Raw genomic sequence first — 72,089 nt, forward strand, 5'->3', positions numbered from 1 at the left:
CACACACTAGAATTCATCGGAATGATAGAAAGTTCAAGAAATAGAAAAAGAAACTGCTGCAGATCCATGGAGAATATAAAGAATTGGCTAAGAGGGTGGGAAAGTGTTGCAGGACACAATCTTTATATTTTCCATAGATCTTTAACAGTCTATTTTTCTACTTCTTGAGTATTCTATTATTCAAGGATGGATCACAAAGTGTGATTGAAACATTGATACAAATTGTTTTTACACACAATCAAAAGCAGAAATAATATCAAGAACAAAATTTTAGTTGTTCAATTGAAAACTGAGTCAGCTCAGATATGTGTCAGACTGATGGACAGCCTTCAAGAAAGACTGCAAAGAAACATTGATACAATTTTTTTTTATTTACACAATCAAAACTAGAAAAAATATCCAAAAAAATTAATTGTTCAATTGAAAACTCTCTCACATCAGCTTAAATATATAGCAGACAGATGAAGAATCTTCAAAAAAGAATGCAAAGAAAGAACTTGCATAAAACAAACAAGTGATTGAAACTAAATTACACTTAAACAACCCTCAAAAAACTGAGGCCAAACAAATGCCCTATCCCAAAACACACAAACACAACCCACACCCACACTTTCTTTACAGTCCACCCATTCTCCTACACTACCATTATTCATATACAACGCAACAGCTCATTTTTCATTAAGATTGTGTAGCATATAAAGATATTCGTATTCAATTTTAAAACATTAGATAATTTCACAAAATCATAATTTTTTTAATCAACATGCCCAATAAAAGAACCAACATTCAAAAAAACTGCAAAGTAAGATTAACGTTAGATCTCTGGATCCTGTAAACTGCTTAAAAATATTATTAAGACACATTCATTCGACCAATCAGGAAACCTACCGCGAGTGCGAATACAACAAAACCCAGCAGGATCGAGCGGCAATCCATCTCCTCAATAATGAATCTGCCAATAAAAGACCTGGTTAGACGAAACCTTTTTAATGGCTACAAAATAACCGATACTGGAAAGAATCAGTCCGTTACACCGCCCACTAAAACTGTAAAAGCAGCCGCCGACATTTCCAAAAACAGCGAAGCTATAATTACCAAAGCTTCTCGAAGGAAATTAAGTAACAGACAATTACCAAGAATGCAAGGAAATTAAAGAGAAGAAACGGACATGCAAGATGGAAACAGAAAAAAAAAAGAGAACAGAAACTGACCTCAAATAAATTTCGATCCGTGCTTTTCGATTGCACCGTATTTATGACTGCGCAGCAGGATAGTCATGTACTACCTACATCCATCTTACAAGTTACAAGCTTTGGCTAGAGCTCTTTCTATATATCAAGAAGAGTTTTTGTTATCCTCCTATTCCTTGGCCCATCGGTTCCGAATGGGCTCCTGTGGGCTCCATTCCTCAGAAACAGACTGTCAAGCAGCCTGCTCTTTGTACAAACACTAAGATACACAGAGACCCTAAATTAGCGCTGATCACTCTTTTTAGGGATGGTGTAGATTCATTCCAAACTGTTTGGAGTAAACTTCATACTCTCGTACAGGAAGGATTGTAGCTATTCTGTCACTGGCACACCATGTAACTCTACTTACTGTGTTTGATTCCTACAAGTCCATTTTTTCTGGCTTAACTTCGCGTGCACGCTGTCTGCATTCACAAAATGATAAGTCCCTGTGTTCTGATCGACATCAGGGTGGTCTCATGAACAGGACAATGGGCTCATCATTGCTCATTTCTCACACGGCTTTTAATCACAGTTTGGCATGCAAGGAAATGATTTATTTACATCTATAGGGCCAAACAGTTCACATAGTTGATGATACTTAGCAGATTTGTCTTATAGGGGAAGGGTAACATTAATTATTATAGCTAGTTTTCATCTTAAGATCTTAAAAGTACATTCGGCGATATTTTATTTTGTTGTTCGTGTTTTTGGATTTGATTGTGCATAGATTTTTTATCATTAATGTTTCACATCACATAACATGATCCATCATGAGATAAGAGAACTCAATAGCTAGTTTCATGCATCTTAAGATCTTAAAAATACATTTGATGATATTTTTTTTGTTGTTCATGTTTCTGAATTTGATTGTGTATAGATTTTTTATCATCAATATTTCACATCACACAACATGATCCATCATGAGATGAGAGAATTAAAGGACGAGTAAGAAATTTTTTAATTATTTTATATGCAACTTAAAATGCTTATAGCTATTATTTTGGCTCTTAGGTAGTTACAACAAATGTGTGGTGGGATTCATTATACATGCAAAGGTCAAAAAGTTGACTTCTCATACATACCCTTTGTTGTCTAGTTAATTATTTGCTTTGACCACCACAAAATTGGCACAACTCATCCAATACTTATGCACAAATGTCCAAAGTCTTGCGCTATTGGTACCAAAAAAGTTGCACAATTGATCCAATTCCTAACTTTCTTCTAACTATTGAATATGCCAATGGGTGACTATTAACTGACTAAATGATTTTTTAGTGGGTGCCTTTCCTTAGAATTTTTTTTTAAAGATTGTATTTATTTCGTGAATTTGAATTAGTTTCAATTTTTATAAATAATTTTATTATGCACTTGAATGTAATTGTAACTAAACTTTAAAAAATAGAGTACAATCATTCCACCTATGAGATAAAAACTCTCTTCCTACTCTTCCTAAATGTCATTCACATGTAATTCACATCTAAACTTATAAAAGCTAACCTTTGATTTAACAATAAAAATCTATTTCTTATAATTAATTTTAGTCATAAATTATTTTTAATAAGTTGAATTGAAGTCTTATTATTATTTCTTATTTATTTGTTTTGCCCTGCATCAATATTCTAAGCTTCTTTTTCACTTAACTTTGTACATATATATTTTTTAAGATTTAAGCATTCATTTAGGCAAAATGATTTCTTGTCCACAAACTAGTGACATAAATTGGTGTGCCTTGTTTTTATGGGATAAAGATTATTGTCTAGTTTATAGGGGACACAAATCTTTATTCACAGGAAACTTACAATATAATGAAAACATATTTTATATAAATTTTATTATATATACTACGTAAAAACAAAATTAATGTCAATGGGCCCTTGGTCTACTGGTGAAGTTGAAAGGATCTAAATGAGCCCACCAGGGATCAAGTCTTGCTGAGTGCAAGGCTTCGACATCATAAGGGACGAGGTTGGGATCATGCCTCGGGCAAATTTGGCAGAATGGATACCCCTCAGTCCTTTTCTCTTAGCCGAAGAGGTTCACCCTACTAGCTCGAGCCCCCGTATCGGGTGGCAAAAACTACTTCGTGCAGGCCCTCGCTGGGTTGCCAGCTCGCGGGCTTCATGCCCTTGCTAGGCTGGCAGCTTGCAGGTCTAGACCTCCATCAAAAAAACAAAATTAATTTATTCAATGCTGAATCTTAATCAAAATGCATGGCTAAAAGTCAATCAAATGTGTATTAATCCCGAGTCCAAACAAAATGAATGAAGTTAAAATATTGAAAGCACAAATAATATTTTTCTAGCAACTTGTTCGTTAGAACACATCATTTGTACCTTCTAAGGGAGGTTTAGTATGCCTTTCTAATTGTTAAATTTGACGATTTTTACATTTTTAATCTTTTTTTATTGTAACATTAATATTTTTTTATTTTTCTCACTTAGATTTGTGTTTGTCATAATGTGAGTGTTTTTATTAGATTAGATTTTTTAATTTATAAGATTAGTATTTTATGTCTTTAGATTATTTTTGAACGATGGAGATTGATTTAAGTTAAATTTGAGGAGTCTAGAAACAATCTTTGAATCTAAATACAATGCAAGATCTAAACTCACAATCTACACAAACGTGAAATATAATTTAAGATCTATGTATAAAATTAAATGATAAACAATAATAGCAATACAAACACCTTAGAAGACTCTATCTAAGACCTACTTGAAAGCTTAGATATATATTTTCTCTTAGATTTTGTAACATAAATTTAATATCAACATAATAATATGAAGGCTTGATGCTTGATAATAAATGTTGGCCTTTGATAGTGATAATAGATGTTTGATAATTTGGCAATGGTGTAGGTACTTGTGTGAAGTAAATCGTGCTCAAATATAAATGATTGAAAGATAACACGAAAAAATCTAAGCAACACAATTAACCCCAAACACCTCAAGATTGAGATGTTTAAAAAGAAGGAAATGAGATAAAGAAGCAATAATGAAGTAAATGCAAACCTCATACTCCAAATTTTATTTGATTTTCCCATGTTCGGATTTGCACTCAAGACATAGTTAGTGCTCGATTGTTCTCCATGATGTTGATATGTTGATTGGATTCGAGATGCAAAGATGGGATGATTGGATATGAAGGTGGATTTTGGAATTATGATAGTATGGATGTGCTATAATGGATGAAATATTGCATAATAGCAATGCATTGCCAAAAAGGTGGAGTATTTGATAGAAAAAGAGGAGGGATTAAATAGGATTGTAAGGGACTGGAAAATGCAACACTTGTCCTCAAGGAGGACAAGTGGCAATCCTAGAAATGACGAATGGAACAACATTCCACACTTGTGGCTCAAAAGGGAAAGACAAGTGTCCTTAAGAAAGACACATGTCAAACTGTCCTCAAGGACACATGTCTCTTTTGGGAGGAAGCCACCCAAAAAAAGAATCAAATTTCATAATATTAAGGAAATTAGGGGAATATGTGTGCACACACATGTGAGGGGAGGTTAGGATAAGGTTAGTTTGGGGGTATAGAGTTGTTTAGAACCCATGGGTTAGATTGGAGGTTAGGTTAGAAGAGGGTTAGTTAGGTGGTTAGGAGTTAGGAGCCATGTGCTCTAAAGGGAACATTTGAATTTAAATAATTCAAATAAAAGGAAGAAAATGAGGAATTAATTAATCGGTTTAATTAATTCATGGATTTGGAAAAGAGGGGAATTAATTAATTGGATTAATTAATTCAAGGGATTGGAAGGGGAGAGTTAATTAATTAGATTAATTAATTCAAGGGATGGGCTTAATTAATTAAGATATTTAATTAACTAAATGGCTAAAGGGAATAAATTTGCTAAATTAATTAGCCAAAATTAAGTGTCCACAATACTCAAAAGTGTTGTGAGGAAAATGAGTGAACAAAGATCTTATTTATATGTCTAACATCACATTTGATCAACAGTGGGGATTAAATTGCAAGATCAATGGTTGAGAAAAATAAAGAGTGAGGCCTATAATGCACATGGAATGATGAGGTGGAGGGATAAGGTGAAGTGTAAATGCATAGAGGAAATAAATAAAATATTAATTTTATTTATTTAAGGTGGAAAAATTAAATAAATATTTAAATTTATTTAATTTGTGATGGAAGTGTTAGCTAATTAAATAATGAGTGAGAAATTAATTAAACAATTAATATTGGGATAAAATGTTAAAATTAATTAAATAAAATATTTAATTAATTATGGATATAATTAATTATGGATAGAAAAGGCTAAAGAAATATTTAAATAATTAGAAAAAGTTAAATTTTTTAGAGGAAATGTTAATTAAATAATTATTTAATCAATATGGACAAGTGAGGGTAATGACATGACAATATGAAAATGCATAACCATTTTTAGACATCTACATTTTGCCCCTCTTTGAGACAATGCTTTCTAAAATAATGTTTGGAATAAAATGATACTAATGATTATGGCTTTAATCATTTGAACAATTAATTGACATCTTGCAGTTTGATTTAAGTTTTCAAAATAGTTTTGCCATATTCTTTTAACCATTCTCCTACAAGTTCGTTCATTCATTTTATCGGGCATTGGCTTCAATATATTCTCATCAATGTCAATTAGGTACTTTGGTTTCCTATGAATGATTCTAGGAGATGTTGAGGCCTTCAATGACCTGAAAAACTTCTTTTGAGGTCGTTGAGGCTCTTGGGCAAATAAAACTGTGTCTAAGTACCACGTACGCGCTATATTAATAACTGTGTGCGTGTTGTTAGTCAATAAAATGTTGGCAAGCCCAACGACATTCTTTTTCCATTCTATACTAATAAGTAGCACGTACGCGATCCTAAGCCTTAAAAATGTTATGGCAGGGCAACAAACTAATAGGCTCAGTACCCCGTATGCGCTCCTACGCCTTAAAAATGTTATGGCAGGGTTGTGAACTAATAGGTTCAGTACCTCGTACATGCTATTTGCAGTTGAAAAAATGTGAAGGGAGAGAGAGAGAGAGAGAGAGAGAGAGAGAGAGAGGGCAGAAGGGAGGGAGGGAGAGAGAGAGAGAGAGGTATGAGGAAGAGCGAAGGGGAGAGAATCAAGTCTCTATTCCTCTCTCCCTCTCTCCCCCTGTCCCTCTCTCCCTCTCTCTCTCTCCATCTCTCTTTCTCTCATTTATCTCGTGTCTCTCCCTCTCAATCTCTATCTATCTATATATCTCAGTCTCCTCCTCTCTTAGGTATATCTCTCTCCCATTCCATCCCTCTCCTCCCCTCTCTCTCTCTCTCTCTAGGGTCATATGGTATTCTTAGGGGTCATATGGTATCCTAGGGATCCATGCATGTGTCCTAAGGGGTCATAGGACACCATATGACCCTTTAGCACACCATACGACTCATAATGATACCAAATGATGTCCTAAGGGGTCATAGAACACTATATGACCTTTTAGGACACCATACAACCCATAACGATACGATATGGAGTCCTAAGGAGTCAAATGGTGTCCTAAGGGGTGGTTGGAGACCATATGACCCCTTGGGATACCATATGGTGTCATTAGGGGTCATAAGGTATCCTAGGGGTCAGTGGACACCATAACGACACCATATAGTGTCATAAGGGGTCATAGGACACCATATGACCCTTTAGAACACCATATGGTGTTCTTATGGGTCATATGGTGTCCTGAGGGGTCATATGACATCCTATGACCCCTTAGGAAACCATATGGTGTTGTTTGTTGGGAAAAATGGTGTCTCAACCTTGCATTTATGCGAGGTTACTATTTATAGTAAGTTTTCATTTGAGCACGAAATGGTGCGAAACTCTCCCTGAAGCTTCTGGTTGGCTAGATAAGCATTCCGGTAAAGTTGCGTCGCAAGGTCACAGCTAGTTTTGAAGATATTAAAGGTTTCGTCTTGGAGGGGTGCGATAAAATGTTTAAACTTAATTTTGGGGGCTTTAGAGGCTCCGAAACGCCCTGAAAAGTGGCCATAATCGGTGCAGCGGGTCACGAGGTGATAGAGCACTTCGCGAGCTTTTCGATGCTTCAAACGGTTCGTCAATCGGACACCCGGTTCTCAAGTTATGGCCTCCGGAAGTTTGTACTCCTGAAATAGGAAAAATAATTTGTATCGGATACATAAATGAGTTGTAAAAGGGAGCGACATGTGTTGATGTGTGCTTTAACATGTCATAGGGAATCTAGAAGGGAGATAAGGTCGGCTACACCTTATTGGGTGGTTTTAGCCCATGGTTTTGTAATACCGTTTGACGGTTTCTTGTATTGTATCTCCTATTTATGAGGTGTGTGAGATAGAGGTTGGGTGTAAGAGAGTCTTATGGCTATTGAGTTGCCTCTGAATCTCTGATTAGTGGTACTCCTATGAAGAGCTTGCTTTGCAAGTATGTTGTAATCTATTTTTGATTGCTGAATAAAATATTGAGCTGCTTTTGGAGTGTGGGGTTTTTTTCCTGAAAGGGTTTTCCCCACGTAAATCACTGTGTTGTGGTATGAATGCTATTATATCTATTTCTATTTTTCTGTAACTATTGTAACGATCTGAAAAAGTTTTGCATTACCCTCCTCTCAAGGTTAGTGTAGGAAGTTGTTTCCGCTACTTAACTTCCTTACATTGTTATGGGTTGTATGGTGTCTTAAGGGGTTATATGGTGTCCTAAGGGGTCATAGGATACCATATGACCTCTTAGGAAAGAATATGTCCTCTAATGACACCTAAGGGGTCATATGGTGGGCTAATAAAATGATATATTATTTAAAGTTATGAATAGAACATCATACAATCGAACACCAATAGTTTAGTTTTGATATAGCTAAGTTAGACCATTATCAGCATAAGAGAGACTCCAAGTGAATAAAAAATGAGGCTTTGCTAAAAAGCAAGTGTAAGAGCTTGACCTAACCCTAAGAATACTGCCTTTCTAAAACATATGATGGGTATGTGCAAGATCATGGTGTGCCAAAACAAGCCCTTAAGTGGCAATGAAATTTCAAAAAAATCAGAGTTATGCAACTTCACATGAAAATTTGAATAAGTTGTGAACATTATTTTTAAAATATGTAAGAAGAGAATATATAGAAAATTGAATGTAGTTTCTAAGCTACTAGTTTTTTTTTGGAAAAAAAAAAATCCTATTTGATGAAAATTTCAAATTTCAATGCAGTGGTACTAAAATTTCTGGAAAAAAATAAGAAGTAGACGTATGTCTGACCACCCTAATCACAACCAAATCTTAATATTTTTTTATAATATTTATAATAGAAGTATAAGACTCATGTCCGGATGTGACACATATTTTTTTAAAATTTTTTTATGAATTAAATAATTATTTATGATTTTTTTACTACAGCTTTTCATAAATTCAGAAACTCCTAGGTCTGACCACCTTAACTTGGTCAAAACCTTATGAAATTTAATTTTTTTAAATTTTTCCCTATAGTAGACGAAGCATAGGATGTGAGGCATGTTTCGGTTTCAAAAAATGTTATACCATTTGAAAGTTATGAGTGTTTTTCAATCAGTATATCAATTAGGACTATTGTCATAATTCAATTAGAAAATAAATAATAATTATTTACTAAAGTTGAAATAAGACAAGCCTTATATTGTTGGAAAGTTGGGAACATCCTTAAAAAACCCTTTTCATTTTATCAATTTTGGCTACAGAAAAAGCTGTCAGCCACTAGTGTAAAGTCTGGAAAATCAAGGAATACTGAAAAACACGTTTTTTCAGTTGACTTTCCAGGCTTGTCACTTCCAAGCCTAATAACAAAGCATTCCCAAGCCGCAATTTGAAATTTGAAAATTTGATTACAAAAATTTGCGGTCCCCAAAGAATTTCCCTTTGCCGCCATTTATGAAGTAAACTGCCACATGGCAAAAATTCGATATCCGATTAAATTGGATATTAGATTTTATTGGTCATATTTTAGAGAGAGAGGGAGAAAGAGAGAGAGAGAGAGAGAGAGAGAGAGAGAGAGAGAGAGAGAGAGAGAGAGAGAGAGAGGAGAGGGAGAGAGGGAGAAAGAGAGAGAGAGAGAGAGAGAGAGAGAGAGAGAGAGAGAGAGAGAGAGAGAGAGAGAGAGAGAGAGAGAGGGGGAGAGGGGGAGAGTGAGAGAGAGAGAGAGAGAGAGGAGGAGGAGGAGGAAAGGGAGGGAGAGAGAGAGGGAGAGAGAGAGAGAGAGAGAGAGAGAGAGAGAGAGGAGAGGGAGAGGGAGAGAGAGAGAGAGAGGGAGAAAGAGAGAGGGAGAGAGAGAGAGAGAGAGGTAGAGGGAGGAGAGAGAGAGAGAGAGAGAGACCATATGACCCCTAATGACACAATTTGGTATCTTAAGGGGTCCTATGGTGTCGTTAGGGGTCATATGGTGTCTTGGGACACCATAGGACCCCTTAAGACACCAAATCATGTCGTTAGGGGTCATATTGTGTCTTACAACCCATAACTATGACCCCTAATGATAGTTATGTGATATGGTATCCCATGAACCCTTATGACCTCTCAGGACACCATATGACCCCTAATGACACCATATTGCATTGCTTTGGGTCATATTGTGTCCTAAGGGGTCATATTGTGGTCTATGACCCCTTAGGACACCATATGACCCCTAACAACATGATTTGGTGTCTTAAGGGGTCCTATGGTGTCGTTAGGGGTCATATGGTGTCCATAGGGGTCATATGGTGTCCATAGGGGTCATATGGTGTCTTGGGACACCATAGGACCCCTTAGGACACAATATGACCCCTTAGGACACAATACGACCCAAAGCAATCGAATATGGTGCCATTAGGGGTCATATGGTGTCCTAAGAGGTCATAAGGGTTCATGGGACACCATATGACCCCTAACGACACCATCGAACCCCTTAAGACACAAAATCATGTCGTTAGGGGTCATATTGTGTCCTACGATCCCTTAAGACACAATATGACCCCTAATATTATGATTTGGTGTCTTAAGGGGTCGATTGGTGTCGTTAGGGGTCATATGGTGCCTTGTGACACCATAAGACCCCTTAAGACACCAAATTGTGTCATTAGGGGTCATATTGTGTCCTACGACCCCGTAAGACACAATATGACCCCTAACGACATGATTTGGTGTCTTAAGGGGTCCTATGGTGTCATATGGTGTCCCATAAACCCTTATGACCTCTTAAGACACCATATGACCCCTAGTGACACCATATTGGGTCGCTTTGGGTCATATTGTGTCCTAAGGGGTCATATTGTGTCTTAAGGGGTCCTATGGTGTCCCAAGACACATATGACCCCTATGGACACCATATGACCCCTAATGACACCAAATCAAGTCGTTAGGGGTCATATTGTGTCCTACGACCCCATAAGACACAATATGACCCCTAATGCATGATTTGGTGTCTTAAGGGGTCTTATGGTGTCGTTAGGGGTCATATGGTGTCTTGTGACACCATAGGACCCCTTAAGACACCAAATCATGTCGGTAGGGGTCATATTTACACCATAGAACCCCTTAAGACATAATATGACCCCTTAGGACACAACAATATGGTGTCATTAGGGGTCATATGGTGTCCTAAGAGATCATAAGGGTTCATGGGACACCATATGACCCCTATGGACACCATATGACCCCTAACGACACCATAGGACCCCTTAAGACACCAAATCATGTTGTTAGGGGTCATATTGTGTCCTACAACCCCATAAGACACAATACGACCCCTAATGACATGATTTGGTGTCTTAAGGGGTCCTATGGTATTGTTAGGGGTTATATGGTGTCTTGTGACACCATAGGACCCCTTAAGACACCAAATCATGTCGTTAAGGGTTATATTTACACCATAGGACCCCTTAAGACACAATATGACCCCTTAGGACACAACAATATGGTGTCATTAGGGGTCATATGGTGTCCTAAGAGGTCATAAGGGTTCATGGGACACCATATGACCCCTATGGACACCATATGACCCCTAACGACACCATAGGACCCCTTAAGACACCAAATCATGTCGTTAGGGGTCATATTGTGTCCTACGACCTCGTAAGACACAATATGACCCCTAATGTTATGATTTGGTGTCTTAAGGGGTCCTATGGTGTCGTTAGGGGTCATATGGTGTCCATAGGGGTCATATGGTGTCTTGGGACACCATAGGACCCCTTAAGACACAATATGACCCCTTAGGACACAATATGACCCAAAGTGACCCAATATGGTGTCATCAAGGGTCATATGGTGTCGTAAGAGGTCATAAGGGTTCATGGAACACCATATGACCCCTATGGACACCATATGACCCCTCACAACACCATCGGACCCCTTAAGACACCAAATCATGTCGTTAGGGCTCATATTATGTCTTACAGGGTTGTAGGACACAATATGACCCCTAACGACATGATTTGGTGTCTTAAGGGGTCATATGGTGTCATTAGGGTTCATATGGTGTCCATAGGGGTCACATGGTGTCCCATGAACCCTTATGACCTCTTAGGACACCGTATGACCCCTAATGACACCATATTGAGTCGCTTTGGGTCATATTGTGTCCTAAGGCGTCATATTGTGTCTTAAGGGGTCCTATGGTGTAAATATGACCCCTAACGACATGATTTGGAGTCTTAAGGGGTCCTATGGTGTCGTTGTGACACCATAGGACCCCTTAAGACACCAAATCATGTCGTTAGGGGTCATATTTACACCATAGGACCCCTTAAGACACAATATGACCCCTTAGGACACAACAATATGGTGTCATTAGGGGTCATATGGTGTCCTAAGAGGTCATAAGGGTTCATGGGACACCATACGACCCCTATGGACACCATATGACCCCTAACGACACCATAGGACCCCTTAAGACACCAAATCATGTCGTTAGGGGTCATATTTACACCATAGGACCCCTTAAGACACAATATGACCCCTTAGGACACAACAATATGGTGTCATTAGGGGTCGTATGGTGTCCTAAGAGGTCATAAGGGTTCATGGGACACCATATGACCCCTATGGACACCATATGACCCCTGACGACACCATAGGACCCCTTAAGACACCAAATCATGTCGTTAGGGGTCATATTGTGTCCTACGACCCCGTAAGACACAATATGACCCCTAATGTTATGATTTGGTGTCTTAAGGGGTCCTATGGTGTCGTTAGGGGTCATATGGTGTCCATAGGGGTCATATGGTGTCTTGGGACACCATAGGACCCCTTAAGACACAATATGAACCCCTATGACCTCTTAGGACACCATATGACCCCTAATGACACCATATTGGGTCGCTTTGGTTCATATTGTGTCTTAAGGGGTCCTATGGTGTCCCAAGACACCATATGACCCCTAACGACACCATCAGACCCCTTAAGACACAAAATCATGTCGTTAGGGGTCATATTGTGTCCTACGGGACACAATATGACCCCTAACAACATGATTTGGTGTCTTAAGGGGTCCGATGGTCTCACAAGATATCATATGACCCCTAACGACACCATAGGACCCCTTAAGACACCAAATCATAACATTAGGGGTCATATTGTGTGTGTGTGTGTGTGTCTCTCTCTCTCTCTCTCTCTCTCTCTCTCTCTCTCTCTCTCTCTCGCTTGCTCTCTCTCTCTCTCTCTCTCTCTCTCTTTCCTTCTATCCCTCTCTCTCTCTCTCTCTAAAATATGACCAATAAAATCTGATATCCGATTTAATCTGATATCGGATTTCTGCCATGTGGCAGTTTAGTTCATAAATGGTGGCAACGAGAATTTTTTTGGGGGACCACATATTTTTGTACAAAAATCGGATATCGGATAAAATTTGATATCTGATTTTATCCGAGATACGATTTTAGTACTAAAAACCAAGAAAGAAAGGGTTTGTGGGTCATTCTATAGATTCCAACGGCCAACAGTCTGGGTCCTATTTTTTTTGTCGAGGATCACGGGGTTTCAGATAGCTAGAGACAAATTTGTTCTTTTGGGAGATTCTTAAAGTGAAAAATTACATTGTCAATCACGAAGGAGCATATGTGTGGAGGGAAATGGGGAGTAGTAGTCGTCGGAAGTCTAAACGCAAAAGAAAACTTTCAAATGACCAAGTTGAAGAGTATAGAGAAAGAGATAGAGAATGTCATAGGAGGAGAAGACAAGGTATGTTAAATATTGCTAATGTTACTTCAACTGAAGAGGAAATTGAAATTGAAAATGTGCCACAAGTTATTGAAAATGAAAATGTAAATTTTGAAAGTGAAAATATTGAAAATTTTGAAAATGTTGAAAGTGATAATGAAAATGCTCAACATGTGAAATTTTTTGACATAGGAGGTGAAAATGTGGAAAACTTTAACATTGAAGGTGGAATTGCCTCACCAAGTGAACCATATGTAACACCTAATTACTTTAGAAATGAAGACCCTCTCATGGATGAAAGACAGATTCCAAATCCAAGACCTTCAAGAACCCCAAAATGGTTATTTGAAATCGATGAGAACATTATTGCAAATCTTGAAGGTAAGAGGTCAACAAGAACCGTTCGGTTGTGGGCTGCAGAACTTTTCAACCAAAATTTTAGCAATAAGACATTGACCGAGAAATGCCAACTCTTTGTTCAATTGCTAAAGATGAGACCATTGCTAAACAAATTGAAGATTCGTATGAACAAGAAGACGGAGAGAAATTCTATTATTGCAAAAAATCTATTTGATGCTCTCAATTCTATTGGAAAGAATATCAAAGAAAGAGATAAGAGAGTCGCTCGAAGAGTGATTACAACCTCCTTAGTAATCCATCAATTGAGGAAGGCTCGTCAAATAAGACAAACTTGTGTTGATTTTAACATAAACCGTAAAACTTTGGATAGAGCACTTGCACGAAGACAAAGACTTGACGATCCACTTCAACAAGATACATGGGCATTTGGTGGGAGGCTTCCACATGTTGATAGAAAGTTTACTGACAATGTGAAGGAAGAGATTCAACAATTTTGGCACTCTAATTCTAGAGTGTCACCCAATTTAAAGGACGTTTTGAAATTAAGAATTGGCAACCAAGACCACACACCGCATCCCAAACATTTCTTGGAATCAAGCCAAACAATGTTGTACAATTTTTTTTGTGAATTACATCCAAATTTGCAAATATCACAAAGGGCCTTTGAATCTTTGAAACCATTTTATTGTGTTCCTCTTAAGATTCACAATACCTGTTGTTGCAAGTACCATGTGGAGTTTTCAATGTACCTTGAACTTTTATGTCATATTCGTTCTACGATGCATACTAATGAGATGTTGTAGGAGTGTGGTGCAATGCTATTTCCGAGATCATCAAGAGACTTGCAAGATCTATTTTTATGCCCTAGAGATGATGGCTGCTATTTCTATAGAAATGATTGTTTAAATGAGAAGTGCTCAGAATGCGGTGGGTTGTCAAAGTTTGTTTCATGTTTTCATGAGGGCAGCGAACACGAGTTTGGAAATAATTATGTTGAGAAAAAAAGATACGAGACAGTGAAATATAATTTGAAGAGCGGAGGTGAAGGTTCTAGATGCGAATTAGTCTCAGGAGAAGTGAGTATTGCTGATTTTATTTTGGATTTTAAGGAAAATATTTTCTACAAGTATGCAAGGCACACCCATAGGTCTCAGTGGTTGGATCAACACTTCGGGATGTGTAAGAACTCTTTCCCGATTGGCACTATTGTATCGGTGGTTGATTTTGTAGAGAACTATACATTGCAACCACAGAATGAGGTATAGTTTCAGTACTACAATTCAGTCCAGATTGCTATTTTTGTTCACATTACATATAGACATGCTCCTGATAGTACAAAAGAGGACAGGAAGATAATTAGGGAGTATCATTTTTATATGAGTGATGATAGATCACACTCCTCCGAGTATGTGCAACATTCTTTCGATAATTTTTTTGAGTTCTTGCATGAGAAAGATATTGCAATTGACCAACATATAATATGGTCAGATAATTGTAAGGGTCAATTCAAGAATGCCCGTATGTTTTATTGGTTGAGTAGAATGCATGTGGAGAGGCGTATACCTCATATTTGGTTTTTTTTTAGGTAGGGCATGGGAAGGGAGAGAATGATGGAGCAGGTGCATGTTTGAAGAGAGCTCTAGTTAGGAGCAATTGAGGATTTCAAGTGCAAATTTCTCTGATGCACGTTCTATTGTTGATTGATGTAGTTCAGCATTGTCACATGGAGGTACTCTTGATTCAGCAGTGAGCAGATTCTTTTGGTTGGTTGAGGAGGGAACAGTGGGAGATAGATTGGATTGTCAAACAATTAAAGATTCTTTAATGATGCATTCATTTCTCAGCTCAAATGCAAGTACATGGACCATTTGGACACGAGCATTGGCTTGTTTTTGTCAGAGTTGTCTTCGGTGTGATTGGGATTAGTGCGAGTCAAGTGAGTGGGTTGATACGTGGGTTCCCCACTATCTAACTCCTTTATCTCAAACAATATCCTTGTCAAATGATGACATGGAAAGTTCACTTGAGTATGATCGTCTATTAGATCTTGTACAACCAGGACATGTTTTTGTAGTTGTTGCACTACAAGGGAATGAATTGAGATCAAAATATTGGTTGGCACGATGTGTACAGGAAAAACAAAAGCTAACACAACCAGTGACAGATGATGATGGGTTCACATATCCTATAGGTTCAGTTGTTGTTGTGGGAACTTGGTTGCGAACATACATGATTAAAAAGAATGGCATACCTGCATTTGAAGACTATGAGAGACACAAAACCATTATAATGTATTCACACCTTATTATATCTACAAATGTCAAGTTGTTGAAGCATCAAGCAAAACCGAAGACCAAAGAGCTATGGACAGTGACTACTGCTGATCATGAAGCAATACTGGATACTCTTAAACAAAGAGATGACCCTCCAGCACACTTGAGTAGTAGGTCTTTAATGGTGCCTTATTTTTTAATCATGCATTTCATTTCAAACAATGATCATTAAACCTTAATGTTCAAGTTTGTTACGTGTATATTAAGGATGTGTTCAAAATGCAGGTCTATTGATGAACATTTTTTTTGGGCAACACGGTTTTTGCATGCACATAGCGAGTACACTTGATATAATTGGAAGGGACGTATTTTTGCAACACCACTTATTTTCATCCATGAAATTTATGTGTAGACTAACAATTCTTAAAAATACAGGTTCATGCTAGCTCATTCGTCGTTGACAAGGCCCTCTCTTGGTGATGGTAGATATTCCTTTGTGCATTAATGAGATTAAATTGTGGTTCTTGTTGTGTTTATTATCATGAAGATGATTCAAATGCATGTGGCCAGGACACATCTGCAGTGGATCAAATTGTCATGACAGATGATCTATTGAATCAAACATTTGACATTGACTAGTCAAGGTGGTCATCGAACTTTCACTCAGGTAACCTTGTCTATTTTTATTCATTAATGGTTTATAAAATAAAGTCAGTTAGATTTTGGCAATTGAATAACATTCTTTCATTTTCAGACACTGATACCAGATGCACCTAATATTCTCTCTACAATGGAGCATAGTGTTCTCTAGCAGTAGCATCTTTGATGCTTTTGACAGTAGAATGAGTCAGATTAGTAAATTTCTATTTTGATGCTTCCCATGGGGCTTTGCAACTTCACATTGTGAGTGTGCCCCTATTACAAATGAATCATACTTTAATCGACATAGATGGTCTATGATGGCTTTTTTGTAGGACTATATGGTTTTATTACAAATATTGTACTTTAATCGACATATAACAATATCCAAGTGGTGGTTGGCATGAGCTTGAATATGGTAAGTTGTATGCATCTTGAAGTTGAATATGATATGTTGTATACATCTTGAAGTTGAACTTTGATTAGACTTTGTCAACATTTGATGAATCATAAATGTCATTTCATTATTAATCTTGTGAGTGTGAGGTGTAGGAATAATAACTAATTGAGAACATCAATTCAAATCCATAATATAGAGGATACTAATTTATTTATTGCAGTTTAGTGCAGAATTTATTTATTTTTTCTAATAATGAAATAGGTACAACTGTATTGAGGTAAAATGAAGCTTTTCTCTCATATGAAGATGTCACATTGGCAAATTGGTCTACATTATAATACACAAGACGTAAGTAAAATCAAAACGCTCTTGTCAAATCCTTCCAAATTCTATGTTAACTTGTGACTCATTACGGTATGCTGGGAGAGGGAAGAGTGTGTGGCTTCAGGGTATAGTTTTGGACTTGAACCATATTGCATAAATCTCAAGGCTTCAACTTGATTATCATTAAAGGTTTCTAATTGTTAACAAAATATCCTTTCATATCCCTTCATGGATGTCACATGCGTAGGGTATGACCCCGAGTGTTCGATCCAGTGGGGGGGCAAAATAGGAGCATGCTTAGGGTAATAATGCCTAACTGGACATGTCGGAGCCGACAGTTCATCATCACGACGAGCAGAAGGAGAAATCGGCCACGCGACAACATTCCATTGAGTGAGACTGACAATTTTTTCGCCAATCGAAAAATTGCTGCCCTAATAAAACCGTAGGGAAACATGAAAAACCGAGATAGGCTTTCATAGGGACCCCTCTCATGGCCCCATAGGTTCAAACAGATTGTTCGCAGGTGCCACGGATTCTGAGTTAGGGCCCATAAAAGTTTGACAAATTTGAGCACTTAGGGCGCTCAAGGGACAACACCGGTAGGGTATGATCCCGATCGTTCGATCGAGTGGGGGGGAAAATAGGAGCATACGTAGGGTAATAATGCCTAATTGGACATGTCAGAGCTGATAGTTCATCATTTCGACGAGAAGAACGAGAAATCGACCACGTAACAACATTCCATTGAGTGAGACTGACGATTTTTTTGCCAACCGAAAAATTGTTGCCCTAATAAAACCGTAGGGAAACTTGAAAAACCAAATAGGCTTTTGTAGGGACCCCTCTCATGGCCCCATAGGTTGAAACAAAACGTTCGCAGGTGCCACGGATTCCGAGTTAGGGCCCTTCAAAGTTTGACAATTTCGAGCACTTAGGGCGCTCAAGGGATGATGCCGGTAGGGTATGACCCTGAGCATTCGATCGAGTGGAGGGGAAAAATAGGAGCATGCATAGGGTAATAATGCCTAACTAGACATGTTGAAGCCGACAGTTCGTCATCGCGATGATTAGAACAAGAAATCGGCCATGCGACAACATTCCATTGAGTGAGACTGACGATTTTTTTGCCAACCGAAAAATTGCTGCCCTAATAAAACCATAGGGAAACTTGAAAAACCAAGATAGGATTTTGTAGGGACCCCTCTCATGGCCCCGTAGGTTCAAACGGATCATTCGCAGGTGCCACGGATTCCTAGTTAGGGCCCGTCAAATTTTGACAATTTTGAGCACTTAAGGTGCTCAAGGGACGACGCTGGTAGGGTATGACCCCGAGCGTTAGATCGAGTGGGGGGGGGGGGAAATAGGAGCATGCGTAGGGTAATAATGCATAACTGGACATGTCAGAGCCAATGGTTTGTCATCGTGACGAGTAGAACAAGAAATCGGCCATGCGACAACATTCCATTGAGTGAGACTGACGATTTTTTCGCCAACCGAAAATTTATGCCCTAATAAAACCGTAGGGCAACCTGAAAAACTGAGATAGGATTTCGTAGGGACCCCTCTCGTGGCCCCATAGGTTCAAACGGATCATTTGCAGGTGCCACGAATTCTGAGTTAGGGCCCGTCAAAGTTTGACAATTTTTAGCACTTAGGGCGCTCAAGGGACGACGCCGGTAGGGTATGACCCCGAGCGTTCGATCGAGTGGGGGGGGGAAATAGGAGAATGCGTAGGGTAATAATGCCTAATTGGACATGTCGGAGCCAATGGTTTGTCATCACGATGAGCAGAACGAGAAATCGGCCACGCAACAACATTCCATTGAGTGAGACTGATGATTTTTTGCCAACCGAAAAATTGCTGCCCTAATAAAACCGTAGGGCAACTTGAAAAATTGAGATAGGCTTTCGTAGGGACCCCTCTCATGGCCTCGTAGGTTCAAACAGATTGTTCGCAGGTGCCACGAATTCCGAGTTAGGGCCCGTCAAAGTTTGACAATTTTGAGCACTTAGGGCGCTCAAGGGACGACGCTGGTAGGGTATGACCCCGAGCGTTCGATCGAGTGGGGGGGGCAAAATAGGAGCATGCGTAGGGCAATAATGCCTAGCTAGACATGTTGGAGCCGATGGTTCATCATCACGACGAGCAGAACGAGAAATCGGCCATGCGACAACATTTCATTGAGTGAGACTGACGATGTTTTTGCCAACCGAAAAATTGCTGCCCTAATAAAACCGTAGGGAAACTTGAAAAATCGAGATAGGCTTTCATAGGGACCCCTCTCGTGGCCCCGTCGGTTCAAACGGATCATTCGTAGGTGCCACGAATTCTAAGTTAGGGCCCATCAAATTTTGACAATTTTGAGCACTTAGGGCGCTCAAGGGACGACGCCAGTAGGGTATGACCCCGAGCGTTCGATCGAGTGGGGGGGGGGGGGGGAATAGGTGCATGCGTAGGGTAATAATGCCTAACTAGACATGTTGAAGCTGACGGTTCTTCATCACAACAAGCAGAACGAGAAATCGGCCACGCGACAACATTTCATTGAGTGAGACTGATGATTTTTTTGCCAACTGAAAAATTGTTGCTCTAATAAAACCGTAGGGCAACTTGAAAAACCGAGATAGGCTTTCATAGGGACCCCTCTCGTGGCCCCGTAGGTTCAAACAGATTGTTTGCAGGTGCCACAGATTTTGAGTTAGGGCCCGTCAAAGTTTGACAATTTTGAGCACTTAGGGCGCTCAAGGGATGACGCCGGTAGGGTATGACCCTAAGCGTTCGATCGAGTGTGCGGGGGGGGGGGGGGAAATAGGAGCATGCGTAGGGTAATAATGCCTAACTGGACATGTCGGAGCCTGCGTAGGGTAATAATGCCTAACGCGACAACATTCCATTGAGTGAGACTGACGATTTTTTCGCCAACCAAAAAATTGCTGCCCTAATAAAACTCCGAGCGTTCGACCAAGGTGGGGGGCAAAATAGGACCATGCATAGGGTAATAATGAATTGTATCAAGTATTGTTCATTAAATGAATTGTATTGTATTGTTCTTTAAATGAATTGTATTGTTCATTGAATGAATTGTATTGTATTGTTGATTAAATGAATTGTATTGTTCATTAAATGAATTGTATTGTATTTTTCATTAAATGAATTATATTGTTCATTATAAAAACAACACTTACGATGAAATGAATTGTATTGTTCATTAAATAGCCATTATTAACCATTGTTAATTATTGCAATGAAGATTAAAAATTTCCATGATAACACCACACACAGATGAGCAACAATTTATATGATCGAATATCAACTTCGGTATATATAAAAATGTCAAATGATTACAAATGTATGTCCATACACAAATATGGCATAAATGCCAACTGAAACAAAATGTATGTCTAAATATGTGAATGTATGTCCATATACAAAATATACATGCCAACTAGACATGTAAGCATCCCAAAACTATCTATAACATCCTAAGCTGCTGATGGATCATCAAAATTGATCTTCGCCGCACTGCTCGGCTTTGAAGGATCCTGCACAAGAAAAACAAACCGCAATTAATATTAGTTATATTATATAATTCACATTCAAAAAGTTAACATAAAAATGAACTATAATTGAACTATTCATGTTTACCTCATCTCCACGTTTTCTCTTCAGCTTTGCAGGACTCTTGATGTATGTCTTTAGTAGAGGAGGTATGTTTTGAATATTTTCATAAACAACCTACATATGTTCAGAAACATGACATTGATACAAGTTAGCATATAATTGTCACTGATAATAAAAAATTATATCTACTAATCAAAAAATAGAATAAACACACATCTACTCAAGGCATCTCTTCTTCTTCTTCAAGTATATTGGGTGTAGTCATCAAGGATGTGAAGCCAAGGATTTTCTGTATATATACACAACAAGTATATGAAACTATCAATCTATGTCTAGACATGTATAATCACTATAAGTTATTTAAACTATTCATTCAATCATATTTGCATTCAATTACCTTTCCCTTGTCTCCAACTGCACTACTAGATCCTAAATCACATTGCTCCGCACTCATGCTACTTGTGCCCTACAAGAGTAAAATAAGATATACATGCAAGTTACTACATAATCTAATTAATACCAATATAAATGATGAGCATGTATGTACAATAAAATACAAATGACTAGGTGCAATAATATATGTATCATCAAGCTATCAAGGCCAAATGAAATGGCCGACAAGGTGCCCTCCTGAATCTGTCTCAACTCATCCTTGGTCATCAACTGTTAAATAGACCATGTAAATAAAAATTAGTACTTAATATTATCTAATTTATAAATATTTAATTAAAATATAACATGAACTGTGAAAATACAAATCTTACCACTACATCATCAATGTATGATGATAGTGCCTCCTTGCCTCTAGCATGTGAGGACTCCTCAGGGTATCCTCCAGTCTGTGTAATAACATCTGGTGCATCATGCATCTCATGCACCTCATAATCTGCATTGTCCACAAGATGATCGACGGGCTGTCCTATTGGACCCAAGCATACGTGCCCACACATGACACAACTATGGGGCACGCATATGTGTGGAGCTGAGGATGACGTGTCAACACCACCAGATGCACCGCTACCATCAACAGTAGGCTGAGCTACTGACACGGCCTGAGAAACCAAAAGGCTACTCAAAGAGTGAATAGCCGATATGGTCCGTGAAGCCGCCTCACGAATGATATTAGGATGCTGCACTGCAGGTGGGGGATCAATAGGAGGAGGGGGGACATACGGGCCTTGGACTACTCTGACTGCCCCAGGTCTATTTTGGGGCATACCTAAACCTACACCTTGGAAAGGTTGGATGTCAAAGTAGTTCACATGTTTGTGTAAAACAAACTCAACATACAATTTTTTTATAAAATAGAAGGGGATATCAAGATTGTTGTTGGGTGGTTTGTCGAAAACCATCCACCAACAATCCCAAAATTTTTTCACAATCCCATCATTTGTGCACCATTTAATAGAAAGTTTTGTTTTTTGGGGATCTACGGGCTGACCAGTACGGGGATTGACAAACAATGAGGCAATTTCGGCTTTGGATATCTCAAGATCCTTGATATCCTTATATGACAAGCCATCTGCATATTTTTCCCTCATAGAATCTCGCCACAAAAGGGCGGCATCGTGCTCCTCAGTCATGGTTTCCATACTTTTTATGATCGACGTGAGAGGATCAAACATTGGGTTTAGACGAGGGATACTACGATATACTTCTGCAATTCCCCTCAATTCATTCAAATTTTGTGCAATCAAATCCTGAATTGAGGGGGGGTTTGGCAAATGAGGGTTTGGCTATTACAGTTGTTGTTCATCAGTGTTTTCATTGTTATCCCCCATTTTTAACCTAAATGAATGTAAATAGTTAAATTTAGTTAACAAACTTAAACAATTAGGTATTTGATTTAAAAAAACCTAGTTTCCATAAAAAAACCCATATTTTCAATGAAATATCAAATAAACATTAACAAAAAATACAAAAAATGAATGAAAATGATTCAAAACGATAAAATTCTTACCTCTGAATCTATCTTTTAGCAATTTTTTGTCAAAAAACTGAATATCGGATGGAGTGGATATCAGATTGTGATGAAATCGCGTGGCCCGTGAGTTAAAAATGACTCACAGGTTGGCACTGTCAAAATATAAAAGTATCAGAAAATCGGATATCCAGTATTTATACTTAAATTATTTTTAAATAACATATATAATATAATAATATATTAAAAAATATATTAATATATTATATAATATGTATTGTATTATATTATATATATTATAATATATAATATAATATAATATAATATAATATAATATAATATAATACGTATTGTATTATATTATATTATATTATATTATATTATATTATATTATATTATATTATATTATATTATATTATAATATAATATTATATTATATTATAATATAATATTATATTATATTATAATATAATATAATATTATAATAATATATATAATATAATATTATATTATATATAATATAATATAATATTACATTACATTATTATGTTATATATAATTGTAGCGTCCTAAAATTGCGACACTTGCAATTTCGACCGCATTTGGGTCTTCACGATGGCGACGCAACACTAAACCTGAATGGAGACCCCAAAACTTGCTCATGACACCAAAAACTGCATTTTTCCAGCACCCTGCCTGATCCTCCTTGCACCATGCTGTCCCGGGAGGTGGGACCAGAGCGCCTAGCGCCCTGGTCCTTCAGGACCAGGGCACCCAGCGCCCTAGTCCCCCAGGACCATGGCGCCTAGCGCCCTGGTCCCTGGCCCTATTTTTGGGCCCGGTCTCCTATGGGGCTTCGGGTATTTATGTTTGCAATTTGGAAAATAACATTTCCTGGTCGGCCTAAGGTCGGGAAAATCAGTCTTTTAACCCTAATTGGCAAGTATATAAACTACTTTTCCTCTCTCATTTAGGGGAGGATGGAAAAAAGGTGGAAACGATATTCAAACATTCAAGCATTCAAGCATTCAAGCATTCCTTCAAGCAATTGATCATTCTAAGTCTCCATTCAAGGCTAGGTGTTGCATTCAAGACAAGGATTCAACCATCGAAGAGGAGATCACATACTACAACATACAACATACAACAAACAACAACATCTATACCTTCGCATATAAGGATACAAACATCCTTACAACAAGGTATTAGTACTTGTTTTACATTACATTTACAACATTTCTCATTTCTTGGTTAATTCCAAAACTGGGGTTTGACCTAAGGGCAAACCCCTAATCCCTAACCCCCCAATCGTCTTCGCTTTTCTGTGTGTAGGTTGCAGGTACGCGGTTGAAATTGAAGATCTGGAATCCTTGTGCAGAGATGAACAGATCCCCCTTCGTTTCGCGGATTTTTCGGAGGACCGTGTGCACGTCGGGCGCCATCGTCCCGTTAACTTTTGCTCAAATTTGCAGGACAGCACCGTCTCGACATTTTACTGCTAATTCCAGGTCCGCAGCTTCATATCATATCCCTATCTCTATTTATAAGTGAATTTTTCTTGCTGCTACATGCATTCCTAGTTCAATCTTTCTATCTACATTTCTTTACAAAAGAGGGTATCCTTGATGTCTTAACCCTTGAAACTCATATAGAATCCAATCTTGCATTGCGTGGGATTGGATCTTGTGGGTTTCAACCCCTCTTTTGAATGTAAAGTCTCTCCTAAGTGAAAACCATCAACCCTAGTGACTCTCCCTTCTCTCTCCTCGGAGTTGGGGAGGGGAGAACGACTAGGGTTCGATTTTTCCGCTTTACATTTTGGTGAACCCGACGTGAACATCCTTTCTGATTATTCATAGTTAGATCTGAAAATTGGATTCCTTGATTACATTTCCATGTTTGATCTTTTGCAAAATTTTAGAGGTTAGTTGCATAAAAACCCTAAATTTTCTTTTTAAGTATTTAAACTTGTGAAATGTTTAAATGTTAATGCTTGTTTCAGATCTGCCCTTCTATTACAAATTATCAATTCATATTTGTTCTTTAATTTTGAAAATTAAGTGGTTAAGTGTCAAAACCCTAATTTTTGAAACCCTCTTGATTCAACCTTTGTCTGACAATTTCACTGATCAAAACATTTCCAAATCAGCTGTAACTTTGGATTCCGCAATATAATCATAATATCTTTCATCCCTGAAAATTTGGAAAAAAGTTGCGAGGACCGTGTGCACTCCGAGCGCCATCGTCCCCGACATTTTTTTCGAAATTTCGGGAGCTAGATCTTACTGTATTTTCCTGCTAAAATCCAGAATTTTGGCTGATTTTATCAATTATAACACCTTCAAAATTACAGTCAAAGTTGGTCTAGCGATTGCTTGGATTGAGGCTTCTAATCATTCAAAAATTGTTGAAATTGAAATTTGTGTCAAAATTGTGTTTCTTACTGTCCTAAATCTGAAAAGTGTGTTATCATTCATTCGAAATTTCAGTGATTTATTCAAATTTGTGCAATTTGTGACTTTTGAAATTAAGTGCTTAATTACAACAACTTTGATTTCTGCTTTCAAAATTGAATTTTGCGTGAAATTGAGTCAATTTTCAAATTTCAAAACTTGCATTGCTTTTGGTATTCCCTCTAAAATCATAAAATTCAAAATTTCAGTTTCCCTCTCTTTTTCAAAATTCAAATTTTGCATTTTTCGACAATCTTGGTAGGGTTCAATTTTGAGATTGCAACTTTAATTTGGCCTATCTACAGATCATAAAATCACTCAATTTTTTCAGGTTAGCTGTAAAATCATCATAACTTTCATCCCTGCAAATTTTGAAAAAAGTTGCGAGGACCGTGTGCACTCCGTTCGCCACGGTCCCGGACATTTTTTCCGAAATTTCGGAAGATTGTCTTGATTGCATTTTACATCTTAAACCTAGAAGATTGGCTAGTTTTACTGAAATTTGCTACCTCTAAAATTCAAAAAATCTTCTCTCTCTCTTTAGTGCATGAGTTTTACAACAATAAGCCCTACTTACACTATTCCCGTTAGACGAAGCCGTAGAATTAAGTCTTTCCAAGGTTTAATTACTGAGGAGATGGAACCTAATTTGAATGGTCTTTTTAACGAGGACATGGGTAATTCCTCTAATCCTCTTAATGATGAAGAAGCTCTCCATGAGGTTTCTGTAGAACAACTTTCAAAATTGGATAACCAATTTGATGATTTTCGACAATGGATGTCTCAAGAATACCCTGATAGTCAAGCTCTTCCTTTAATTGAGGGTCTAAAACGTATGCTTCAAAGTGATAAGAATGGAATTGATATTTTGCGTGGTATTGCACACATTGTGGATTCGAATGTGATGCCTATGAAAAGTTGTGCCGAAACCTTAGTTTATACACAACCTCCTACTCAAGTCAATCATTCTATTCCTTTAACGACTCCTATTGCTAGTATACCTACTTTTACATCAAACATAATGACTACTTCAACACAAGACATTCCTCCTATGATCACTAGTCATGGGGGCAATCCTTCTTCTTCAATTAACCCTCTTCCTTCATTCAATCCAACTGCTTCATTCATTACTTCAATGAGTGTTCCTATTATATCTCCACAAATGAACATGACACAAGGGGGCCATTCATTTAACCATTCCATTCCTCCTTGTAGTGTTCCTCCTTTCCAATCATCTCCTATGAATAACTATCATAGTGTCCCACCACCTTACTCTCTACCTTCTTTCAATAACATAACACCTCCATCACAATCTAACACGTCTAATATGAACTCTTCGACTGAAGCGACCATTAACAATCTTGCACAAACTGTCTCTTCTTTATAGCAACAAATTGCCTCTATGAATCAATCCAAGTTTAGTGTGCCCACATTTGATGTTGCGAGCCCACTTTCTCTTGATATTGTTCGAGCTATTCCCCCTAAACATGTTGAAATTCCGCATTTGGAGCTTTATAATGGTAAGGGTGATCCTCTAACACATGTTAAGACCTTTCAAACAATATGTACTGATTTTGCTTATGACCAAAGGTTGCTTGCAAAACTGTTTACTAGAACATTAAGAGACAAAGCCCTACAATGGTATTGCTCGTTGCCTTCCTATTCTATTACTTCTTTCGAACAACTTGCAAAGGCTTTCATTCAACAATTTCAAAACAATATAAGTCCTAAAGTTACTTTGATTGATTTAATGCATTGTAAACAAGGTGTTAAAGAAAAAGTGACTGATTTCATTGGTAGATATAAGCATTTGTATGCTCAAATTTCTTTTCCAGTGCCTGACAATGATATTCAGAGAATCTTTATTTCTAATTTACAAAAAGATATTAGAGAAAAACTCCTGTTTTCTGAGTTTACTTCTTTCCAACAGTTGTGCGCAACTCTTCACAATTATCAACTGACTGTGAGTCAAATGGAACAATCACATCCTATGGCTCCGAGTGATAAGGGTGATAGTAGTCAACAACCATTTGGGAAGTTTAAACCGAACAGAGAGTCCATTAAATTCAATGAAAACATCATCAACAACAATGTGAATGCAGCATCAGGTGTGTCTCCTATTTCTAAGTTTTTCAAGAAAGAAAGAAAGTTTACTCCTTTGAATGAATCATTGCATAGTATTATGAATAAGTTATTGGAACAAAATGTGCTTACTCTTCCTCCTATAAGGCAAATTGATCCGGCAAAGATTAATTCACCCTATTTTGATAACAAATCTTTTTGTCAATTTCATCGTCAACCTGGGCATGATACTGAAAAATGTTTTGCTTTAAAGGGGAAAATTCAAGATTTGATTGATAATAATACTATCTCTGTTTCTGGTGTGAATGATAAAGGCAACAAATCTGTAGCTCCTCCTAACCAAAATCTTCAGATTTTTACTGATCCATTGCCTTCTCATACCTCTAATGCGATTGATACTACTGATTCCTCTGTCTCACCTGATGATCTCGTGTCTATGACTCCAAATGTGATTAATTTTGTGGAGCAACAGAAAATCCCTAAAGAACCTTCCATCACGTTTGATTCTAGTGAAACTATCAGGGCACCTGATGGTCCTTTATATATAGTTGCAAAAGTCAAAAATACACCTTGCCGTGGAGTGCTTATTGATCCTTCTTGCATGGTTAATGTCATTACTGAAGAGTTTCTTTTTACTTTGCAATTGAATCAAGTGATCTATGATGAAACAAATGTGGTTGTGAAACTATTTGATGCATTTTCTTCTCCTGCAATTGGTTCTATTACATTACCTATCGAGGTCCATAACAAATCCCTTGATGTGGACTTTGCTATTATTCCATCATCCGAACAATTTCGTGTGAAGCTAGGCTATCCTTGGCTATCTTCCATGAAAGCTATTGCTTCTCCTATCCACAAGTGTTTGAAATTTCCCCATAATGGAGAAGTTGTTACTGTCAATCATAGTCTCTTTAAACCAGCTGAAAGAACTTCTAGTGTTCCTATTGATTATTTTTGGCCTAAACAATTCCAATCTCTTCCTCCGCGAAGTGATCATCTTTTCAAATCTTATCAAAAGTGGAAAACAGATATGATCCTATCTCTAAGTGAACCTAGAACACCCAAACTTGACATTCCTATCGTTCTTGAGAAGGAAGTTCTTCCTTTGAAAGATAAAACTAATGTCTTTCCTCAAGAAGATTCCCAACCCATCCCTATGGATGTGACTATGCCTATGCCGAATAAACTTCCTAAAAGTAGACCTATACCTCCTCGTCATGATGGACTTGGTCTCCTTCCTAAACCAAATATTCCTCCCTTATATGGAGCAGTTCCTCCTCCTTCCTCTTATGGAGAGAAGAGACCTTCCTCTTCTCCTATTATTCAACCTAAGAGACCACAACCTAAACACCCAAGTGATAAGGATGAGAACATTCCTCCTCCTCAATCTCCTAATCTTCCTACTAAGACTAGACGAAATCGTTCTGCACGTGAACGCCGACGAAAGCGTCGTCTTAGAGCTCAGGCAGCTGCCTCTCAAACTTTGCAATCCCACAAAACACCTTCAACAAGCATTATTCCATTTTCTCCTCAGCCGACGATTGAGCCGAAATCTCCTAAACATAAGATGCATGATGGTCTTGATCCTGTGCGAGTTAAAGATCCTATTTTCATAAATCTTGATGATGATATAGATGAAAATGTTATTCATGATGCAAATGTTACTCCTGTTCATTCTGATAGTGAATATGAACTTATTGATATTGATAACCATTTATCTAACGAATTTTCTAAAGCACTTATCCTAGCTCCTAGACAAGAACACCGCGGCTTGGGATATGAACATAGCCCTTGTTTGGATCTTGTGATAGCTCCATCTACTGTGTTGGATGTTCCTCCTATAGCGTGTTCCCTACCTTCCCGAAACATTGATCAGCAAGATCGGGGGGTAGATGACGTGCTAGACTAGTTTCATTAGCATAGCAGATTCTCTCCCCCTCTCTTTTGTTACTTCTTCTATATGTTATTCTCATTCTTCTATTTGTTTTCCTTAGTGTTGTCTACTTGAGGACGATGCAAAGCATTGAGATCTCTTGATCTCTCTCATGTTGACTCAAAAGACACATGTGTTCCCTTCTTCTAGGTGACCTTCCTTGATTGGGGAATGAAGAAAAATTATGCATACATACATATGATATACATGAATTATCATACGGCATACTGACCCCAAGGAAAGCGAAGTCACCTTATGCTTTGTGTTTTGTGTCTATTATCCTTGGGCTTATCTCACACTTGGGGGCTAAATCCTTGTGATAACGTGCTCCTTTCCTTTCTCATTCTTATATGTATCACTACCTTAAAGCAATCACCCCTGGTGAGGCGTGTGCGATCGCTTTAACGTAGGGGGGCATACATCCCGTTCATATCTTTTCAAGATACTTGAAAATATCTTGACAAATTTAGCTTTGCCTTGAAAATTTTTGATATCTTTCTTGCATGACTCATAGTGAGGGAACCTTACTACTGACAGTCATGGTTCTCCCTCGTGATCTTCCCTTTTACTTTGTCAATCGAATTCGTAAGATCCTTAGTCCACTGGGGGCTTGGTGTATCTTGCCTCCTTGACGTGGTGAAAGTTTTTCAATGTTGTTTCCTTGTACTTTACCAGAAGTATGAGCATACGCTTATACTCCTGCTAAAGTGGGGGCTAAATGTAGCGTCCTAAAATTGTGACACTTGCAATTTCGACCGCATTTGGTTCTTCACAATGGTGACGCAACACTAAACCTGAATGGAGACCCCGAAACTTGCTCATGACACCAAAAACTGCATTTTTCCAGCACCCTGCCTGATCCTCCTTGCACCCTGCTGTCCCGGGAGGTGGGACCAGAGCGCCCAGGCGCCCTGGTCCCTGGCCCTATTTTTGGGCCCGGTCTCCTATGGGGCTTCGGGTCTTTATGTTTGCAATTTGGAAAATAACATTTCCTGGTCGGCCTAAGGTCGGGAAAATCAGTCTTTTAACCCTAATTGGCAAGTATATAAACTACTTTTCCTCTCTCATTTAGGGGAGGATGGAAAAAAGGTGGAAACGATATTCAAACATTCAAGCATTCAAGCATTCAAGCATTCCTTCAAGCAATTGATCATTCTAAGTCTCCATTCAAGGCTAGGTGTTGCATTCAAGACAAGGATTCAACCATCGAAGAGGAGATCACATACTACAACATACAACATACAACAAACAACAACATCTATACCTTCGCATATAAGGATACAAACATCCTTACAACAAGGTATTAGTACTTGTTTTACATTACATTTACACCATTTCTCATTTCTTGGTTAATTCCAAAACTGGGGTTTGACCTAAGGGCAAACCCCTAATCCCTAACCCCCCAATCGTCTTCGCTTTTCTGTGTGTAGGTTGTAGGTAAGTGGTTGAAATTGAAGATCTGGAATCCTTGTGCAGAGATGAACAGATCCCCCTTCGTTTCGCGGATTTTTCGGAGGACCGTGTGCACGCCGAGCGCCATCGTCCCGTCAACTTTTGCTCAAATTTGCAGGACAGCGCCGTCTCGACATTTTACTGCTAATTCCAGGTCCGCAGCTTCATATCATATCCCTATCTCTATTTATAAGTGAATCTTTCTTGCTGCTACATGCATTCCTAGTTCAATCTTTCTATCTACATTTCTTTACAAAAGAGGGTATCCTTGATGTCTTAACCCTTGAAACTCATATAGAATCCAATCTTGCATTGTGTGGGATTGGATCTTGTGGGTTTCAACCCCTCTTTTGAATGTAAAGTCTCTCCTAAGTGAAAACCATCAACCCTAGTGACTCTCCCTTCTCTCTCCTCGGAGTTGGGGAGGGGAGAACGACTAGGGTTCGATTTTTCCGCTTTACAATATTATTATATTATATATAATATAATATTATATTATATTATATATAATATAATATTATATTATATTATATATAATATAATATTATATTATATTATATATAATATAATATTATATTATATTATATATAATATAATATTATATTATATTATATATAATATAATATTATATTATATTATATATAATATAATATTATATTATATTATATTATATATAATATAATATTATATTATATTATATATATTATTATATAATATAATAATAGATTATATATTATATAATATTTAACATATAATATATTTAAAAAATTAAAATTACAAATAAAAATTGGATATCCGATACAATCAGATATCCGATTTGCATAGGTAATTACCAGGCCAAGGTGTACTGACACCCAGGCCAAGCAAAAAGTCAACACGGATTTTCGCATTTTTAGGCGAGTGAAGAAGGCTATTTTTTTCACATCGCCACTTTTTGGCCCCCCTTGATCCTGCACTAACCCTGATGCTATTAAATTTGCAAGGTTATAGGACTGATCTTGATTGTGACTATAGGAATTACACACTTGATTTCTTTCATGGGTATGTACCCTTCCAAGCCTTTTGACAAGTGATGATCATCATATACTACCACTTCCATGCTTACAACAAACTTTAATTTCTTTAGGTGTCAGGCGTTGTGTAACAGCATGGGAAATCTCGCATACCCACCACTATCATTCTCAAAGACATCATCTATGTTACTCTCCCTCTTTCTCTTCCTACCGGTTGTTTCCTTTTGAAAAACATATTGCAAGTAGTTTGACTCATCATTTTGCTTTGTTGACACTATTTTCCACATCTGCTCTTCTCATTAAAAACAAATTCGAGAAAAATATTATTGCAGGTTTCCTTGTTTGTCATGGTAATGCACCCGTGGTTCAATTTCATACCCTTCTTCCTCCTATTCAATATACACACACAAATCCATCAGTCAATTTTCTTAGGAGAGCATACATGATAAAAATCAAAGAGGAAGTTGTAGACAAGAAATAAATTCAATTACTTCTATAGAAGTGAAGACACAGTTGTAGTGGGGTATGGAGGGAGGGAGGGAGAGAAGAAGAGAGAGAGGGATGGGGTATGGAGGAAGGGAGAAGGGGAGAGAGGGAGAGAGGAGAGGGATGGGGTATGGATGAAGGGAGAGAGAGAGAGAGAGAGAGAGGGAGAGAGGGAGGGATGGAGGGAGAGAAAGAGAGGCACCTTGTACGCATTTGAGAGGGGAGACAATACACTTATATGTGTGTATATATACTTAATATATTATTATATACATATATATATATATATTATATATTATATATAAAAATTATATATTATATGTATATATAATATACATAAAAATTATATATTATATGTATATACACATATTATATATACAATATCATATTATACACACACCCAAAATTTAAACAAACGTAGCACGTAAATGCTATTTATAGTAAACATAGCGCGTACATGCTGTTTATAGTAAACATAGTGCGTACGCGCTTCTTACATCATAAGTACCCCGTATGCACTTTTTATACCATAAGTAGCCCATATGTGCTTTTGACTGTTTAGACTTTGAAATAGGCCTGGATGACAAAGCTACGGTTTGGAAATTTGATTGCTCTCCATTTCCCTCATTTTTGACATGTTTTATTTTATCAACTTGGTTTATCGACTTTGTCATCATCAGGTTTGCACTTCATCAAGTGGATATTTCTAAAATTGCCACCATATTTTCACCCATCTTCTGAGCTTTCTAACCATATAATTTTTTAAAAATTTGAACAACAATAACATATTATTATTGAATTTCTTTTACCAGTGTCTCCATAGTTCTCACAGACATAGGTGCACCATTTTTTTAATAAATTTTGATATACTTATCCAAATTTAAAAAACTTTATATATTATTGTAGTGCACTTGATTCTTTACAATTTAAATTTTTTTTGTATTTTTCGATTTGTTTAGTGCAACTTATGCTTCACGCACGGACAGGTACCTAATTTTTAGGATGTGCTCAACTGGAAAAATCATTAAAAAAAAATTCTTAACAAAAAATTTTACGAAAAAATACACATCTTCTAGTGCTCACTCTTAACTATCTTTCTGCTAAAGGATTTGTCAAAATACTAAATCTAACTATGACTTTTTTGATGCACACGTTAGACATTATGTTATGTTTTTTCAGAAAAAAAAACAAGGTCTATTTTTCGTGCACGAAGGATTTGACCCCCTTAATCTTATCCAATTTTGAATGATTTTAGTAGTTTGGAAACTAGATTCAGAGTACTACAATATTTGTTCTTTGATTATCTTCATATCTTGAGTGGATGACTTTCAAATTTTGCCTCCAAGTTCAAGTTCACCTGATTTCAGAAAAAAAAAAAAAAAAAAGTGTCCACTTATACCCCCTTTTTTACCACCATCTTTGTGCACTTACCCATGGATAAATTTAAACCTTAAAATGCACTCCCACAATTAATGCTTTATTGACTTAGTTTTGGATTAATTAACCATGTTCTAACCTAATCTTCCATAATAGGATAATAATACTTCACGCTCCCCCTATCACATGGTGTATTCACATTAGCAAACTATGTTTTAAGATTTACATCAAGGACATGTATGTAAATAATATCATATCCAAGAAGATTATAGATAGTAGTGATGTTAATATGGAAGACCCTCCTCTAAAAAAAATGGTGATCTAAATACATTCAATGATCCTCTCTAAATATGGATAAGAACATTCCCCTGACAAGGTAACTCCTCTAAGGGTGTTGTTTTTTCATCCATAGCCTATGATTACACTATTTGGCTTTGATTTGTTAACTATTTGGGCATAAGGATTCCATGCATTTTAATATGTCTAAATTAACTATTTGGTTTTGGTTTTGATTTGTTAAATATTTGGGCACTAAATTAATAACTCACAAATATAAAAGCTAATTCATGTAAACGCTAATTTCTAAAAAAATAAAATAATACAAAAAGCAGAATAAAAAATACAAGAAAATGAAAAAATGTCAAGCAGGTTATTGATTGCGTACTTGGGATAGCGGTGGGAGGTCGAAAATGTGTCCACAACATGGGGGCCCATTCTTCTTCTTGCCTCTTCACTGCAACCGTTCAGAAAAAATAAGGAAAATAGGACGAGAAAAATGGGGAAAAGTTTTTTTGAAAACGGGAACCTGTTTCTTTTACATAGCGGGCCCCTGTTTTGAAAAGGAATGGGGCCTCGTTATTTTTCAAGTCCCCATTTCATTTTGCCTCGGGGGCTTGAAGCTAAACGGGTACCCATTTTAAAAAATGGGCCCCTGTTCCTAGCAGCGCGTTTCCCAACACGCGGAATTCCCCCTAAGTGGGACTCGTGTTCTTGCACTTGCTCACAATTGATTATAAAGCCACCACTATGCACAGTTGACACAGTATCTTCATCTTCTAAAGTTGAGCAGGGTTTCAAATTTGACAAAGTTTCCTTAAGGGTTGCAATTAGCAAAGTCTCTGCATGTTGTGGAGCAGAGTGAATGTCTTAGTCTTGCTAGATTGCCTGAAGGATTTATCTTTTTCTCTTCTTTGGAAGAGCTGGAATTAAGAAATTATATCAACTTTATGGACCTTTGTAACTAGGCCATGACCTAGATAACAAAACAGAGCGAGAGATTAAAAAATTCAACATAGAGCATACCCTTGCATATCGATCTAGAATGCCCACTTCTAAGGGCATATAATTCTTCCATTTTAATAGAGAAATCATTTCAGATGAATAGACCGTGAGCAAGATAATAGAGAAAGGGATTAAAAAAATTTCAACAAACGTTACCCACGTTACAAACAAAACAAAAGAGATCTATAGGGTACCCAGAAAGGGAAATTTATTACCTATTTGTACGATAGACCTAAATTTCTCTCCAACCTGATTGAACAATTTGTAGCTCTCTATCAGAATGTTGAATCATAGTGCAAATGAGTTGAAAAACATGGATAGGGCATAGAAACTACAAAATATAAGATTCATCAACTGACTTCCTGCCATACTCATGATAACCCTTCCTACCGTTGTTGATAATTGCATCCAAGTGTTTCTATTTTTTGGGGATCAACAATTGGTCAAATGCATTTGATCGGATGCCTATGACAGTGGGGGACATTGCCCTTCATAGGTCATTGAAGGTTTCCTAGAGTGGTGATGGGGATGCCAATTCTAGAGCTGATATATTATATGATTTAAAATCATTCACACCGATGCTACTCCCTCTACCCCAGTTGCTGCAATATCGGTTCCCCACCCGGAATAGGCATAGCTCCCTTGATGAACCCCAAGATGGAGCCTCTGCTACTAATTAAACTCACATTTCTCTTTTGAAATCTATCATTGTCGCTTGATCTAGAATTAGCATGGATGCAAGAACCAACAAGCTCTTGCCCATACAGGGCACCCCCAGAAATTGGGGTGACTGCTTTCGTTTCCGACAGAAGGTGAGTTGAGCATGAACAACCAAGTCCATGATATTAAATATACATTATAGAGAAGAAAAGTTTTATTTTAGGAAAATTCTATTGTCTTAATATGAGATAATTAAAAAATTAAAAATATAATTTAAATGTAAAACATTTGTTTAAGACAAAACTAATATTTTATCTTAAATTAATGTTTTAAACACCTCTATTGTGTAGTAATGACACTTTCCTCTAGATGAACACCTAAAGAGAGACCCTAAAAGCCTCTCTAACTCCACCCTCCACAACAACAACTCCATGAGAAACACCAAACCGACCACGGGTCCTCTTCATAGCAACACCACTCCAAATTCCCAAAGCAACCGACCCAATGAAACACCACTGACAATCTGACTATCCCAAGAGTCATCATCTTCATCCGATTCATTTCCTTTTGTAGAACTCTCTACAATGCCTTTGACGTTATAAACCCTACCTTCACCTGCTCCATTCTCACTCTTGCTCCTTATTTCGAATATAGATGTAGGGTTGTCAAGAAGGTATCTTAATGTTGTCTTCAATGTTGTTAGATGGTGATGGTAGTTTGTTTGTGTAGGTTTAATGAATGATCATGGCATGACATTGTACAACCATTAAATTATAGGATTTCTAAGGTATGGATTTCAAGACAAAATATTTGTGCTAAATTTTTGGGTCTTTGATTTTAACATTTGAATAGATAATCTTAATATTTTTGGATATTTTAGATGCCATAGTGAGGTCTCTTTTACTCCAAGATGCATCATTTAGTTTCTTAAAGTTTAAAATCTCAATAATTAGATAGAAATGTATAAATTTGGTGCTCGGATACTATGTTGGAGTTGATTCCTCAACCTTACAACTTTTAAACATCACTTGCAATCAAACATCTATCACAGAAAGAATTAAAAAAAAAAAAAAATTGGTATGGAGGCCAAAAAGACCATTCATCCAAAAAAAAATATGAGTAATTATGAATGTGTATTTTACAATGATTTGATACAATATTTATCCTTATAATAAAAAAAGGCAATCCTAGATGAAAGTTTAGGACAGGACAAAATTTGATCATGACATGTGTCCTAATCCTATGACTTTCAAGACAAAAAAAAAATGACCTAAGTGAGCTAAAGTATATTAGTGTGAAAAGATATACAATTAATTAAATAGGAAAAAAATATTTTACTTTAACAAAGGGCCATAGAATGCAAATTTGCTAGACTTTTATGGTACACCAAATCTAAATGTTGTGTTATTTATTGCTTCTTTGATTCTCTAGAATGAGATAATACTACAATATGTGAGGATGTGAAATGGATGCAATTAAATATATTTAAATAGAAGAACATAGCACTATATCATGCAAACATATATTTAAGTCAATTTTGTGTAAGAAGAGTAAATGGAGATAGTTGAACAATTTTGAATTTTGAAATGGTGAGGGTCAAAATTATGAGAATGGAGTCAATCGCATTCCCACAAAAATGATGCCTAAATGATTAAACAATGGAATTTAACAAAGTTGTGATAATAAATATGTGGATACGTATAAAAAATAAAGATATAAAGACAATATGAATATGTACATGACAAAATATGTATAAAAAAAGGTAAAATCTAAATATAGATAATTACAAAGTTAACTATTGATGAAGATAGGTAAAAAAGATTGATCAGTTAAATTTAAAGTGAGTGATAATTGAAAGGTGGAAAGAGAATAATTTAATATTAAATAATAAAAAATAATAAAAAATATTCTTTTTACTTATATAAAATTAAATTAAATATTTTTTATTCACAGATATTTTTACATCCATATATGGCCGCCTTGAGCATAATAAAAAAACATGACGCCTATTACCACAGGAGGACACCTCTTTTCCCATATACATCACAACAAGTTGGAATCCCAGGTTTAAATAAAAAATACAACAAAAATCTTGCAATTCAAAATCTCATTTGACCATTCCTTCTACTAACTTCAGAACCATCAATTTAATAGTGTTGAGGCACTCTTTATGTATGTTGGTATGATTTTTTCAATTCAATCAGTGGAGACATCTAAGTTACAGAAATCATCATTTCTTATCCATAATGAAAAGGCCGTGCCCACATTTACAACTTGCCAGACAAATTAAATCCTTCTTTCCCTACCTAAGCCCCACCACTGCCATGCTCAGCTTTACCCCACTCCTTAATGGTGGGGCTCCCCGAGCTTAACAATCCAACAAAAGAAAAAACAATTCTTTCATCACAAATTCAGAGACATCCCCTAGCCATTACTGAATTGCAGAAGATTTATTTATCAAACCAAGCGGCAAATGCCACTCCGTTGTCTTTTACATCGCCCTGTATACAACAAACACAAGATAATTTAAGCAGAGATCGGCACCCAGATGAGATCGTTTTCGAAAATCCAATGGCAGACCTCAATCTTCCCTGGTGCATGTCCCAATGCTCTGAATGCAGCATGTGTTGCACTCCACTGTGTCGTATCCAGATGGCAAATAGCAACTCCATTGTTTATCTTCTTCTTCTCCTCCATTGACAACAGTTCAGCTTGGTAAACCTTAACCTTGGGCACAGCATGGCAGTAATAAACCAGAAACGGAAACAGACTCTGGTGGCACGACACCGACCTTGTGATCTTGCCGCTGTCTTTTCCCGTGACGGCGCCGACAGAAACTTGGCTTCTAGAACCCGCCGTGCTTTCTGTGGTGAGAATCTCCACCTTGGAGCCCAACACTGAAACTGCAAACTCCGCCATGCCTTCCACCGATCTCACGCATTTCTTTATCTCGTCCTTCACCGCCGGCCTTTCGCAGTCTCCCAGCGTCCGCGCCATGAAGTCCGCCATTGTCGAGTTTTCTGGAACGTGAAACGTCTTCATCAGCTCCGGCAGAGTCTGCGTAGAAAAGGGCAGATTTTTTGCCAAGGAGCCAGGAAGAAACGATCTTTTGGGCATGTAGTCCTTGATATCGGGCATGGGGAGAGTTTTGCCCTGCACCAACAGATTCTCCCTGAAGAACTTCCCAGCCTCTACGCCTGTAGAAGTGGTGTTGGTGTAGTCAGAGAACGTCGGGCCGGTATTGGCGTAAATTTTGAAGGTTGAATTCTTGGCGTATGAAATGAAACTCCCGGAGGCGGCATTGGTGCCTTCGTTGTACCCAGCAAACTCGTTGGACGCGCCGGTAACATTTTTGCCATAGTTGGTGAAGAAAAGCGAGGGAGCGTTGCCGTCCTTTCCATAAGTCTTGAACAAATTTTGCGGCTCACTTGCCCCGGCGGCATAGCTTGTGAATTGCTCGAGCGCCCCGTTTGCGCCGTTCGCATAGTTCTGAAAGTCGTTCCTGGCCACGTTTCCGTTGTCGGCATAGGAGGTGAATTGCTCAAGAGGACCGTTTCCGCCCTGGTCGTAGGTCTTGAAATCGTTGGTGATGATATTGGAATTGTTGGCGTAACTGGTGAACTGGGACAGAATCCCGTTGGCGTCCTTGCCGTAGGTGGCGAAGTCGTTTTTTATGACATTGGCCTGGTCTGAGTAGCTCGTGAATTGCTGGAGGGCGGAGCTGCTGTCGGTGGCATAGTTGGCGAAGCCCTCGTTGACGACATTGGAACCCGGGGCGTAGTTTTGGAAACTCTGAATGCCGCTGGATTTGGGGCCATATCCTTTGAAGTCGTCCTTTACTACGTTGGAGTTGTCAGAGTAGTTTGTGAAAGTGTTGCCGTCGGCGTTGTAATTTTTGAAATCTTTATCGGTGGTGTAACCCTCGAAATCTGATGGGCTGGAAACGGCTTTCTGGTCATCGACTGTTTTGCGAGTGCAGAGAAGATCCGCAGCTGTGCAGAAGGACGCGATGTGATCAGAGAGCGTGTGGTTTTTCATGTAGCCAGAAAACAGAGCAACGGAAGTAGCGTCGAGAGGAGACGCTTTGTCCAGCAAGAATGGTGGGAGCCTCGCATTGGGCAATGTGCGACGCCAGAAACGTAACAGAGATGCCTTGGCTGCAAACGGCTGCGCTCCTCCGCCTTCACATGTAGTTATCTGCGCAATCAATCACATCATCCGTCAAAACTCTGCAATACGTACCAATCTTTAAGGGATTGGTTAAAATTTTAGCTAAATGTATTAATCACTTAATCTAATCATTCTGATGATGAATCAGAAAAAAAAAATTGCACACACAAATTAATACAGAAATAATAAATGAATAATAGAATGGATTGTGGAAATCTCATAGCTTTAATAAATATTTTAAGTTTCAATATTGTTTGTGATTTTGATTCAACAATTCAGGTCACTCTCTGTTATCTACCATCAAGATGATAGAACGTATATTCTCCATAGATCTGCAACACTCTATTTTTCTACTTCTTGAGCGTTCTATCATTTGATGATGTATCAAAAAGTGTGATCCCAAATATTGACGCAAATTCTTTTTATACACAATCAAAATCAGAAACAATGTCAAGAACAAAAGTTTAGTTGTTCAGTTGAAAACTGAGTTTCATATATGTGCGGAACAGATAAACAACCTTCAAGAGAAAATGGAAAAAAAGGACTTACATTTTATGTAATGAAACTAAATCACTTCAATAATTCTCAAAATAAATAGCCAAAAAGGATGCCCTATCCCAAACACAACCCACACCCACAGTTTCTTTACTGGGCACCCATTCTGCTACACTACCATTACTCATATACAGCACAATAGACCATATTTCATTAAGATTGTGTAGCATATAAAGATATTTGTACTCAATTTAAGAAACATTTTACAAATACAGTTCGAATGAGATACAAAACTTCAGGAAACCACAAATTTTTTCATCAATATACACAATAGAAAAACCAACATTCCTGTGGACTGCTAAATCTTGTGAATGTTATTAAGATTCATTCAATCACAATGAATCAGGAAACTTACGGCGAGTGCGCATACAACCAAACCCAGCAGGATCGCGCGGCATTCCATCTTCTAAATAATGAATCTGCTAATAAAAGACCTGGTTAGACTAAAACTTTTTAAAGGCTACAAAACAATCGGTACTGGAAAGACCCAGTCCGTTGCACCGCCCACTAAAACTGTAAAAGCAGACGCCGACATATCCAAAAACAGCAAGGAAGCTGAAACTACCAAAGCTTCTCGAAGGAAATGAAGTAACAGACAGTCCTCAAGAACGCAAGGAAATTAATGAGAAGAAACGGACATGCAAGATGGATACGGGAAAAAAGATAACAGAAACTGACCTCAAATAAATTTCGATCCGTTGTTCTAGATTGCACCGGATTTATGACAGTGCAGCAGGATAGTCATGCACTACCTACTTCCATCTTATAAGTTACAAGCTTTGGGTAGAGCTCTTTTTATATATCAAGATTTTGCGTTATCCTATATTCCTTGGCCCATGGGTTCCGCATGGGCTCCTCTCACCTCACGCGTGGGCTCCATTTCTCAGAAACAGGCTGTCAAACAGCCTTGTCTTCGTACAAGTACTAAGATAAACAGAGCCCTAAATTAGCGCTGATCACTCTTTTTCTGGATGGTGTCGATTCATTCCAAGCCGTTTGGAGTAAACTTCATCGTTTCGTACACGAATGATTGTAGCCATTTTGTAACTTAAATTCGCGTGCACGGTGTCGGCATTGACAAAAGCAGAAGTCTCTGTTTTGTGATCGACATCGGGGTGGGCTCATGAACAGGACAATGGCCTTATCATCGGTCATTTCTCACATGGCTTTTAATGACAGTTTGCCATTCAAGGAAATTATTTATTTGCATCTGGGGCACCAAAATAGTTTACATAGATTGTAATGCTTAGCAGATTTGTACCATAGGAGAAGGGGAAACGGCTATGTAGGGATCTAAAAAGTAATTTATACAAGGGAAAAAAGATATATGGGGATATGTGTCTTTTTATAGGTTGTTTTTAAGTTTTTATATAGTCATTTTCCGATAAGGGTATGGGTAATCATTATAGCTAGTTTCATTTATCTTAAGATCTTAAAGGTAGATTTGACGATATTTTTTTTGTTTCTTTTATATCTATCAGATCAAACAATTCACCTAGTAGATTTGTACCATAGGAAAAGAGTTAATAATAATTATAACTAGCTTCATGTATCTTAAGATCTTAAGGTACATTTGATGGTATTGTTTTTGTTTTATTTATATATATTAGCTATTGTTTTGGCTTTTAAAATTTTATAACAAATGTATGATAGACTTTAATTGTAACTTAACTTTTAACATACAAATATATCGTAAAAACTCTCTCCTTGTACTCTACATTGATGTCATTCATATATCATTCACATATAAATTTATAAAAAGTAACCTTTGAATAAACAATAAAAATCTTTCTTATAATTAATTTCAACCATAAATATTATTTTTAATAAATTGAATTGAAATCTTATTATTTCTTATTTATTTGCACTTTTCTAAGCTTCTTGTTCACTTTAACTTTTAATATATATTTTTCAAGATTTAAGCATTCATTTAGGCAAAATGATTACTCGTCGACAAACTCATGACATAAATTAATGTGCTTTTTTCTCCGGGATAAAGACTATGGTCCAGTTTGTAGGGGACAGTTGGATTAAACTGAAACGTTATTCAAAGGAAATAAGGCAAACATATTTTAGTAAATTATATTTAAACAATGGCCGGCAAAAACAAAATTCATTTGTTTGTTCAATGCTTAGGGTTAATCAAAATGCATTGCTACAAGTCAATCAGATGTGTATTAATCCCACATCCAAACAAAATGAATGAAGTTAAAATATTCAAAGTACTAATAATATTTTTCTACCAACTTGTTTGTTATAACTCGTCGTTTGTGCCTTCTAAGGGAGGTTTATTATGGCTTGGTAATGATTAAATTTGACGATTTTTACACTTTTAATCTTTTTAAATTGTAACATTAGTAAGCTTTTATTTTTTTCGCTTAGTTTTGTGTTTGTCTTAATATGAGTGTTTTTAATAGATTTAATTTATTAATTTACATTTTTCTATATTTTATTTTGGTAGAATTTTTTTCGTTTAGATTAAATTTGACGAGTGTAGAAACAATTTTTGAATCTAATTATATTAAATAAAAATAATTTTAATTTTAATTTTTTTATTAATTATTTTGATGTTGTTATTTAATTATATTTAAAAGACATTTGTGAATAATGTGAAAATTGTGAATTAAACTAATACAAGCAATACAATGCAAGATCTAAATTCACAATTCATACAAACACGAAATAAAATCTAAGATCTATGCATAAAATTAAATGATAAACATTAATACTAATACAAAAACCTTAGAAGACACCACTGTTCTTTGAGACTTACTTGAATGATTTGATATAGATACACTCTCAAATTTTGTAGCATAAATTTGATCTCATCATGATAATACGAAGGCTTGATGCTTGATAATGGATGCTAGCCCTTGATAGTGATAATGGATGCTTGATAATTTGACGATAGTGTAGGTACTCAAAAGTGTCATGAGGAAAATGAGTGAGTAAAGGTTTTATTTATATGGCTCTCATCATATTTGATCAATGGTCGAAATTAAATTGCAAGATCAATGGTTGAGAAAAATCAAGAGAGACTGAGACCTATAATGTACATAGATTGATGAGGTGGAGGGATAAGGTAAAGTGTAAATGCATAGATGAAAAAAATTAAATATTGATTTTATTTATTTAAGATGAGAAAATTAAATAAGGTAAATAAATTATTAAATATTCATTTAGATAACGTTGAAAGTGGCCAATAAAAAATAATTATTCACATTGTGTCTGCATTTTGACCTTCCTCTCAAAGCTTTTTTTTTCTTCTTTTGGTTTGAAGTTAAAATCCGTTGACGTTACCAATAAAGCATCCCTTCAATGTGGAGTCACTTTCAATGTTATCTAAATGAATCAATTGCGTTCTTTTCATGAATAAATTCCAACATGCACACCCAATAATTAAATTTTAGGGGCCCATAATATTACAAATTTCAAAATAATTTTGGACACGTTCAAGTTCTAACAAACAATTAATGTCTACATCAAAATAATGATATAGTGATGGGAATGTGGAGTGTTTCCTTTGATGGGATCTCTCTTTAAGGATTTTACTCACATTTCCAATTTTTTTAATTTGCTTTAGCTACGAAGTTTATTATTTTCTTTTTCAAATTGATTAATGTGTATGGTTACTCATAATTGCAATTATAGATTCAAATTCAAGCTCTTTATTTCTACTTAAAAATTAGAAATTTAGGTTAATTATCATGATCTTAATATACCATGTTCTTTTAATTTTCTTTATTGGTCTTATTTTATCAAAATATTTTATAGATGTTTTATAGAAAAATAGAGTATATTACAAATAAAGAAAAGATGAGATAAATAATTTTGTGTGGTGTGTCTTTGTCTTTTGTAGTATTATTTATTTGTAAAATTTAGTTGATAAAAATATAGTCATGAATGAGTATTACAAGTTGTATACTTTTTAAAAAATTAAATATTTTTTTCATGTAATATTTTAAAAAGGACACATCCTAATAATTGCATAATTGAGCATGCACATTAGATGCCTTGTACAAAATCAATTGAAAATGTAACTTTAACTTCAATGTGTATAGAATAAAGTGTACAACAATCTTACAAAACTTTTCTATTTTTAAATTTAAATAAGTGGCTTAAAAGTTATAAGGAGAGATCAATTTTATATGTAATAGAAAAGCATGAAGATATTCTATAGATATAAAATATAAATAAATATCTTATTCAAATAATTAAAAAAATCATATGACTAGAAAGCTAAGAAGTAGCTCTTCATTTTATGTTAGTTTTGTATTTTTTTTAATTATAAAATAGATAAAATTAATGAAGTTAAAATTTTATTGTATTATTTTATGTTGAAAACACAAAATTAGGATCTTGTAAAGATGTTCCAAATAGCAAAAATATATTAGCAAAAATATGATATATTAAAAATATATATAAAAAGAAACATGATATCTCAAATGGAAAAAAATGCATTCATACCTTCTTATGATGATTCACAAATGGAAATGGCATTGCACATATATACACTAAGAGTTTAATAATATACATGGTTCATCTCCAACTCCATATCTAAAACCTATAGTTACCTAAACTTGGGTACATGTCTAGGACTATTATTTTTTTCAATATCTTTGATTAATTAGAGAATCATCTTACAAGGTATGGATAGGTAAAATACCATTATTTCCACATTTTGAAATTTTCAAAGTGAGTAATATGTTCATCTTCTTAAGCAAAAGTTTCTAAGATTGATTTTAGGGCTAAAAATTGTGTTTTTGTGGGTTGTGATGATAGCATTAAGGTTATAAATTTTGGCATGTCTCATACAAAAAAAAAACAATTCTAAAGATGTTATAAATTCTGGCATGTCCTTATACGTTTCTCCTTATATTTTCCTATTTGGGATATCATGCTTCTCCTTATATATTATTATAAAATAGTGATTACATTGGTGTATTATTATTATAAGGGTAGCTAATCTCAATTTCCCTTGCAAAATCCATTCTCATTATTCTGTTACTATTTTAAACAAATACGTCATAAATAATTTCTCTATTATTGAGAAAATAGTTAGTATCATTAGTCTCCAAAAGAGATTCAAATTACCTGTTAGCTCTACATTTAGTTACATGAAAATGGATGATGTGGAATCCTTGAAGATGTAGAATTTGTGAGTATTTAAGATCATGACCAATAAATCTATTTTTTTTAAAAAGCGGTAAAAACTTTATTAATAATCAGAAACCAACATTACACAAGAAAGACAGAGCCACAAGGCTCCAAAAGAGAACAACGAACCCAACCAGAAATCATCTAGCGTCATAACTATCCATATCCTCAGCAAATATCATATGCAAGTCTTGACAATAATCAGGGGAAAGATGCTCCCAACCCTCACCTTTCCAAACATCACCATGTTTCGTAGCTCTATTCCATTCACGAGGAATATGGATGAAAGACACTCTCTCCAGCATAGCACTAATTTGAAAAATCTGGTGCACAGTCCCTACCAGCTGCCAATTAATCCCACTCACCTTCTGCTCAATCAACAAATTAACAATAATCTGTGAATCCGATTCACAGATAACCTTACACCACCCCAACTCATATGCACGCTCCAGGGCATAGAAAATTGCTAGTTCCTCCATAAAATTATTAGACTGCTGCCCTTTATGAACTAAAAAGAAAAAACCACATCCCCCATATAATCCCTACCAACACCCCCAATCCTAGTAGGACCCGAATTACCTCGAGAGGAGCCATCAGTGTTAATCTTAATGGAATCATCCTAAGGGGGCAACCATCTTCCCATCCTTTGAACCTTCTTCTTAGCACGTCTACCTCTCCCGACACAAGCTGAGACAGGAGACATCTTTTGCAAACCCAACCTACTCACAATATCAGCCTCTCCTCTATCCAGAGGAAAATTCACCTCACAATTAGCTTCCATCATCTCTTGGATCATGCCAATGATTTTATTCCACACTTGGTGAACTAACAATCTAACTTCCCTAAAGATCCTCCTATTCCTCTCTAGCCAGATCTGCCAAAGTATGAAAATGGGCCCAATGTGAGGACAAAATAGGAGACTTGCCCAAACTGCTCCAAAACTCCACCAAAGAATCCATGTGAACACATGGGTGCTTCCACACCGCCCACCAGTAATCCTGGAGTAGCAACGAGAAAGGGCATCTGAAGAACGGGTGAGAGGAATCCTCCTCTCCATTACAACACAAAACACAGATGGAAGGTTCGTGGAACCCATGTTTGGGAATATTGTCTCAGGTTAGACATCTATTCAAAGCCAAAGTCTAAGCAAAACAGTTACACTTCGGCCAAGAGACATTGTTCCAAACATATTTCCACTAGTGCACCTCCCTCCCCTCCAAGCGATGAAACAATAGCTCCTAGTACCCACTAGCAACAGTAAAAACACCCTTAGGATTTGGGGACCAAACAAGTCTATCCCTATCCTTAAGGGAACTACAGTGTCTACTAGCCAAAATTCCATGAAGCTCAACACAGTCTTCCTTTGTAGAAACAACCAGCCATTCATTAGGAACCTTCCACTACACCATCTCCAGTTGCCCACACCTATAAACAGTCTTAAAGTTGCTCACTCTAGACCACCCTACCTCTAGGAACCTCTGGCAAAGTTTCACTAAATTAGGAAACTGATAAATAATGGAGGGATAACCATCCTAAGAATTAACCAAAAAAGAACCTCCTCCCCCCTCTTACAGATCCAAAAAAGACCTTCTTTTATCAATGTAGCCCCTTTCTTGAGAGTACTCCAAATCGTAGAGCCTTTTCCCACAAGTGGATATCTTGGGATTTCCTCCTTTGGGATCCTCTATATATACTTGAAAGACAAAATCCTAGCCCAACCTTAATCCTGTTAAACACACCACCTCCAGTACAATTTAGCCGCCAAAGCCTCCCCAAATAAAGAAGACTGCCTTAAGCCAAGCCCACCTAGCTACTTCAAACTGCACACCAACTCCCATTTCACAAGACTCTATTTATAGGACAGGTTGCCTGCCCATAAGAATTGCCTTGCCAAAGAATCCAATTCCTTCACAAACCACTTTGGGGCCACTTGGAGCATACATCTATAAATCTAAAGAGCATGGACCACCAACTGGATCAGTTGAACCCACCCAGCAAAGGATAACCATCTATGAGTCCAATGTTCAACCTTCATGCGAAATTTGTCCAGAATACCCTACCAAGAGTCTTAGGGAGGATTACTAGTAGAGATAGGAATACCCAGGTAAGTCAAAGGAAGAGAACCGACCTAGAATCTCAAGATATGAGAAATCCTCAAGTGAATAGTTCCAAGTGTGTTGAAGAAGATAATAGAAGATTTATCCTCATTGATCAACTAGCCAGAAGCGACAAGATAGACATCCAAGATTTTAAGTAGATTTATAGATTCTCTGATCCTAGGTTGTCCCATCAAGGTTGTATCATCCACAAACTGCAAATGGGACTGAGGAGGTATGTCATTACCCCAACTCCAACCATGAATAATACCCAGTCCCACATTATAATTGATCAATCTCTCTAGACCCTCGGCCAGAAGAATGAGTAAGTATGGGGAAAGAGGGTCCCCCTGACAAAGACCCTTGGACACACCAAACAACTCACTATGATCTTCATTAATTAGCACAAAGAATGATGTAGACGAAACACAACTCATAACCCATTGGATCCATTCATCAACAAAACCAAAGGCCCTAAGAATTTTCTGGAGAAAGGACCATCAGACTCTATCATAAGCCTTTGCCATGTCTAGCTTGATAAACATTACTTTTTCCTTGGAATCTATCATAGAATGAATGGTCTCAGTAGCGATGACCACTCCATCCAAGATTTGACAACCCTCCACAAACCCACTCTACTCTTCAGAAATGACCCTCCAAGCCAATTTTTCAACCTTTCCGCGATCAACTTAGAAATAATCTTATAAATCACATTACAAAGAGAAATAGGATGGAACCAACCTAATCGATCGGTCCCATCACACTTGGGGATCAACGCAATGAAATTCGCTTTCAAAGCCTGAAGCATATGCTTACTCCTCTGGGACTCTTGCACCACCTCCAATAAGTCCAATTTGATAATATCCCAGAAATATTGATAGAACTCAATTGGAAACCCATACGGTTCAGGAGCCTTCCCCTTCTTCATGAGAAAAACAATCCTCTCAAGTTTGTCCAACAAAATAGGTCCCATAAGCTGCTCATTCATCTCCCTAGTAACTAGAGAAGGAATACAAGCAAGAACCTAATTTTCCTCTTCCGATCCCCCCTGAGAATCATCACTAAAAAGGGAATGGATACTGCATAGACTCCCTAGAAATCTCTTGCAAGGATAAACACTGCTCACCCCTATTGTTAACTTGAATAGGGATGAAATTGCCATGTCTTCTTGCTTTCACTGAATTGAAAAAGACTGCAATATTCTTATCCCTTGCTTGAAGCCAATTGATACGAGCTCTCTGTTTCTAGTATATTTCCTCCCTAAGCTCCCACTCCTCTAAATTCTTGATTGCCCTAACTTCCTCCCTAAGCAAGGGTTCTGAAAATCCATGCTCTCTTATTTCTCTAGTAATGCCATTCAACTCCAATTGAGAAGCTGTCTTAGCATGAAAAATATTACCAAAACACTGACGATTCCACCATTTAAGTTGAAACTTAACAAATTGTAGCTTCTTGGCAAAAGTGTACATGGTAGTGGCAAAGGTTGGCCTCCCTTTCTTCCACCACTCTGCAACATGAACTTGTAAAGAAGAATCTTACAACCACATAAGCTGGAATTTGAATGAAGGACTATGAGCGACCCGAGCAGAAGAGGACACCAATTTTATGGGCCAGTGGTCCGAACCTTTCCAATCTAAAATCTCAAAGCATGTGGACCATCCCTTAGCAACTAAAAAACTAGAAACTAGAAAGCGTTCCAGCCTCTCCGCAATCCAATACTCCCCTAGTCTCCTGTTGTTCCAAGTGAATAGACCATTATGGGGCTTAATGTCAACAAGATTCAAGGTTGATATAGTATCCCGAAGAAGGACGGAAGAAGGCTCCAACCGCATAACACCACCCTTCTTCTCACTCAACTCTAAGATGGCATTGAAATCACCTGCCATAATCCACAAATGAAAAGGAAAAAACCGAGGCATAAAAGTAATATGAAACCACAAATTTTGTTTACCCTGAAGATCAGTGGGGGCATAAATGTTAGTAAGCAAGATATATTCCCCAGTCTCAAGACTAGAAGCAACCCCAGATAAAGATGATCCGAATGAAACCCACCATATAGGATGAATCCTCAAGGGGTTCCAAAGACAGGCCACACCTTTATAGGAGCCAAATGCCCCAATAAACTAACATTCGCCTCTCCCCCAAAGCTTAGGCACCAAATCCAAAATACTTTCCACAAATAATTTAGTTTCCTACAAGAAAAGGACATCCGGAGTAAGACTCCTTATCAATTCTCGAACAATTTTTTGTTTAGGGCTACTTTTCAAGCCCCTCACATTCCATGAAAGCACAATCATTTCAGGGGATTAGAAAAATGAGAATACAGAGTCTTTACTAACCCTGACTCAACCAAGTTCTCCCCCATCAATTTGATCTTATCTAAGTCCTTCTTTCTGCCAACCTTCGAAATCTTCTCCATTGCTCCTTTCTTAATGTCTTTCTGAAGAAGACCCAAATGTAAAGAGATCTTATTACCTTTGACCCCAACAGAGTCCAATTTCTATGATGCGGGAGAAACATCCCCACCAGCCATCTTCACTTCAACACTAGAGATGGGTCCCTTTTGAGCCAATACTTGTTGATCCATCTCCATCTGTTGACTTCCAACCTCCTACAGACCCTGGGTAGGATCCAAGTTCACACTATCAGGCATCAACCCTACTGCACTATGATCCAAAGGAATCATCCCCAGATTCACCTCCTGTTGGCTAAGGTCATCCAAGGCTTCAAATCTGTTAAAAGTGTCCTCCTCCTGACTCTCCTGCAAAGACCTCTTTTGACCTCGGTTCCTATTCTTTGTCTTAAATGGGACAAAACCATCAACACCCATAGCCCCACCAGAAATGGAAGCTTTTCCTTTATCAACCCCATCAAGGTTACATGATAGTTGTTGAGGCTGATGCTCAACCGATTTAGACCTAGGGCACTTGTGCTACAAATGACCATACTCATGACATAGACGACACAAAAAAGGTAAAGTCTCATAATCAAGTTGTTGGACCCAAGAGTAAGAGCTTGCACACATATCTATAGCAACTGGCAAAGGCTTACTAAGATCAATTTCAACACAGATACGTGCAGAAGTCATTACCTTTCTCCCTAGAGTTTGCATTGAAGATCCAATAGGCTTCCCAAGTAATGAAGCTAGCATTCTCAACACATCCTCTCGACAACATTCCACCGGAAAATGAGGTAATCGAACACATACCGGGACCCAATTTGGGAGCTCCTCCGAAGGGTTAAATCCTGCATGCTAAGGTTTGGTGAACAACCCCACTTGGTTATAAAAATATGGGCCTCCTTCAAAGACCCTATTGCGATCATCCATGCAATTGAATGTAACCATGAAATAATTGTTTGCCAACAACATAATATCCATTTCCCCTTTCGGAGCCCAAGTCCTCTGAGCCCAATTCTCCAGAAACTGCAGAGAAACCCTCATCCCCAAAAATTTGTAGCAAAGCGAGTGCTTTGAAAAATATTCAACATCATCAGCAATCATCTCAGGCGAAATCACAAGTTTCGGCCTCTTTGCATCTCTCAAGACAACCATTAATCTTTGAAATCCAAGAATCATTGGACATACTTGCACCAGTGATAACCCAGATCAGAATCAAAAAAATTATTAACAAAGGTCTTAGTACCTTTGAATGGAGATTTCGAGCCCAGCGCTGCTCAAAAATCCATATCGAGTGAAACCCTAGAGGCATCACCACTAGTAATAGACATCACACCCAACTACAAAAACACACCCTTAACAAAAGAGGGCAAGGAGATATCCCACCACAACAAGCACCAATCCCCCATCGCAACAAACACCGAACACCCTCTCCTCCCAAACGCAACCACATAAATGAAAGGGATAAACCCCCCACCCCATAGGCTCCCCCCAACACTGTCACAAAGCTAACCCCAGTCACACCCAACACCAACGCTCCTCCCACGAGCCACCCTGTAGCCACCAACACCAGCCACCCCGCAGCCACCAGCACCAGCACCAGCCACCAACACGAGCCACCCCAACACCAGCACTAGACACGACAACCAAAGGAACCACCCCACCCTGAAATTACCCACACCGCCTCCCCACCATGCACAGACAGAAAAAACTGGGCTCATGAGCTAGGGCTCAGATGCCCTAGCTCGAAACCTAATCTTGTAGTAACCAAATCCTAGAAGCTCATCCGCTATAGAAAATTACCCTTTCATCTTTTATTGTCAAATTACTTATTTTAGACGTTATTTTGCACACAATAGCTATCATAATAGGATTTACACATTATCGTACAATTCCATCCTATTAAGGATTTATTATAATTATACAGCAATATTTTGTGTACTTTCTAATTTATATTAGTACGATATTACACATTATTTTGTAATATAATTTTATTTGGGATCTTAGTACTTTCTAATTTATCTTAGTATTATTATATTAGTACGATATTACCGCATATTATTATAATATTGTGGAATTGTGCGATAATGCATTTACACAAATTAGTTATTTTGGATCTTACATAATTATACCGCATATTTTGGATCTTATAAATTAAAAAGTACACAAAATATTATTATAATATTAATAAGATTTTGTATTTTATGTGTTTTTGAGAACTCTTATTACTTTATTTTATTTAAGAAAATAATTCACTATGAAATCCTTATCTCCTTATGTTTATGAATTCCTTGATATAATAGAATCAGTGAAAACTCATATTTTAAGATAAAGAAAAGTTTATGGCCAATAAATCTGATAAAATCCTTGAATTTTTAGAATCAACTTGAAAAACAAACTAATGAAACAGGGCACATTCTTATCAATATTTATTTATTTATTGCTATTCATTACGGAGAATGATTGAGTATATACTAAAGTATTCTTTTTATTCCGTAATCTGCTCATAATTGAGTATGCGTGTTGGAAATAATCGAGTTATGAAAAGAAGAAAGCAAATGATTCTTCACATCGCTTTTACATTAGTACATTTTATTTCGTAAAATTTAGACCAACAATAATAAAAACGTGGTAGAGTGCTTTAATTTGTTGAAGGGACACGTCATCCCTAACAATGACGGATTTAAATATACAATAATAAAAACGTGGTAGACTGCTTTAATTTGTTGAAGGGACACGTCATCGCTAACAATGATGGATTAAAATATACAAAAGTTTCGACAGGAAAGTCAAATTGCAGACAGAATTTTTGTTGAGAAATTATGATGTTTGTAGATTGTAATATTTTATATTTTAATTTCCCAGGCAAATAAGTCGAGGTTTGAACACTCTTTAAGCTATTGGAAGATAAATAATATGATTTCAAGTGCACATCTTATGATAAGATTAAGGCCATGTATATATCTTATTGATTAATTTATCAAAATTTAAAAGATAATTTGTTTATTTTTATATTTTATTATTCTTAAAATTTTGTAAAATAATTGTATGGAATTTAGTTGAACAAAAACGTTTGACATAAATGATGAGATAGAGATTTGAAGTATGGTTTGATACATTTTTAGAATTCTTAACAATTTTATTATTCTAGTATTGGATCCCTTAGATCATACAATATGATTATTTAAATATTTATTTGAATTTATTGTATAATTATATAACCTTGTCCAAATAATCATTTGATTTCGCTTCAATTGATTATCTAAATCTACATTCTAAAACTTTGATTAATATGGTGACAATATTGAAAGTTAAATAAATAAAAATATTACATCATGATAATGGTAAATGTGCAAACTATAATGTACAATCATCTAAGATAGAATGCTAAAATCAATATACCTAATTATTTTGTAAGAATTTGATTTAGAGCAATAAGCATTTGTGTAACATTATTTGTAAATATGTCACAAATATTTTGAATAAGAAAAATGTTGTAAACAAAATTATTATTGAGAAATTTGTGTATTACCTGTGATACAATGATTTACAACATATGGGTACACAAATGTTGGGTTTTAGTTTTTCCACTTAAATCAATTTCAAATAGGGATATGCCCAACTTCAAAAATGAAGATATATTGTGGTGCATATCTCATCAAATTTTCTAGAATTGATCTTTTATCTCACTACTAGACATCAACTATTTTTTTTCACTCAAAATGTTTGTGATATTTCAAAGAGAAATAATGAGCTTAGTTATTTTGATATATTAATTGTGTGGTGGAAAAAGTGAAACTAAGCAAACATGCCCTAATCTCACTTTCAATCACACATTTGTGGAATACGAAAGAGCCTAGAGGTATCACACAATTGGCTACTTCTTTTTGTGGAAGAGAGAGCCACGGGCTACCTATTAGGATTTCTATTCCTTTGTTGTAATTGAAAGATAAAATGATGCAAGTTCAATCCCAAACCCCAAAGTGCAAGTATGAACTAATAACAAGATTTGCAGAATTGAACTTAAATAATGGGAAGCTGTAAACACAAGGACAAGACAAGAATGCAAATGCGTACCCAGAGTTAAAATCTGAGTGAAAATGTTCAGGACGGGGGCGCGGGCGCCACTATCCTGATTCTGCTCCTGAAACTGCTGTTTTGCAACCTAGAAAGCTGTCGGAAAGTGCTGAAAACTTGCTGTCTGACAGAGGGACCAGGGCGCCCAGCGCCCCTGTTCTAGCAGGACCAAGGCGCCCCATGCCCCTGTCTTGGTCTTTTGCTCTGAAACTTGGTGTGGAGTGCTGTCTCGGCCTGCTTTTCCCGGATCTGCAACTTGCGGCGTCGTCCGAATTTCGAAACCTGCACTTATATCTGAAAAGGTGTGGTCGGCGGCTATATAGGGTTTTGCCTTAGTCAAACCCCCGCTTTGGTGATTTCCACCTCCACGAATAGCCAAGTTGTGTTGTAAAAGTAATGTGTGTGCAGACCTTGTGTGTGTGCAAGATCCTAAAATGCAAGTAAGCAAACTAGAGCAACCTAGAAAGTAAACCCTAATTGCTTGCAAATGATAATGTAAATGCTCCAAATCAAGATGTAGAGTGATCTAAAGCATGAGTACAAATGATGTAATGAAGCTTATGCAAAAGACATGAAAACAACATGAAATCATACCCAACCCCAAGGGAGGGGTACAAGCCAATCTTCAGTCGGTGATCCCCTATTGCTCTTCAATGTCTTCAAAGCTCTAAATGAATGAATGAAATTGATGAATGCTTGATGGATGGATGTTGAATGTTGTTGAAGTCCTCAAAGATCTGCTCTTTCGTTGCATAGGAGGCCCTTGAAAACCAAAAATTCGGATCCCTTTAAATGAAGAAAGAGAGCTCTTATATATGAAACCCTAGGTCTTAATTTCAACTTTTGGCCGACCTAGAGATTGAATCTCCCACCAATTTCTTGGGGTTAAGCTTTATTTTATGATTGGATCGCGCTCCTAAAATTTCAAGAAAAATTTCCGGGACCATGTGCATGCTGGGCGCCATGGTCCCGACAACTTTTCACCAAATTTTCAGGGTCATCGGATATGATGATTTTAGAGAGAATCCCGAAGTTACAGGTGATTTCGAGATGTTTTGACCCCCGAAATCAAGCCCCCAAGTTCAAAATAGGACCTAATTAGGGTTTTTGATTAAATGATGTATTGGAAGAATAAAATGAAAGGGGTGCACTTTAATGAAAGGGCCCAACTTTATGATATGGAAGATGATAAAATAGAACCTTAGACCTAATTAATTTAATTAATTAAGTGCTAAAGGGGAAATGCAATGCAAAATCTAAAATGCGCCAAGGCAGGTGCTAAACTAGGTGTGAAATTGTACTGCTTTAGCAAGTGCGTACAATTTACGATGCTACATTAATTAATTAATTACTATAATTGTATTGTTTTCTTTGGTATTATCTTAATCATATGCAAATATTAGAATATAAAGATTGAAATGACCACTCAATCATAACTTGACACAATTAACTCAAGCAAATTGAGTGAGCCAAAAATCTCGACATGGTTCAATATGTTAATTTATTATAATAAATCCACATTATTTAAAACATGGTTAAAAATTCTCGAAAAGGAGTGTGCTACTTTATTGATTTTATATGTCCAATGATTGATTCCTCCAAAAGATTGAGGAGTCCAGGGATAAAATCTTGGAAGAAGCCATCTCTTTCATAATGAAATATAAAGTTCTTAGAGATTCATGTTGAGTTATGGTTGAATTTATAAAATAAATTTTCTATAAAAAAAATGTATTCCTGTTATAGACATGCATTGGTATATGTTTCACTTGGCAATTTTTCATTCCCAATAAATGTTTGATTGAAATGATAGGTAGAGCTTATGTAACAAACAAACATAACTTTTTTTCTAAAGATATAGTTTAAAGTTCATCAATGTTTTGGATATAGGCAAAAATAGGTTTTGGTAGATGTGTCCAATGTTGTTAAAGAGTTTTTTGGAGCTAGATCCCTACTGAAGGAATTGAATGTTACTTTCATTGTCCTCATTCCTAAGAAGCAGGGGGTTGATTCTTTGGATGCTTTTAGGCCTATCAGCTTGTGCAACTCCTTCTACAAAATTATCTCCAAGGTCCTTATGTCGAGGATGCTGAATATTCTTCCTCTTCTGATTTCTCCTCAACAAAATGGCTTTGTGCCAGGAAGACAGATTCTTGACTCCATCATCACTGTTCATGAAAATAGTCATTCACTTGTGGAGGTGAAGTCTCAAGGCTTTCTTCTGAAATTGGACATTGCTAAATCTTATGATAGGGTGGATTGGTGCTTCTTATAAAAAATTCTTTAGGCTTTTGGTTTCTCAGGAAAGGTTATCAGTCTGATTTGGCAGCTCATATCCACTGCTTCAACTGCAGTTATTTTCAATGGATCGTCCTCCCACTTCTTTAGAACCTCGAGGGGTCTTAGGCAGGGTGATCCTATATAGCCTATTCTATTCACTATAATGGTAGAAAGTTTGGGTAGATTCATTCATAAAAAAGTTGTGGAAGGATCTCTGAAAGGCCTCAAGTTGTCCTCTGCCAATTTGATCTTCTCTCATCAACAATTTGTTGATGATACCATTTTAATGGGAAGCTCTTTTTTGGGGGAAGCTAGAGTCATCAAATCAATTTTGTACATCTATGAAAAAACCTTTGGACAGATGGTTAATAGAACCAAGAGTTTTATCTACTTCATTAATACTCCTGAGCAATGCCAAATGAAGATTGCTAAAATTCTCAGTTGCCTCATTGGTAAGCTCCCCTCTACTTACTTGGGTCTCCCTCTGGAATCTAAACCTTTTGATTCCTTTTGGCAATCTTTAATTGATCGATTTAATAGGAAGTTGTCTAGGTGGAAAGGCACCCTTTTGAGTCAGGCTGGTAAAATTCAGCTGTTGAAAGCTACTCTTAGGAACCTCCCAGTGTATGCTCTCATTTTGTTCAAGATTCCTTCTAAATTTGCTAAAATTATTGATAAAATTCAGAAAAGATTCCTTTGGTCTGGGGTTGAGGAAAAGAAATGAATCCCTCTGGTTGCTTGGGAGAATGTCTGCAAGCCAAGGGAATATGATGGACTGGGAATTAGAAGCATTAAAACCTTTAATAATGCTCTTTTTGCTAAACAGGTCCAGAGGTCGTATGACTGTAGAAGGGAATGGAACACCTTATGGCACAATAAATATCTCTCTAATGTTCATTCTTTGCAGGAATTTTTTATTTCTTCTCATATCCCTACTGCATCTCATCTTTGGAAGAATATCCTCAAGGCTAGGGATGTGGCTAGCTGGGGAGCCTATTGGAATCTGGGGAATGGCAGAAAAATCTGGCTTCGGGATGATTGCTGGATTGGGAATCACTTGCTTGTTTCTGATCCTACCTTGGGATCTTTAAGGGATCTTTGTGTGGCTTCTTTTGGCTTAATGGTGGCTGACTATTGGAAGGAGGGTAAGTGGGTAAATCTTCTTGTTATTAATCCTTCTTTCACTCATTTGTAGCTTTCCCTAAATTCTTATGGTTTGGAGGAAGGTGTGGAAGATGAACTTATTTAAAAATTCAATCCTAATGGGAAGTTTTCTGTTGCTTTTGTGGATGGTTGTAATGAACCCCATGTGTCCTGGTGTTCTAAGGTGTGGATTAAGAACCTTTCTCCTAAGGTCAATATGTTTTTTTGGCTCCTCTTTCTTAATAAAATCTTAACTACTGACAATCTTGTTAAGAGAGGCTTTTCTATCCCAAACAGATGCTACTTGTGTATGAAGGAGTCTGAATATATTGATCATCTAATTTTACATTGCTCTTACACTTCTGAGATTTGGGGTCTGGTGCTTTTGAAATGGGATCTTTGCTGGACTTTATCGAGGGTTGTCAAGGAGTTTGTTCACCAATGGAACCCGCCTTCAAGAAATCCTTTCATAAAGAAGCTATGGTCCTTTGTGTTTCCTCACATGGCATGGGGTTTATGGAAAGAACATAATAATCATATCTCCAGGAATATCCATCTCCCTCCTAATATTGTCTTCAAGAAAATTTCTAGAGCTATCTCTGATAATCTCACGGCTATTAGCTCCAATATTCTCTCTCATAACTTGGAATCCTTAAGGAGTATGAAGCCAATGTTGTCAAGGACTAGGATTTTGGTCATCATGTGGTAACACCTAAGGTCAACCCTAGGGACAACATTAGTTGGAACTTTCCACCCCAATGATGGGTGAAAATAAATTTCGATGGTGCGGCTAGAGGGAACCCTGGTCGAGTTGGTTGTGGAGGGGTGATACGAGATCACTATGGCAACTTCATTTCTGCTATTGCTCTCCCTCTTGGTAAACAGACTAATAATGTTGTAGAAGCCATAGTGGAAACTGCAGATTCTCCTACTACATTACAATATCTTCAGAGTTTAAAACTTGCTAAACAGAACAACTGAAAGCTTGTTTGGGTCGAGGGGGACTCGAAGAACATTATCAACTACCTAAAGGGCAAATCTGCTCTGGCTTGGAATGTTGATATTTGGATGAAAAAGGCTAAAGATATTATTAAAACCTTTGATAGATCCATTATTGTCCATCTATATATACAAGCCAATGTGGTTGTCGACTTCCTTGCTAATAGGGGAGTGACGTGTAAAGCCCAGCTTAGTTGGACCTGTGGTGACAGACTAGACTAGAAATTTGCTATGCATTTGCTCCATGAGCGAAGTCGAGGAGTATATTTAATGATAACTTGTGCCATAATGACTTTGAGTGTTTCTAGAGTTACTAATACCTTCCGTTTTGAGACAGGTGGCTAGAGAGGACATGAGAATCAATGCGAATTTATTTTGCATGCCTTGTGGGTGATTTTAAACATTTTCTAGAGTCTTGCTTTAACTCTTGTATGCGTGTTGGATATTATTTTGTTATGAAAAGAAGAAACCAAATGATTCTTCACATCGCTTTTACATAACTTTTTATTTCGTTGAAGTGACGTAAAATATAGACTAATAATAATAATAATAATAATAATAATATGGTAGACTACTTTAATTGCTATCAGTAATGGATTTAATATACAAAAGTTTTGACAGGAAAGTCGAGTTGCCGATATAATGCAAATAATCGTTCGACTTGTCTATTGAGAAATTATGATGTCTGTAGATTGTTTTATATATATATATATATATATATTTTTTATTGATTAATTCATCAAATTTTGAAGGATAATTATGTTATAAATTTGTAAGAATTTTTAAATTTATTTATTGTTTATTTTTTAATTTTATATTATTTTTAAAATTTTGTAAAATAATTGTATAGAAAATAGTTTGAATTGTTAAAATTGTGTGACAAAAATAAAGATGAGATAGAGATTCGAAGGATGACTTGATACATTCTTGGAATTCTTAACAGATTTGTAATTATAGTGTTAGATATTCTAGATCATGCAATATTTTTTTTTAAGAATCTGGTGTAAACTTTGATATAATCACATCTAAACAATCATTTGATCTCACTTTGTCTAATTATCTAAATATACATTGTGAAAAAAATGATTACTATTGTGACAACGACTGAAAGTTTAATAAATATATATTACATTCTGATGACTTTTATTATGATAATGGCAATACATAAACAATAATATTTAATTATCTAAGGCAGAATGCTAAAATCACTATACCTAATTAATTTGTAAGAATTTGATTTAGAGCAATAATCATTTTTATGATAATATTTACGAATGTGTTAAAAAAAATTGAACAAGAAAAATATTACAAAGAAAGTTGTTATTGAGAAATTCATGTATCACTTATGATACAACAACTCATATCATATGGATATGCAAAGGATAGATTTTATTTTTTCCACCGCAATCACTCTCAAATAGTGATGGCTGGTCTCTTAATATCACAATGCATACTATTATTGAGAAAATATTTTGAATAAGATATATTGTGGAACATTTTCCATCAAATTTTCTAGAATTGATCTTTCATCTCACTACTAGGCATCACCTATCTGTTTCAACTCAAAAAATTTGTAATATTTGCAAGAAGAAATAATGAGTTTAGTTATTTTGATATATTAAGTGTTGAATTACTATAATTGTATTGTTTCCTTTGGTATTAAATAATATGAAAATATTAGAATAGAAAGATCAAAATTTGATCATGTGATTAATATGTTTATACAAAGATCCCATCAAAGAAATAATACATGCTCTCATGAAACCTTATTTAGTTATATGAGATAGGGACCTTAATTTAGCATTAGAATTTTTTTAATTTGTAGGGAAGAGCACTAGTACTGTCCATGTTCCAATAACCATTCATTCTTTGCACACCCAATCTTTTAATTACTAACTTTAAAGAAACCAAAAAAGAAAAAAACTAAATTTCCATTATTAAATTTCACATGTACCAATAGCTGCCCACTTTTTACCATTGTTGGACCATTATTGGCCCATTTGTGCACCTTTATTGGTACCCACAATGCATGACTACTAGGGCATTTGTGCATAAGTATTGACAATTTTAACTCCATGGTTATTGGGTAATCTTTAAGCAGGTATCAGGTGACACTTTGAAATGTGTACTTTTTGACCCTTGCATGCATAATAGATCTCACATCGCGCATCATTACTACCCAAAAACCAAAACAATAGCTATAAGTAGTTAAGTCGATGGGGAGATAACTAAAAAAAGTCAATGATATCAAGTTTCCACAATTCATAGTGAATTAATGTAGTTGTTTTTGGATTAGATTATGTAGAGATTTTTTTGCATTAACGTTTTGAATCACACTTTGTAATCCATCATAAAAAAAAACTGTCAAAATCTGATATACCCTTTAATATCTGTATGTGTGCAAAGTTAGCTATAACGACTATTGATACACTATGCCTATATAACAAGGAATATTTTGACATCCAAAATTAAAAAAAATTGAAAAATATATATATTATTTTAATTATTCTGTTGTGCCCCCAGCCCGCTCTTAAGCCATTCCTCAAGTCACGCAAAGAAGAAAGTAAATTATTCTTCACATCACTTTTACATTAAAAATAATATGACATTGCATCCTGAAACAAATGATAGTATCTGAGTCATCAAATCCTGAACTAACTGATCGTGATATGCATCTGAATAGCATGAATGACAGATCCAAATCAATTCCACAAACCAAAGCATACCATATCAATATCATAATCCAACCACTCTACCGAAACCAACCGAAAACCGGTAAACAACCAAAACATACAACATTGCCATCAATGACAAAACATCAATGCAACACATAATCAATTCCTCCAAATTGCCAACAATCTCCCCCTTTGGCATTGATGACAACACTAGATGTGAAAAACATCCAAGTGCCAAGAAATGCCAAACAAGTCTCCCCCTATGGAAGACAACCAATAATCTCCCACAAAATGATATAGCAATGAAGCTCTAAACCAAACTCCCCTAATGAATATATCTCTCCCTTATTTTTTTCACAAGAATAACTCCCCCCTTTGACATCAATGCCAAAGATTTGACATAAATATCAAAGAAAAAACATAAATCCTTTGATTCTTACAGTTGACTACTCTCCCTAAGTAGTAGCACCACAACATCAATCCGGAATGAGTAATAGCTTTGATCATGCATACCATATTGATGCCAATTAGCATCACTCAGGTCTCTACCGGAGGGGAAAAACCCCCTATATGTCTTTGAAGCACGGGTATGTGTAGGATCATGGTGTGCCAAAACAGGCCCTTAAGTGGCAATGAAATTTCAGAAAATCAAAGTTATGCAACTTGACATGAAAATTTGAATAAGTTGTGAACATTATTTTAAAAATATGTAAGAAGAGAATATATAGAAAATTGAATGTAGTTTCTAAGCTACTAGTTGTTTTTTGGAAAAAAAAAATCCTATTTGATGAAAATTTCAAATTTCAATGCAGTGGTACTAAAATTTTAGGAAAAAAATAAGAAGTACACGTGTGTCTGACCACCCTAATCACAATCAAATCATAATATTTTTTTATAATATTTATAATATAAGTATTAAACTCATGTCCAGATGTGACACATTTTTTTTTTAATTTCTTATAAAGTAAATAATTATTTATGAATTTTTTACTACAACTTTTTAGAAATTCAGAAACTCCTATGTCTGACCACCTTAACTTGGTCAAAACCTTATGAAATTTAAATTTTTAAAAATTTTCCTTATAGTAGACAAAGCATAGGATTTGATGCATGTTTTGGATTCAAAAAATGTTATATCATTTGAAAGTTATGAGTGTTTTTCAATCAGTATATCAATTAGGACTATTGTCAGAATTCAATTAGAAAATAAATAATAATTATTTATTAAAGTCAAAATAAGACAAGCCTTATATTGTTGGAAAGTTGGGAACGTCCTTAAAAACCCCTTTTCGTTTTATCAATTTTGGTTACAAAAAAAGTCGTCAGCCACCAGTGTAAAGTCTGGAAAATCAAGGAATACTGAAAAACACATTTTTTCAGTTGACTTTCCAGGCTTCTCACTTCCAAGCCAAATACCAAAGCATTCCTGAGCCAAAATTTGAAATTTGAAAATTTGACTACAAAAATCAGATATCCGATAGGATATATGATTTTAATAAGTAAATTCTCTAACTAGATTTGTTTATTAATATATTAATTTATAAATAAATTAGTATATGATATTAGGGAGAGGGAGAGGGAGAGAGAGAGAGAGAGAGAGAGAGAGAGAGAGAGAGAGAGAGAGAGAGAGAGAGAGAGAGAGAGAGGAGGGAAGGTAGAGAGAGATGGGGAGGGGGAAGGGAGAGAGAGAGAGAGATAGAGAGAGAGAGATTAGGGGAGAGAGAGATAGATGGAGAGATTAGGGGAGAGGGATAGAGAGAGATTAGGGGAGAGAGAGAGAGAAGGAGAGGGAGAGAGATATTGGGGCAGAGAGAGAGAGAGAGATTAGGGGAGAGGGGGAGAGAGAGAGATTAAGACACCATAAGACCCAAAGTGACCCAATATGGTGTCATAACGGGTCATATGGCATCCTAAGGGGTCATAAGGGTTCATGAGACACTATATGAACCCTACGGACAACATACAACCCCTTATGACACCATATGGTGTCATTAGGGATCATATGGTGTCCATAGGTGTCATATGGTGTCCTAGGACACCATATGACCCCTTAAGACACCAAATTGTGTGTTATGGGTCATATGTTGTCCTAAGGAGTCATAAGACACCATATGACCCAAAGCGATCCAATATTGTGTCATTAGGCATCGTATGGTGTCCTAAGGGGTCATATGATGTCTTGAAGGGGTCATATGACACAATATGACCCACTAGGACACAATATGACCCATAACGACTAAATATGGTGTCTTAAGGGGTCATATGGCATCCTATGGGGTCGTAGGACACCATATGACCCTTATGGACACCATAGGACCCCTTATGACACCATATGGTGTCGTAAGGGGTCATATGTTGTCATCAAGGGTCATATGGTGTCCTAAGGGGTCATAGGACATAATATGACCCCTTAGGACACAATATGACCCAAAGTGACCCAATATGGTGTCATAACGGGTCGTATGGTGTCCCAAAACACCATATGACCCCTAATGACACCATAGGACCCCTTAAGACACCAAATTGTGCTGTTAGGAGACATATAGTGTCCTAAGGGGTCATATGATGTCCCATGAACCCTTATGACCTCTTAGGACACCATATGACCCCTAATGACACCATATTGGGTTGCTTTGGGTCTTATTATGTCCTACGACCCCTTAGGACACCATGTGACCCCTAACAACATGATTTGGTGTCTTAAGGGGTCCTATGGTGTCATTAGGGGTCATGTGGTGTCCATAGGGGTCGTATGGTGTCTTGGGACACCATATGACCCCTAATGACACCATATTGGGTCGCTTTGGGTCATATTGTGTCTTAAGGGGTCATATTGTGCCCTACGACCCCTTAGGACACCATATGACCCCTAACGACATGATTTGGTATCTTAAGGGGTCCTATGGTGTCGTTAGGAGTCATATGGTGTCCATAGGGGTCATATGGTGTCTTGGGACACCATAGGACCCCTTAAGACACCAAATCATGTCGTTAGGGGTTATATTGTGTTCTAAGGGGTTATATGGTGTCCCATGAACCCTTATGACCTCTTAGGACACCATATGACCCCTAATGACACCATATTGGGTCGCTTTGGGTCATATTGTGTCTTACGACCCCTTAGGACACAATATGACCCAAAGCGACCCAATATGGTGTCATTAGGGGTCATATGATGTCCCGAGACACCATATGACCCCTCATGACACCATAAGACCCCTTAAGACACCAAATCATGTTTTTAGGGGTCATATGGTGTCCTAAGGGGTTGTAGGACACCATATGACCCCTTAGGACACAATATGACCCAAAATGACCCAATATGGTGTCATTAGGGGTCATATGGTATCCCAAGACACCATATGATCCTTAATGACACCACATGACCCCTTAAGACACCAAACCGTGTTGTTAGGGATAATATGGTGTCCTAAGGGGTCATATGGTGTCCTATGAACCCTTATAACCTCTTAGGACACCATATAACCCCTAATGACACCATATTGGGTCGCTTTGGGTCATATTGTGTCCTAAGGGGTCATATGGTGTCTTACGACCCCTTAGGACAACATATGACCCATAACAACACAATTTGGTGTCTTAAGGGGTCATATGGTGTCCTAGGACACTATATGACACCTATGGACACCATATGACTCCTAATGACACCATATGGTGTCATAAGGGATTGTATGTTGTCCTTAGGGGTCATATGGTGTCCTAGGACACTATATGACACCTATGGACACCATATGATTCCTAATGAAACCATATGGTGTCATAAGGGATAATATGTTGTCCTTATGGGTCATATGGTGTCCTAAGAAGTCATAAAGGTTCATGGGACACCATATGACCCTCTCTCTCTCTCTCCTCTCTCTCTCTCCCTCTCTTCCTCTCCCCTACTCTCTCTCTCTCTCTCTCTCTCTCTCTCTCTCTCTCTCTCTCTCTATCTATCTAAAGTCTGACTAATAAAATCGATATCGAATTTAATCGGATATCAGATTTCTGCCATTGCCATTAATGTGGCAATTCAATAAATAAAAGGCGGCAACGGGAAAATTTTTGGGGACCACAAATTTATACATTAAAATCGGATATCCGATTTTTGTACAAAGAATGGCATACCTGCATTTGAAGACTATGAGAGACACAAAACCATTATAATGTATTCATACCTTATTATAGCTACAAATGTCAAGTTTTTGAAGCTATGGATAGTGACTATTGTTGATCATGAAGCAATACTGGATACTCTTAAGAAAAGACATGACCCTTCAGGCACACTTGAGTAGTAGGTCTTTAATGGTGCCTAATTTTTTTTTTCATGCATTTCATTTCAAACAATGATCATTAAATCTTAATGATCAAGTTTGTTACGTGTATATTAAGGATGTGTTGAAAATGCAGGTCTATTGATGAACATTTTTTTTTGGCAACACGGTTTTTGCATGCACATAGCAAGTACATGATATAATCAGAAGGGAAGTATTTTTGCAACATGACTTATTATCATGCATTTGATGAGCTTTACAAATTTTGTTATTAGAGAACACTATCTGACAATTTTTTATGATATAATTATCACAAAACCTTTATGCTCATGCAAGTCATTTTTGATGATATACAATAGTATCACATTATGATTTTTGCATCAACATAGTGGGTTCTGTTGATATAATTCAAAGGGAAGTATTTTAGTGGTATATAATCTGACCTTTTCATTTATTATCATGCATTTCAATTGAAGTGATTATCATGAAGCCTTTATGTTCATCCATGCATTTTATGTGTAGACTAACAATTCTTAAAAATATAGGTTCATGCTAGATCATTCACCGTTGACAAGACCCTCTCTTGGTGATGGTACATATTCCTTTGTGCATTAATGAGATAAAATTTTGTGCATAAACATTAAGTCAAGTGAATGTATTGCTATTTAGAAATGACCATATTTACCATCGTCTTCAACCATGCAGAGAAATGTAGTGAGAAGGGCTTTAATCAACATGCGTTTTTCTTCAAAGTTACGCATGTATACTTTGCAGAGAAACTGGTAAGTTTCATAATTATACAATCTTGTGTGTCTTAAAAATGTTTCAAATGATCTATTTATAATTTGCCAAACTAATTTGTATTAAGTGTTATAATTTGTTTCTTGTAGCACATTCATTCCGCATAAAAAGGTTACTTATTTTGGTCTTCATTTATATTTAGGCATTGTTGTACGTAAGGTTTTCTCTTAGGACATGAGGATGTTTGATGCAGATGAAGTGGGATGTTGTATTTGTATATGGATGTGAATGTAACATTGTTATGATGATATACAATGTCCATGAGCAAATTGGTTTAGTTATATTGATGATAATGTCCATGTATCTGTACATGAGTACATTGGTGTAGTTGTATTGATAATGAAAAAAAAAATCATGTTTGCATATCCCTTCATGGATGTCACATGCAAGTGTAATGGTAATTATGTGTATACAATACATGGATATATTGATGATCATTATGTGTCTACTGTGTAATGCTTGTTTATATATAATTTTAGCACGTAGGGCACTCAAGGGACGATGCCGGTAGGGTATGACCTCGAGCATTCAATCGAGTGGGGGGGCAAAATAGGAGCATGCATAGGGTAATAATGCCTAACTGGACATTTCGGAGCTGACAGTTCATCGTCGCGATGAGCAGAACGAGAAATTGGCCACACGACAACATTCGATTGAGTGAGACTGACGATTTTTTTGCCAACTGAAAAATTGCTGCCCTAATAAAACCATAGGGCAAATTGAAAAACTGAGATGGGATTTTGTAGGGACCACTCTTGTGGCCCCATAGGTTCAAATGGATCTTTCGTAGGTGCCACGGATTCCGAGTTAGGGCTCGTCAAAGTTTGACAATTTTGAGCACTTAGGGTGCTCAAGGGACGATGCCGGTAGGGTATGACCCCGAGCGTTTGACTGAGTGGGGGGGAAAAATAGGAGCATGCATTGGGTAATAGTGCCTAACTAGACATCTCAAAGCTGATGGTTCATCATCGCGATGAGCTGAATGAGAAATTGGCCACGTGACAACATTCGATTGAGTGAGACTGACGATTGTTTTGCCAACCAAAAAATTGCTGCCCTAATAAAACCATAGGGCAACCTGAAAAACCGAGATAGGATTTTGTAGGGACCCGTCTCGTGGCCTTGTAGGTTCAAACAAATTGTTTGTAGGTGCCATGGATTCCAAGTTAGGGCCCGTCAAAGTTGACAATTTTGAGCACTTAGGGCGCTCAAGGGACAACGTCAGTAGGGTATGACCCCGAATGTTCGACTGAGTGGGGGGGAAAAATAGGAGCATTTATAGGGTAATAATGCCTAACTGGACATGTTAGAGCTGATGGTTCATCATTGTGACGAGCTGAATGAGAAATTGGCCATGCGACAAAATTCAATTGAGTGGGACTGACGATTTTTTCGCCAAACGAAAAATTGCTACCCTAATAAAATCGTAGGGCAACTTGAAAAATCGAGATAGGCTTTTGTAGGGTCCCCTCTCGTGGCTTCGTAGGTTCAAACAGATCGTTCATAGGTGCCACTGATTCTGAGTTAGGGCCCATCAAAGTTTGACAATTTTGAGCACTTAGGGCACTCAAGGGACGACGTCGGTGGGGTATGACCCCGAGTGTTTGACCGAGTGGGGGGGGCAAAATAGGAGCATGCATAGGGTAATAATGCCTAGCTGGACATGTCAGAGCCAACGGTTCATCATCGTGATGAGTTGAACGAGAAATTGGCCACATGACAACATTCGATTGAGTGAGACTAACATTTTTTTTGCCAACCGAAAAATTGCTTCCCTAATAAAACCGTAGGGAAAATTGAAAAACTGAGATAGGCTTTTGTAGGGACCCCTCTTGTGGCCTCGTAGGTTAAAATGGATCATTTGTAGGTGCCATGGATTATGAGTTAGGGCCTGTCAAAGTTTGACAATTTTGAGCACTTAGGGCGCTCAAGGCACGACGTCGATAGGGTATGACCCCGAGCATTCGACCAAGTGGGGGGGAAAACTAGGAGCATGCATAGGGTAATAATGCCTAATTGGACATGTCGGAGCTGACGGTTCATCATTGCGACGAGCTGAACGAGAAATTGGCCACGCGACAACATTCGATTGAGTGAGACTGATGATTTTTTCGCCAACTGAAAAATTGCTACCCTAATAAAACCATAGGGAAAATTGAAAAAATGAGATAGGATTTTGTAGGGACCCCTCTCGTGGCCCCGTAGGTTCAAATAGATTGTTCGCAGGTGCCACGGATTCTGAGTTAGGGCCCATCAAAGTTTGACAATTTTGAGCACTTAGGGTGCTCAAGGGACGAAACCGGTAGGGTATGACCCCAAGTGTTCGACCGAGTGGGAGGGAAAAATAGGAGCATTCATAGGGTAATAATTCCTAACTAGACATGTTGGAGCCGACAGTTCATCATCGTGATGAGCTGAACGAGAAATTGGCCACGCGACAACATTCGATTGAATGAGACTGACGATTTTTTTGCCAACAGAAAAATTGCTACCCTAATAAAACCCTGAGTGTTTGACCAAGGTGGGGGGAAAAATAAGACCATGCATAGGGTAATAATGAATTGTATCAAGTCTTGTTCATTAAATGAATTGTATTGTATTGTTCATTAAATGAATTGTATTGTTCATTGAATGAATTGTATTGTATTGTTCATTAAATGAATTGTATTGTTCATAAATTGTATTGTTCATTAAATGAATTGTATTATATTGTTCATTAAATGAATTATATTGTTCATTATACAAACAACACTTACGATGAAATGAAATGAATTGTATTGTTCATTAAATAACCATTGTTAATTACTGGAATGAAGATTAAAGATTTCCATGATAACACCACGCACAGATGAGCAACAATTTATATGATCAAATATCAACTTCTGTATATATAAAAATGTCAAATGATTACAAATGTATGTCCATACACAAATATGGCATAAACGCCAACTGAAACAAAATGTATGTCTAAATACATGAATGTATGTCCATATACAAAATATGCATGCCTAGTAGACATGTAAGCATCCCAAAACTATCTATAAGATCCTAAGTTGTTGATGGATCATCAAAATCAATCCTCTTCGCCGCATTGCTCGGCTCTGAAGGATCCTGCACAAGAAAAACAAACCACAATTAATATTAGTTATATTATATAATTTAAATTCGAATAGTTTACATAAAATTGAACTATAATTGAACTATTCATGTTTACCTCATCTCCACATTTTCTCTTCAGCTTTGCAAGACTCTTGATGTATGTCTTTGGTAGAGGAGGTATGTTTTGAATATTTTCATACAGAACCTACATATGTTCAGAAACATGACATTGATACAAGTAGGCATATAATTGTCACTGATAATAACAAATTATACCTACTAATCAAAAAATAAAATAAACACACATCTACTCGAGGCATCTCTTCTTCTTCTTTAGGTATACTAGGTGTAGTCATCAAGGATGTGAAGCCAAGAATTCTCTGTATATATACACAACAAGTATATGAAACTTTCAATCTATGTCTAGACATGTATAATCACTATAAGTTATTTAAAATATTCATTAAATCATATTTGCATTCAATTACCTTTCCCTTGTATCCAAACTGCACTACCATATCCTAAATCACACTGCCCCGCACTCAAGCTGCTTGTGCCCTACAAGAGTAAAATAAGATATACACTACATAATCTAATTAATACCAATATAAATGATGAGCATGCATGTACAATAAAATACAAATGACTAGGTGCAATAATATATGTATCGTCAATCTATCAAGGCCAAATGAAATGGCCGACAAGGTGCCCTCCTGAATCTGTCTCAACTCATCCTCGGTCATCAACTATTAAATAGACCATGTAAATAAAAATTAGTACTTAATATTATCTAGATTATAAATATTTTATTAAAATATAACATGAACTGTGAAAATACAAATCTTACCACTACATAATCAATGTATGATGACAGTGCCTCCTTGCCTCTAGCATGTGAGGACTCCCTAGGGTATCCTCCAGTCTGTGTAATAACATCTGGTGCATCATGCATCTTATGCACCTCATAATCTGCACTGTCCATAGGATGATCGACGGGCTATCCTACTGGGCCCAAGCATACGTGCCCACACATGACACAACTATGGGGCACACATATGTGTGGAGCCAAGGATGATGTGTCAATGCCATCAGATGCACTGCTACCATCAACAGTAGGCTAAGCTACTGACGCGGCTCTAGAAACCAAAAGGCTACTCAAAGAGTGAATAGCCGATATGGTCCATGAAGCCACCTCACGAATGATATTAGGATGCTACACTACAGGTGGGGGATCAACAAGAGGAGGGGGGACATACGGGCCCTAGACTACTCTAACTACCCCAGGTCTATTTTGGGGCATACCTAAACCTACACCCTGGAAAGGTTGGATGTCAAAGTAGTTCACATGTTTGCGTAAAACAAACTCAACATACATTTTTTTTATGAAATAGAAGGGGATATCAAGATTGTTGTTAGGTGGTTTGTCGAAAACCATCCACCAACGATCCCAAAAGTTTTTCACAATCCCATCATTTGTGCACCATTTAATAGAAAGTTTTATTTTTTTGGGATCTACGGGTTGACAAGTGCGGGGATTGACAAACAATGAGGCGATTTCGGCTTTGGATATCTCGAGATCCTTGATATCCTTATACGATAAGCCATCTGCATATTTTTCCCTCATAGAATCTTGCCATAAAAGGGTGACATTGTGCTCCTCAATCATGGTTTCCATACTCTTTATGATCGACGTGAGAGAATCAAACATTGGGTTTAGAAGAGGGATCCTACAATATACTTCTGCAATCCCCCTCAATTCATTGAAATTTTGTGCAATCAAATCCTGAATTGAGGGGGGGTTTAGAAAATGAGGGTTTGGTTGTTGCAGTTGTGGTTGGTTAGTGTTTTCATTGTTATCCCCCATTTTTAACCTAATTGAATGTAAACAATTAAATTTAGTTAACAAATTTAAACAATTAGGTATTTGATTTAAAAAAACCTAGTTTTCATGAAAAAAACCATATTTTCAATGAAAAATCAAATAAACATTAACAAAAAATATAAAAAATGAATGAAAATGATTGAAAACGATAAAATTCTTACCTTTCAATCTATTTTTTAGCAATTTTTTGCCAAAAAACCGGATATCGGGTGCACCGAATATCGAATTTTGATCAAATCGTGCAACCCGTGAGTTAAAAATGACTCACGAGCTGTCATTGTCGAAATATATTTGTCTCAAAAAATCGGATATCTAATTTTTATACTTCAATTATTTTAAAATAACATATATAATATAATAATATATTATATAATATAATAATGTATTATATAATCTATTATTATATTATATAATACGTATTGCATTATATTATAAAATATAATTATATATTATATATATATTATAATATATAATATAATATTATATTATATATATTATAATATATAATATAATATTATATTATATATTATATAATACATATTATATAATATATTATTATATTATATCATACATATTGTATTATATTATAAAATATAATTATATATTATATAATATAATATAATATATAATATAATACGTATTATATAATATATTATTATAATATAATATAATATAATATAATATAATATAATAATATATTATATAATACGTATTATATAATATATTATTATATTATAATATAATATTATATAATATAATATATTATTATATTATATAATATATTATTACATTATATATATTATATAATATAACAATATATTATA

General features: G+C 36.6%; 1 protein-coding gene and 1 pseudogene across 1 annotated transcript; both read right to left on the bottom strand.

Annotated features, from left to right (window-relative positions):
• LOC131051218 (polygalacturonase 1 beta-like protein 3) overlaps positions 1–1,297 on the bottom strand; it is a 3,717-nt pseudogene extending 2,420 nt beyond the window's left edge.
• Positions 1,298–38,093: 36,796 nt separating this feature from the next.
• LOC131051217 (polygalacturonase 1 beta-like protein 3) lies at positions 38,094–41,199 on the bottom strand. The gene is made up of 3 exons (XM_057985626.2): positions 41,066–41,199; positions 40,743–40,806; positions 38,094–39,859 (listed from the first exon to the last, which is right to left on the bottom strand). Exons 2-3 carry the CDS (start codon positions 40,788–40,790, stop codon positions 38,189–38,191), a joined length of 1,719 nt encoding a protein of 572 aa, XP_057841609.2. The 5' UTR covers positions 40,791–40,806; positions 41,066–41,199; the 3' UTR covers positions 38,094–38,188.
• Positions 41,200–72,089: the final 30,890 nt, after the last annotated feature.

Source organism: Cryptomeria japonica, chromosome 8 (genome assembly GCF_030272615.1).
Source record: "Cryptomeria japonica chromosome 8, Sugi_1.0, whole genome shotgun sequence".
NCBI lineage: Eukaryota > Viridiplantae > Streptophyta > Pinopsida > Cupressales > Cupressaceae > Cryptomeria > Cryptomeria japonica.

Bases quoted from the DNA above. Each gene is read 5' to 3' on its own strand.
- LOC131051217 (XM_057985626.2), bottom strand. From the start codon at position 40,790: ATGGAATGCCGCGCGATCCTGCTGGGTTTGGTTGTATGCGCACTCGCC. The intron at 39,860-40,742 runs GTAAGTTTCCTG...TTGATTGCGCAG, and splicing joins TGGTTGTATGCGCACTCGCC to ATAACTACATGTGAAGGCGG.